Source organism: Schistocerca cancellata, chromosome 2 (assembly GCF_023864275.1).
Source record: "Schistocerca cancellata isolate TAMUIC-IGC-003103 chromosome 2, iqSchCanc2.1, whole genome shotgun sequence".
Classification (NCBI taxonomy): domain Eukaryota; kingdom Metazoa; phylum Arthropoda; class Insecta; order Orthoptera; family Acrididae; genus Schistocerca; species Schistocerca cancellata.
The window spans coordinates 310,544,131-310,616,219 of record NC_064627.1 but is presented as its reverse complement, the minus strand read 5'-3'; positions in this window follow the sequence as shown (position 1 = coordinate 310,616,219).

Here is a 72,089-nt window from a genome sequence, read left to right as displayed (position 1 = left end):
CAATCCTATTCAGTACCTCCTCATTAGTTACGTGATCTACCCACCTTATCTTCAGCATTCTTCTGTAGCACCACATTTCGAAACCTTCTATTCTCTTCTTGTCCAAACTAGTTATCGTCCATGTTTCACTTCCATACATGGCTACACTCCATACAAATACTTTCAGAAACGACTTCCTGACACTTAAATCTATACTCAATGTTAACAAATTCCTCTTCTTGAGAAACACTTCCCTTGCCATTGCCAGTCTACATTTTATATCCTCTCTACTTCGACCATCATCGGTTATTTTACTCCCTAAATAGCAAAACTCCTTTACTACTTTAAGTGTCTCATTTCCTAAACTAATTCCCTCAGCATCACCCGACTTAATTTGACTACATTCCATTATCCTCGTTTTGCTTTTGTTGATGTTCATCTTATATCCTCCTTTCAAGACACTGTCCATTCCGTTCAACTGCTCTTCCAAGTCCTTTGCTGTCTCTGACAGAATTACAATGTCATCGGCGAACCTCAAAGTTTTTACTTCTTCTCCATGAATTTTAATACCTATTCCGAATTTTTCTTTTGTTTCCTTTACTGCTTGCTCAGTATACAGATTGAATAACATCGGGGAGAGGCTACAACCCTGTCTTACTCCTTTACCAACCACTGCTTCCCTTTCATGCCCCTCGACTCTTATAACTGCCATCTGGTTTCTGTACAAACTGTAAATAGCCTTTCGCTCCCTGTATTTTACCCCTGCCACCTTCAGAATTTGAAAGAGAGTATTCCAGTTAACATTGTCAAAAGCTTTCTCTAAGTCTACAAATGCTAGAAACGTAGGTTTGCCTTTTCTTAATCTTTCTTCTAAGATAAGTCGTAAGGTCAGTATTGCCTCACGTGTTCCAACATTTCTACGGAATCCAAACTGATCTTCCCCGAGGTTGGCTTCTACCAGTTTTTCCATTCGTCTGTAAAGAATTCGCGTTAGTATTTTGCAGCTGTGACTTATTAAACTGATAGTTCGGTAATTTTCACATCTGTCAACACCTGCTTTCTTTGGGATTGGAATTATTATATTCTTCTTGAAGTCTGAGGGTATTTCGCCTGTCTCATACATCGTGCTCACCAGATGGTAGAGTTTTGTCATGACTGGCTCTCCCGCGGCCGTCAGTAGTTCAAATGGAATGTTGTCTACTCCCGGGGCCTTGTTTCGACTCAGGTCTTTCAGTGCTCTGTCAAACTCTTCACGCAGTATCTTATCTCCCATTTCGTGTTCATCTACATCCTCTTCCATTTCCATAATATTGTCCTCAAGTACATCGCCCTTGTATAAACCCTCTATATACTCCTTCCACCTTTCTGCCTTCCCTTCTTTGCTTAGAACTGGATTGCCATCTGAGCTCTTGATATTCATACAAGTGGTTCTCTTCTCTCCAAAGGTCTCTTTAATTTTCCTGTAGGCAGTATCTATCTTACCCCTAGTGAGACAAGCCTCTACATCCTTACATTTGTCCTCTAGCCATCCCTGCTTAGCCATTTTACACTTCCTGTCGATATCAATTTTGAGACGTTTGTATTCCTTTTTGCCTGCTTCATTTACTGCATTTTTATATTTTCTCCTTTCGTCAATTAAATTCAATATTTCTTCTGTTACCCAAGGATTTCTATTAGCCCTCGTCTTTTTACCTACTTGATCCTCTGCTGCCTTCACTACTTCATCCCTCAGAGCTACCAATTCTTCCTCTACTGTATTTCTTTCCCCCATTCCTGTCAATCGTTCCCTTATGCTCTCCCTGAAACTCTCTACAACCTCTGGTTCTTTCAGTTTATCCAGGTCCCATCTCCTTAAATACCCACCTTTTTGCAGTTTCTTCAGTTTCAATCTGCAGTTCATAACCAATAGACTGTGGTCAGAATCCACATCTGCCCCTGGAAATGTCTTACAATTTAAAACCTGGTTCCTAAATCTCTTTTGTAGTTAAAATAATTAATCCGTTCTTTGTCGGGATCGTCATTGTAAGGGTTATGTTGCGACAGCATTTTGTTATGATTTTGCACGTAAAATCAGTGGTTTGAACTTATGTTTCTAATGAGGACACTACGTTCCTTTCAGTCCACCAGAATGAGGTTAATCAAGTGGTGCTTTCAGCACATATAATGTTTGACAACTTTGTATCACAGTGAGCTTTCGTTTATTAATTTACGTTGATTTTCTTGCATATTATTCAACGGTTTTTCTTTGTGATATGGGTATTAGCCATTGCCTATCAGGCAGCCATGTTGTTGCAGCCGTTTTAACAAAGAGAAAGCACTTTCATGTATTTGACTCAGCATAGACCTACGATCGAATGAACAGTGTGCAATATTTAAATATGCTTTCCACTGGATTTCTTTTATTTTTTTTCGTTTTATCTTGCTTGGTATTGTCTCCTTGCTGCCACTAAAGGACAACTATACGGAGAAAGGACTATCAGCTTCTGAAGTTAGTTAAGGATAGGATTTACGTCTGTTCCATGTGCTGTTTTGCTAATAGCCGAAGAGTTCATAATTTTTCCGTTGACTTCCAATCACCCATATGGTGTTGTACTCAGTCTTGTGTATTTTTCACTGCTTGACCCAAACCCGCCCTGTATGATATCTCGTGCTTATGAACTCATTGTACCCGCTAAATCTATTCAGACCTCCCGTAGCCATGTTATGTTGCATGTATGATTGTTAGAAACAGTAGTATTAACTATTGGATGAGTGGCATGAGTATGAAGGTTACCTGTGAGAAGCATATTAATCACTGTAGCAACATGTTTCCTCTCCCATCCGTTGCACAGTAAATTACGAGACAACTTAGGTATACATGTTGAGCGCACACAGTGTATGAAGTACGTTGTTTTGTTTTGTTCTCTGAATTTTGGACAAAATGTAATAAATTGTATCTTAAACTGTTCACGCTACTTATTTCACTCACCTGATACCACCTGATGAAATCCTGAAGATTTCATCAGGTGCGATCACGCGAGTGAGATAAGTAGGATGGTTTAATTATGCCCACAGCTCGTGGTCTTGCGGTAGCGTTCTCGCTTCCCGCGCACGGGGTCCCGGGTTCGATTCCCGGGGGTCATGGATTTTTCCTGCCTCTAGATGACTGGGTGTTGTTGTGTCGTCCTTATCATCATTTTTCCCCATTACGGTCGGAGGAAGGCAATGGCAAACCAACTCCACTAGGACCTTGCCTAGTACAGCGGTGCGGGTCTCCTGCATCGTCCCCTTCGCTCCAAGGAGTATGGGATATCATCATCAATTAAATTATAATCTCACGTAGAACATTTTGTCAGACCGTGTTGCAGACATTAGCATTCAGCTATTTCCTTCGGTTGCTTGTTCCATCCGATTGCATTATCCATTGTGTTAAGTTATTTAATTCTAGACTAAAATAATAAATTATTTAAATAAATTATTTAAATAAATTCTCGGTGTGACCGCCTATTAATTATCAACAAACTATGAATCAAAGAAAGTACCGACATTGTGAGCACTTACAGAAAACTCAAGACACACTGGCAGACTTATGATTAATAAAACTGGTTGACAAACAGTAAACTTATAACTATATCTGTCCAACCTCGCCCCTGTTCAAATATACACATAGTGATTGTAAGCTTTCATCATCATTAAGTTGACCTAATATTTTAAGGAGGAAAAAGCACACTTGCAAAACATCTGACCAAACACTGGTCCCTGTGCAAAAATTTGGGCCGTAATGAGTTATGAGAATCTGAACGGACAGCTTTTAAACATGCGGCACATCAGTTACCACCCGCTCCACCACACTAGTGTCATTTAATGCCCAACCGCGAAGTACCGTACAGTGAAGTAAGACGTTTGTGAGCCACTGTCTGCACATTGGCGACGTGCTTTGGTCTTTGGGACAAAGTGCGTTGTTTCTAATTTGTAGTTAACACCAGTGATCTCTTTGTTTTGAATATTTTTATATTGCGATTAAAAAAACGTCGTGCATATGCATGGAAAGTGTAAGTCTGTTATTAAAGAAGTGGCGTATCACTATTCATTTATTAACATCGCTGTTGCGCATTATTTTCTTTGGATTTTAAAGTTGAGACTGTTAAAGTGAAGTACATTTGCAGCACATGCCCTATACTTCAACGGAATTGACATGATTCAATTGTAGACTGAAACTCATCAACGTAATTCCATAATAACTAGCTAAGAACACGGCGTTGCTCGGTTAAGTATTTAAGTCAATCCTCTATTAATCAATTTCCTGCTTCCTCCTCTCTCTGGCCATCTCCTCCTTCGCACCCCCCCCCCCTCGGCCATCTCCTCTAACCCCCCAATCCCACATCACCAGGTCCCCAGGATCCCCTGCCCCCTCTCTATGCACCTCCTTCTCCCTCTATATCCGTCCATCTCATCCTCCTCCTTTCTCTGTTCATTTCCCCCTACCCTCTTTCACTTCCTCCTCCTTCTCCTTCCGTTTCTCAATTTGTCCATTTTCTTCTCCCCACTGTTTCTCCATGTTATCGGTCCCAGCCCAATAGGATGTTGCTGGTTCTTACAGTATTTCTTTCCATATAGTAATTAAATATGTGTACCAAATTTAGTTGAAATCGAGTCCGGGGTTAGGAGGAGCTATTTAGCCGTGGCTTTGTCTTCGTAAGTGCATGCCGCATATATCTGACATACGTTTAACATATTTCACACGTGTTTATACACATATATTGTTGCCAACAGCATCTGAATACGTCTTTAGAAGGCCAAAACGGTTATGATTGAGTGATAAATAGTGACTGAATCAAAAATAGAAACTAATATCCTATAAAAAGATAACAATGAGTCACTAACTATCTTCATAGACGATATGTCTCTTTTTTTAAAAATAGGTTTATTCAGTTTGATTTCGAAAGCCACAGAAAAACAGTTCTAAAATATTGTTAAAGTAATATTTAACGTTTTCATGCTTGACACTGACATTACATACTAATATTAATTACCACTTTTCGCGTAAGTTTTATGTATTCTCGATCCCGATTTCGTGTGTGTCCACCTTCCCCCTCGTCTTCACTCTTCACCGTCCCGCGAATAGGAGAGCTCTGGTTGTTACTCCACTGTACAGTACTTGGCGTTCGGGCATTAGGCAGCTGCCATGGAGTGGACACGGCAGGCGAAATATTAAAACCGGTACTTTCAGATGGAGTGCACTATCAAAATTATATTCCAAACTTTAGCGTGTGACTGATTGCTGGGGCAGATATCTTGCAAGAGTGCTTTACTCTCCTTAAAATATGAGGTCATGCTTGTGATGTCTCCTCGTTAGTACGTAAGTAACGAAGCAACAAGACGCCTACCTAAGCCAAATGGCGGTGTGCTGATGCTGTTAACAACAGGCTATAATAGTTGACAGTATTTGTGAATTTTTGGATGACCAACATTAAGAATCACGTCGGAGAACTGTGATTTTTGATAGGAGGTGATAGTTGCTGACGATATTACAGCTCAGTCGGCAAGAGCATTGCCTGCGAAGAGCAAAATTCGACATTCGAGCTCCGCTTCGGAAAACTGAATTTGGCAGGAAGTCTCATGCCAGTGCATGCACCGGCGTATAATGAAAGATTCATTCTCGATGAAACGTGAGTTGCGTCGGTCATGTGTGGTGGGGTTCAACCCGCCCGCCACCCAGTGTCTGCATCGGCGCCGCGCCGAGCTCCCAGCCTGCGTGTGGCGGCGTGGCGTGGAGCGGCGCGGCACGGCCAGTGCGGGCTCGGCAGGCGCGTTAATATCTTATTGTTTTCGCATTTAGCGGCACCGCACGCCGTATCGATCGCCTGCGCGGCCGGCCGCCGGCGCGCCTACGCCGCCCCGCGAGTGGCCGCCTGCGGGCCGTTCTGGCCACGCGACGTGTCGCTGCTCGCGCTCGTGGCTCGTGTCACCGTCCCGCACACCTCAGAACGACAGCACAGCAATTTCGATTCTGGAAAACGAACAACATACCACAGTAGGCGGGAGGGGGACTCGCAGTGTTCGCTGACACTGTGCTATTAGAGCGACTCAGCAACCTAGACTTTATAGTCAGGCACCTCAAGAGTCATATGGACTAAAGTCACTCAGTGGTACGTTGTCTAGAAGGTGAAAATAAGTTCTAAAGAACCCAAACTTCCCAACGGCCAATTGACTGTTGGTGGCACGTACTTGACCTGTATGACTCACAATAGGGATCGGAGATCGAAAAAGAGTTCAATATTCGACATAGTCAAATTAGCCCTACTGAATACCGATACGGACTACTAATCAAATGAAAAATATCGATATTGCAATATATCAGTGCCAAAAATTTAGTTTCAAGAACTGTCACGCTTGCGTTTTGTGAATTAATAAAATAGTGTGGAGAAATAAATGTAACTAGCTGACCCGGTGAACTCTGTTCCGCCTTAAAGCCAATAAATAATAAGATTTTGGATGTTAAGATCAATTTTTTATTAGGAAATCAAATAAAAAAATTAATTATTTTAAAAATTCTTTATTCTTTATGTTTTTCGGTGAATAGCTACCACTCTTCGATCAAATACTTTGTGATACACGATATTTCTTGCTTTATTATCAGGTGCAAGAACGAACAACGCAGATGGTCTTCCGACCCATGAACATGCCACATATAATTGATCATGTGAAAAACATGGATATTCCAGATTTAAACCACAAACTTTCAAGGATTGGCCTTGTGATTTGTTAATGGCCATGGCGAATGCAAGACGGATCGGAAACTGAATTCTTTTAAACTCAAGCGGCATATAGGTTGGGATCAGCGGGATGCTCGGAAGGAGAACTTCCTCACCTTCGAATTTTCCTTTGAGTATCGTCGCGTAAATAACATTGTTCATCAATTTACTTACCACCAAACGCGTACCGTTGCACAGTTTTGGTTGCTTTATGTTTCGAAGCATGATTACTACAGGGCCAACTTTTAGGCGTAAATTGTGCGGTGGTAAGCCAGGCACATTCAAGGAAGTTAAAAATTCAATTGGATAGTTGGTGGCTTCATCTTCATTTGTTACACAGTCAATAGATTTGAATGAATTCATTTTACCAATGATCTCATTCTGAATTATGTAGTTTAGATCATCTGTATCCTTCTTGCATTACGGCATTGTCGACAAATATGCGATCATCTTGGTCGCGGCATTGTTAATGAAGATTCAAAGAAAATACAAATTATTTCTTTAAATTTTTAGTTAATGATATATACTGATACTTAACCAAAGAAGTTTAGCAGTCATCTGCGTTTTGTTATTCCATGTCAGATGCGTTTTTGTTATACCACGTTTTATAGTGACGTTTAGCTGACATTTGCGTTTTGTTATTCCATGCCAGATGCGTTGTTGTTATACCACGTCTTATAGCGGTCGAACGATATAAAAAGTATCCTATGTCCGTCTCCTCGTTCTAAGCTACCTGTCCACCAATTTTCAGCCAAATCGGTCCAGCCGTTCATCATTTTACATTTAAATAAACAGTTTTACGAAAAAAATTAAAAAAGTAATACTATAGAAAAAAGAAGTAGACAGGAAAAATAGATACGCAAATCATTCAAAATATAGGTTATATCAATGAAAAAACTATCAAACTCAAAACATATTTTATAAGGAACTTAAAAAAGTCAATTTATTGGTATGATTTGCTATCAATCTATTTCTTTGAACAGAAATCGTTTGATTTAGAAGCACCCACATACCACTTTTGATAGCCATTTCCCTTCCTTCTCACTGTAAAGTCACTAATATAAACGCACAGCAATGAAGGAACAACTACGAGAAAGGGGCGTTTGAGAATTACATTCTAAACATTTTAGCAACCTCACTTTCAGTAAGAGAAGTTTACGAAAACACAAAATTTACAACAGTTACAATTTCCCTAAGAACTTCAACGTAAAAAAACAGTATATTCCGTTATATGGTGTAAATATTTCAGTATTGAAAAGAAACTAGAGTTTTCTCTATTTTGAGTTAGTTGATAATAATAATAATAATAATAATAATATACAAGTATGCACTACAAAATGTACTGGAGAATGATGAATACAAATTATACTGGAACAGAACCATTATAACAGATAAAACACCACCACATAACAAACCTGACATCATACTCACCAATAAAAAGAAGAAATCAACACAACTGATCGAAATATCCATACCCAATACAACAAATATACATAAGAAAAGAGGAGAAAAAATTGAAAAATATATCCAACTGGCTGAGGAAGTCAAGTACATGTGGCATCAGGATAAAGTTGACATTATACCAATTATACTATCAACTACAGGAGCCATACCACACAATATCCACCAGTACATCAACGCAATACAGCTACATCCAAACTTATATATACAACTACAGAAATCTGTAATTATTGATACATGTTCAATTACCCGAAAGTTCCTAAATGCAATGTAACATATACCATACAGTTAAAAGGAAGTCACACTTGATCAAGGTTTGCGTCACTTTCCATTTTTAACCAGACCTAAGGTCTGATAAAGGAAAGAAGATAATAATAATAATAACCACATATAATCATCACAGAATATCTATATTACTGCAGTATCAGCTGGACAAAAATCGATTAAAATTATTGTGTAACAGATTCCGTTGTATAGGTACTTCAATATATAGCTGTCTGATAGTTCACAAGCAGATCACACGACAATCGGATTTTGGTAATTTTTTATATTTATGGAATGTCAAGTTCAGAGTGCAAATATCAGTCCTCCAAATCATTACAGGAACTCTCAAAAATTCTGAGTAAAGTCGATTTTAAAATTTTATGACCATACTTAATAATTTTTGTTTTATTATAAACTCAGTGACAGACCACAAAAACTTATTAAATCAACTGACTGATTTCAATCAACGACGACCATCTTCAGACATGAGTAAACCAAGTACACATTTCGTGTCATTGCGTGTACAAATGTTACAGCACATTAATCAACCATATAAGCTTCATTACAAAACCTTCTGAGTAATATGGACTTCATCACACCATACAGGTTCACGCTTTCAGGACACTAAGTATGTCTCGTCTCCTTAAAGTGTAAACATGTGTGGCATAATGAAGCCCATGGACTAAGAATTTAACGGGCCGGGATGGCTGAGCGGTTCTAGGCGCTTCAGCCTGGAACCGCGCGACAGCTACGGTCGCAGGTTCGAATCCTGCCTCGGGCATGGATGTGTGTGATGTCCTTAGGTTAGTTAGGTTTAAGTAGTTCTACGTTCTAGGAGACTGATGACCTCAGAAGTTGTCTCATAGTGCTCAGAGCCATTTGAACAATTTGAGCTAAGAATTTATGATCGTGTGACGAAGCTTATATGGCTGATTAACGTGACTCTACCAAGTACATGCGCTGTGACACAAATTGTTCAGTGTACAGTATTTACGTAGATCTGAAGAAGGTCGTCATTAATCGAAATAATTACCTGGATAATACACTTTTATGGTCCGTGATTGGATTTGTAATAAAATAAATATTCCCTGCATAGCTGTGGAAACTTACTGGGAATATGTCGCAACTCCATAAAGTAAAGCTAATTTTTTGACAAGAAGAGTACTTGCGCTTACCTGCCAGTTGGGACCCTCTATCCAATTTCCAACCGATTCAAACTTTAAACAATAGTGCATGTTCTACGAGCTTTTATGTGAAGTGTGAAATACACAAAGATGAACAAAAATCGGAGCAGTTGAGACTAACAATCACTGGATTGAGTCTCGTTCAGTTGGAATACCTATGTCCTTTAAACATAAAATTCGTCATGTACATATTACTTGACACACCTTCAGTTGTTATTTTTATGAAACATGCGCGTCTTCTTATTAGTAATTACATATCATACACAAAACTTAAGTTTAAATTGCCAATAAAAATTTTTAATTACCTAATTTTTATTAATAATTTTTAAGTAATGATGTTTAATGTTAAAGGAAAAGCCATTTAAAAATTACTTTTTTCCAGTTTTAGGGGTTCTAATGGAGGAAAGAAAGACAGGAAGATTAGGGTTTAACGTCCCATCGACATCGAGGTCTTGAAGATTTCAGGGTTCTGTACCTTAGTCGGTAGAAATGGATCTCTTCTTGTGCGTCTCTCTGCTTGTCTGTATGTTTGACTGTTAACCCCTCCCATCAAGAACGGGTAGAGGTATCAAGTTCAAATTTATGTCACATACTGTGTCATACTATCGCGTAAGGTCACCTGGCAGGGTGAAAAACTTAAGCTTCTAAATCAATAATATCAAAAGCTATAGCCATTTATGTAATATATTCCGATACTGGAAAGTCCACTCATAAAAATCTATAGGGTTCTTACCACGAAGCAAAGTTTCACAGCACAAGTAAAGGAATAACTTGGAAATTGTTTATTTGTAATTATGTAAAAAGAGCTAATTTGTTTGTATGCCATTCATTGCCCATATGTCTGTCTGCCTGTCGGTCTCTTAAGATCTTTTTCTCAGAAACGGGCTAAGGTACGAAGTTGTCAAAATTTAAGCTCCCTTGGCGGTGCAAATAATTTATGCTTCTAAGTCAACGCAGCAAAAGATACACCAATATATGTCACATAATTTGATTGTACTTGTATACATTTCGGTCCAGGTGGTGCACGTTCTATGAGCATTTGTGTGAAGGCGCATTCCTGGAGGTCAGCAGGATGCAAGATGGATTTTTAGTTAGACCACACTTTTTTTAGTCTCCTTTTTAACCTAGCCTTCCCTCTTAACTATATGAGAAGTCATCAGAAATAGCATGTGGTTATGATTCAGTTTTCAATTGTAGTTGTCCGATCGGATGTCGGGAGTACGTGAGGGACGCGTGTCACCGAAGTGGCGTCCAATAGTAAGATTTGCACCATGTGATTGAACAAGGCGAAATCATGATAGTAGCTATTATTGTCATCTATATACATAACTGACTTCGTGCGACACCTTCAGACCGTGAGTGCTACTCGCACCAGTCCGTTTTTTTATATACGTAACTCTTCACGCAAATACTCTTAGAACATGGACCTTTATCTAAGTATTTGTATTCCGCAGGAACCTCTGCCGAAGGAGCACATCGCTGGTGAACGCACAAGTGTTTCGGTGCAAACCGTTCATCGTACGTTGTTGAACAAGGAGCTCCGCAGCAGACTACCCCTACGTGTTCACATTTTGACCCACAGACACTGTCAGTTGCGATTGAAGTGGGTACGGGAACATCGGAATTCGACCTTCGGTCAGTGGAAACGTGACGGCTCTTCGGACGACTCACAAAAGGTCGATGGTCGTCTCGCAAACGCCGTCATCGAGGTGAACGCCGGTGCGAAACGTGCAGTGCGCCACTGACGCAGGCTGGGAGGGAGCTGTATTATGCTATGGGAGACATTCTCCCGCGCTTGCATGAGGCCTGTGGTAGTAATCCAAGGCGCGCTGACACCTGCGAACCATCTGGATCCCTTCATGCTTTATGTCTTCCCCGACGGCGATGTCGTCTTTCAGCAATATAATTGTCTTTGTCTCGGAGCCAGAACCGTGCTACAGTGGTTTGAGGAGCACTATAACGAACTCAAGTTGATGTCTCGGCGACCAAATTCGCCTGATATAAATCCTGTAGGACCGATCTAGGTCGCTATCGAGCGTACGCATATCAGCGGCTCGTTATTTACGAGAATTACATGACATAGACATCTAATGCCATATACCTTCACAGTCCTACCAACAAACTGTCGGATCTCTGATATGCAGAATCAGTGATGTATTTTATTCCAAAGATGGACAAACAAGCTATTAACCAGGTGATTATAATGTTTGGGCTCGTAAGTGTAGGCTTCACAATGTTGATTGAAATAATCTGTTTTAAATCCTGAAGGGTTTAGGGGTAAAACACAGGGAGCGAAGGGTTATTTCTCACTTGCACAGAAACCAAACAGCAATTATTAGGATCGAAGGAGGATAAAGAGAAGTAGTGGTTGAGAAGAGAGAGAGAATGCGTCGTCCCCAATAGTATGCAGTCTGTACAATGAGCAATTTTTGAGTGAGAGTTAAGGTTCACGGAAATGTTTGAGTTCTGCTGACGACATTGTATCTCCGTCAAAGACATGACTGGAAGAGCAACTGAGTGGAATGAACAGCTGTCTTGCAAAGTGGATGTAAAAAGAACTACAACAGAAGGGAAACAAGGATAATGGAATGAAGTCGATATAAATCAGGTGATGCTGAAGGAATTAGAGTATAATATGAAACACCTTTTAGTAGATAAGATTTGCTATTTGGGCAGCTAATAGCTGACGATACCCGAAGTACAGAAGATATGAAATTTCAACTAGCTGTAGCGTGAGAAACATTTCTGAAGAAGAGGCACTTGTTAAAAAAATGGTTCAAATGGCTCTGAGCACTATGGGACTTAATATCTGAGATCCTCAGTCCCCTAGAACTTAGAACTACTTAAACCTAACTAACCCAAGGACATCACACACATCCATGCCCGAGGCAGGATTCGAACCTGTGACCGTAGAGGAATTTTTTAATATCTAATATAAAGTGTTAAGAACTCTTTTTAAAATTTATTTGTCTGCATTGGACCCAGATGAGGTAAAAAGTAATTTGTAGTATAATTTGACTAAAACGTAGGACCAGTTGAAAAAACACATCTTGAGGCATGAAAGACTCGACCGTCTGATTGTAAAGTGTGGTGGCCACAAATCGTAGAGGGAGAGCAAAGGAATGAATACAGTCAACAGATTCAAATGGGTGTAGGCCGCAGCATTTTTCGGAGATCAAGGGGTTGGCACAAGGTAGGTATTGTAAAGAAACAAAATATTCCGGCTTACAACAAACGTTCTCCACTATATCCTCAACAGTCGCATAAGGCAACGTTTCTAGCACATTCTATCTGTCAAAACTTCCAGCGAAAATACATTAAATTTTGTATTAAAAACAAGTTTTTGGCACCACATTCTCATCGGGCCTGGTGCAGTCCTTGCCTTGCATCCGAAATGTTGGAAAATCGAAACCCGGTCGGACACCGGTGTATTTTAGTCCGCCTTTGACCTTGACTTCGATTCTCAATGACCTGAAGATTCTCTAGCAACTACATGTGGTTCAGTTTCCACGGTAAACTGTAAGTCGCTGTCCCATGAAGGGTTATGGGGGTGGATTAGTGACACGCAAGTCTTTGAAATGGCGTCCAATAAAAAGATTCGCGTCAACCTTTTGAGCTAAGTGAAATTACTGTTACCTTTTAGAATTCACAAGGCCAAATCACCCTGATTCAATTAATAAGAGACCCTCACACGAGCAGGAGCTGACACAATGGACAAACAGTCAATCTGAACACAGCTCATATTAACTCGTTTTTCTTATGTATAGGAAAGACAGAAGACAAACGGGCGAAACGCCCCTTGGAGCTTCTACAAGTAATAAAACGTTACGACTCATAATACACTATTCACCATGTCTGCAGCCACAGACAATGAAGCCGATAATGAGTGGAAGTAAAATGAACCGTTAGACAGCCGTATCTAGGGATTTCTTTGTTTCACAACCGGTTTTCCTGCATTAAAACAGCATCCTCAGGTGAGCTACGTATAAAGGAAAGGATCTCATGAACTACATGTCATCAGAATATGTTAAAAATATTTTTTTTAATTTTTAGTTTCTTCGAGAATATTAAGAAATTTTTAAAAATATTTTGTAGATCCAACGTACAGTACTTAAACAGGCAAAAAAATCAAAATTAAAATGTACTTTGCGACAACAGTGCCACATTAGCGCACCAAGACGTTGCCAACGTTCGTAGTCAAAAATAAAACCCCTGAAGAGGGGAAGTCTCGAAAATAAATAAAGCAGGACATCTGGGTGACTAGTGCAGTGGTGCACTACGACAAAAAAAAAAAAAGAAGAAAAAAACATATACGGGGTGTTCAAAAAGTCTCTCCGCAGTTCCGTATGATTGTTAGCCGCGCGTGCCGTATGACTGTTCGCCTGCTTGGGTTGTTCAACGAAACAATAAACGCACAACGATACTGCAGTGATATTATGTACCCATTCATAGGGGAACTTGTGTTAAGCGAAATACTGAACGGTTACTTTCAACCAGATGGTGCAACCGCGCATACAGCTCGCGTTTCGTCCCTGCTTGCTGATGTTTTTGGTGATCGCATAATTTCACATGGACTTTGGCCTCCACGATCGCCTGTCCTAACACCACCTGACATTTTCTTCTAGAGTGCAGCGAAAGCAACTGTATATAAAAACCGTACATAATCCATCGATGAATTGAAACTTCAATATCCACTTTCACTGCTGCTGTTACAGAAGAAATGCTATAGCTTGTGTTTGGAAACATGATTAGACGACCTGAATTGTGTATTCAACAACAGGGGGAACACTTTCAATAGTTAATGTGAAAATTTGTAAGTAAAATGAATATTCAATAAATTAATAACTTGTATTTTGCTGAGTTTCATTTCACTATATTCACTGCGGCATACGTCACGCGCGGCTAACAATAGTACCTGCCTGCGGAGAGACTTTTTGAACACCCCGTGTAAGTAACCGAACGTACCCTACAGAGTGTCGACATTTTACGTTGACCTGCTCGATCACCAGATCTGTCTCCAATCGATGTATTAATCTGTGCCTCTAGCGAGAAAAGTAACAAAACTCTTTCCCCCAGAATTTTTCTGACACCCTCACATTAGTATGAATAAATATCAGGACCGTAAGGCTGACTGAGCAGCAAGCTGATAAGCGTATCGGTTTGGAATCCGTGATATGGAGGACGTTAAATCAAGACTGCAAAATACTGACGCAGCTACAGACGACTTCCATAACTTGAAGTAATATGACCTCGTGATGACTGGGTGTTGTGTGCTGTCCTTAGGTTAGTTAGGTTTAAGTAGTTCTAAGTTCTAGGGGACTGATGACCATAGAAGTCCCGTAGTGCTCAGAGCCATTTGAAACATTTTTTTGAAGTAATATGAAACGAGAACCTATACACACGCTATGGTTGTTGCAAGGGTAGAGCACGTAAATCGGTCGAATGGATACTAACATGGAAAGGTGACATATGATGGGAGGCGCTAGGGAGTGACGGTAACGCCGCCACATAAAGTAAACGAGACGGTACATTTGAATGAGGAATCCTGGGGTGCTCCTAACAGTGAAAGTATGTATCCAAAGCCATAATAACAAAAAAGTTAAAGATAACAACTGCTCATTCGAAGAAAGGTAAATATCATGATGAAAAAAGTAAAACACATAAAAATAAGTAGACTCACAAAGTAGATGAAATTAGAATCCTCTTTTTAGACAATCAAAGTTATTCAAAATTCTACAGTGCTTTAGTCCTATCTGGTTATTTAGAACGTACAATGGAAGGCTGTTCTTACAACATCTACATCTACATTTACATTTACATTTATACTCCGCAAGCCACCCAACGGTGTGTGGTGGAGGGCACTTTACGTGCCACTGTCATTACCTCCCTTTCCTGTTCAGGTTGCGTATGGTACGCGGGAAGAACGACTGCCGGAAAGCCTCCGTGCGCACTAGAATCTCTCTAATTTTAAATTCGTGATCTCCTCGGGAGGTATAAGTAGGGGGAAGCAATATATTCGATACCTCATCCAGAAACGCACCCTTGTTGTTGTTGTGGTCTTCAGTCCTGAGACTGGTTTGATGCAGCTCTCCATGCTACACTATCCTGTGCAAGCTTCTTCATCTCCCAGTATCTACTGCAACCTACATCCTTCTGAATCTGCTTAGTGTATTCATCTCTTGGTCTCCCTCTACGATTTTTACCCTCCACACTGCCCTCTAATGCTAATTTGGTGGTTCTACCAACCGATCCCTTCTTCTAGTCAAGTTGTGCCACAAACTTCTCTTCTCCCCAATCCTATTCAATACCTCCTCATTAGTTACGTGATCTACCCACCTTATCTTCAGGATTGTTCTGTAGCACCACATTTCGAAAGCTTCTTTTCTCTTCTTGTCCAAACTAGTTATCGTCCATGTTTCACTTTCATACATGGCTACACTCCATACAAATACTTTCAGAAACGACTTTCTGACACTTAAATCTATACTCGATGTTAACAAATTCCTCTTCTTGAGAAACGCTTTACTTGCTATTGCCAGTCTACATTTTATATCCTCTCTACTTCGACCATCATCAGTTATTTTACTCCCTAAATAGCAAAACTCCTTTACTACTTTAAGTGTCTCATTTCCTAATCTAATTCCCTCAGCATCACCCGACTTAATTTGACTACATTCCATTATCCTCGTTTTGCTTTTGTTGATGTTCATCTTATATCCTCCTTTCAAGACACTGTCCATTCCGTTCAACTGCTCTTCCAAGTCCTTTGCTGTCTCTGACAGAATTACAATGTCATCGGCGAACCTCAAAGTTTTTACTTCTTCTCCATGAATTTTAATACCTACTCCGAATTTTTCTTTTGTTTCCTTTACTGCTTGCTCAATATACAGATAGAATAATATCGGGGAGAGGCTACAACCCTGTCTTACTCCTTTCCCAACCACTGCTTCCCTTTCATGCCCCTCGACTCTTATAACTGCCATCTGGTTTCTGTACAAACTGTAAATAGCCTTTCGCTCCCTGTATTTTACCCCTGCCACCTTCAGAATTTGAAAGAGAGTATTCCAGTTAACATTGTCAAAAGCTTTCTTTAAGTCTACAAATGCTAGAAACGTAGGTTTGCCTTTTCTTAATCTTTCTTCTAAGATAAGTCGTAAGGTCAGTATTGCCTCATGTGTTCCAACATTTATACGGAATCCAAACTGATCTTCCCCGAGGTCGGCTTCTACCAGTTTTTCCATTCGTCTGTAAAGAATTCGCGTTAGTATTTTGCAGCTGTGACTTATTAAACTGATAGTTCGGTAATTTTCACATCTGTCAACACCTGCTTTCTTTGGGATTGGAATTATTATATTCTTCTTGAAGTCTGAGGGTATTTCGCCTGTCTCATACATCGTGCTCACCAGATGGTAGAGTTTTGTCATGACTGGCTCTCCAGAGGCCATCAGTAGTTCCAATGGAATGTTGTCTACTCCCGGGGCCTTGTTTCGACTCCGGTCTTTCAGTGCTCTGTCAAACTCTTCACTCAAATTAATTATTGGTAACGCACCCTTATCAACAATTAATTTTATATGATCATTCCACTTCAAATCATTCCGTACGAATACTCCCAGATATTTTACAGAAGTAACTGCTACCAGTGTTTGTTCCGCTATCATATAATCATACAATAAAGGATCCTTCTTTCTATGTGTTCGCCATACATTACATTTGTCTATGATAAGGGTCAGTTGCCACTCCCTGCACCAAGTGCCTATCCGCTGCAGATCTTCCTGCATTTCGTTGCAATTTTCTAATGCTGCAACTTCTCTGTATACTACAGCATCATCCGCGAAAAGCCGCATGGAACTTCCGACACTATATACTAGGTCACTTATATATATTGTGAAAAGCAATGGTCCCATAACACTCCCCTGTGGCACGCCAGAAATTCGGTTACTTCAAGGACGGCTCCGAGCCAGATGCCCTGTAGCGTGCATTCCACTCACACCCCAACCATCGCCTCTTGCTACTTCAGTGGTGTCAACGGAGTGTTCATTGGAGTTCAGGGTGGAGGTCTGACGTGTTTTCTGATGAATGCTAGTACTGCCTCGGTGCCTGTGATGGCCTTTTGTTCGTTAGAAGGAAGCTATCTGAGGGCCTACAACCAAATCCTGTTTGTGCTAGGTACACTGGAGCTAAATAAGCTGGAGTTATGGTCCCGCATGCGATTTCGTATGACAGGAGGTGCACTCTCATGGTTTTTTCCACTCACGCTGACCTCAAAAATGCTTGTCAGTCTGATGATTCGACCTGTTGTGGTGCCATTCATGAACAGTTTTCTAGGGGGTGTTTAGCAACAGGATAACGTTCGCCGACATACCGCTGTTGTAACTGAACGTACCCTACACAGTGTCGACATCTTTCGTTGGCCTGCTCGATCACCAGATCTGTCTCCAATCGATGCATTATCCGTCCCTGTGTTTTCGATCAAATGCAAGAGACATGGAACTCCATCCCACAAACTGACATCCGACATCTGTGCAGAAAAATGCATGCACCTTTGTGTGTTCGCATTCAAGATTCTGAGGGCTACACCGGTTATTGATTTCCCAGCATTTGACATTTTCACAGAATTATCTCGTGTAGTGAGCAAGCAGTAAAGGAAACGAAAAGAAAAATTTGGAGTAGGAATTAAAAACCATGGAGAAGAAATAAAAACTTTGAGGTTCGCCAATGGCATTGTAATTGTGTCAGAGACAGCAAAGGACCTGGAAGAACAGCTGAACGGAATGGATGGTGTCTTGAAATGAGGATATAAGATGAACATCAGCAAAAGCAAAACAAGGATAATGGAATGAAGTCAAATTAAATCGTGTGATGCTGCGGGAATTAGATTAGGAAATGAGAGAGTAGTAAATGAGTTTTGCTATTCGGGGAGCAAAATAACTGATGATTGTCGAAGTAGAGAGGATAAAAAATGTAGACAATGGCAGGGAAAGCGTTTCTGAGGAAGAGAAATTTGCTAACATCGAGTATAGATTGAAGTGTGAGGAAGCCGTTTCTGAAAGTATTTGAATTTTAGTGTAGCCATGTATGGAAATGAAACGTGGACGGTAAATAGTTCGGACAAGAAGAGAATAGCAGCTTTCGAAATGTGGTGCTACAGAAGAATGCTGAAGATTAGATGGGTAGATCACATAACTAATGAGTAGGTATTGAATAGAATTGGAAAGAAGAGAAATTTGTGGTACAACTTGACAAGAAGAAGGGATCGGTTGGTAGGGCATGTTCTGAGGCATCAAGGGATCACCAATTTAGTATTGGAGGGCAGCGTGGAGGTTAAAAATGGTAGAGGGCGACCAAGAGATGAATACACTAAACAGATTCAGAAGGATGTAGGTTGCAGTTGGTACTGGGAGATAAAGAAGCTTGCACAGGATAGTGTAGCATGGAGAGCTACATCAAACCAGTCTCTTGGGTGAAGACCACAACAACAACATCTTGTGTTGTGTTGTAATGTTAATCATTTAAACAAAAATATCCCCGTATTTTCATTCTTTATCTTTTGGTGTTGTGATTTTTTTCCATCAGTGCATGGAAATGTGTTTAGTCACCCCACTAAATTCCGAAACAGATTTTGACTTTCCTTGCCATAATTTGGTCCTTTCAATCTTTTTTCTAGTTAGAATTTTTAATTATACAACGATTCTTACATTGCGGTACTGCCTCAAGCAACAGCTTACAGAGCACTAGGATTGTAACTAATATCCGGTGCCACGGCTTGTGGTAACTTGTTAGAACATAATGATGGTGCGTATAGAAGATCAGTGGAGTGAGGAACGGACCGCTACCTGAGACGCTTCGTTACAAGCTGCTCTATTGGCCGGGGATGACAGGAGTACATCAGTTACTGCTTGTTCTCGTGGCAGTCAGCCGGCTCTTAGACAAGATGCAGCCAGTATCTTCGTGTAACAATATTTTTAATACGAGTGCGTTATGAAAAGTATTTTTATGTGAAAACTCGTAAAGCTTTTTAAATAAAACAAATGCTATTAGCATTTGTTTTATCTTTCTCTTCATGTTTACATATTTATTTCTCTACATAATCGCCCGGGTGACGAAAGCATTTGTTCCAAGGAGAGATCAGTTTGTTGATACCGACACTGTGGAATGCTTTACTTCATTGATGGATCCACAACCTGACCCCTGATTGCACCACTCCATCACTATCACAGTGAAGTCTTCGACGGTGTTCTCTAAGCTTTGGATACAGGTGAAAATCGGATGGAACCAAGTCGGGACTGTAAAGAGGTTGATCGCTGACAGTAAACCCAAGGCGTCGGATTGTTGCAGATAGCGCAGCTCTCGTTATGTTGAGGGAGAGGGTGCTCCATGTATGGACGAAGTGTTCGAATTCGAAACTCCATTACTCACACGCCGACATAGTTTCGTTGCACAACACATGTAACTAGCTACAATTTAGAGCCTTAGCACAAGGCTGAAAATATGTAGACCTGAAGAGTAACGACAGAATATTAATAAAGTTAGTTTTACTATCAATGCCTTGAGATATTTCACACAAAAATATTGGTGGTAGTGCTCTTCAGCGCATTCTTGTATTTCCGTTTCCGAATTAATTAAAATAATTAATATTAGAAACGTGTATCCGTAAGTTTCATGGCGATTATTTTCAAGAAATTAGCCGTCATGGCGTTCCTATTTTATGTTTTTATTAATGATAGTCGACCACATTTCTGTCAAAATCAATACTTTGGCAATGTACAGTACAGCTTCGCTAACAACTGCGAGGGAAATCATCAGACAAAGTGGGAGAAGGCCTAAATGCATACTCAAGAGGTTAATTTAAGCGCGGCGTAAGCTCAGTGATCTGCTTTTGTTTGGCGTATCAACACCAGCGCAGAGATAAGTGTTCACGGGCGAAACGTGAGAAGGATGTTCAAACATTCTGTAGACATGCAATTAAAAACAAAGTGGATGTTTACTGATTTCTTGATGAGTTGCTTGTCATCAACGGGAGAGACTGGAAGAGAAATGGATGGAGTAAAAAACGAAAATGAGCTGTTGAGTTTTTAATTCCAGCGATGAGAATTTTGTTTCATAAAAGGGACATATACAAGATCACTGTCGTATATATGCAATGACTTAAATATGCTTTTTGGGAATAATTACAATGAGTGCAATCCGACAATTTTGAAAATTGAGCCAAATGTGGCATTGAATCCTCGATCGCTTAGTATGATCATTGTCGTAAGCTGCACTGTAATGCTACTCATGTGGAAAGCAAATGAATCACTTTACTGAGTCAAACCCAATGAATATTGAACTGAGCCTCTGTTTCGTTACCTGAACTCAGTAGTTGAATGCGCCTAACCTTGTGGACGGGGCAGTGTATTCTTACCAGCCAAAATCGAAGCCAGCAAAACTTAGAACCGAAGGCAGGAACCCGAAAGCTCCCATCCGGATCTTCACCGCAGAAGTATGCCGCTCAGGCTGAGAATATGGGCGAGAATGCAGAGTCTGCACTGGATTGCCATTTCACTTCTCTCCAGCTCACCCCAAAGACTCGCGGTCCTCTACATTCCTAGAAGTTAAGTTCATCTTCCTTCAATCAGGGAATTTGTTCGATTTAGGCAATATAAAAAAATAGTTAAACCCCCTCTCATCCGCAATATTACAACAGCGACCAATGAACGGAAGCCTGCTGGCCTGTTCTCCCACCAAACACCTTTTTAATATTGCCGGCCAATCACTTCGAAGCAGCCTACAATAAACTTCCCAGACTGTGACAGCAAGGCGCATAGGCTATACATCAGATGCCCAACTGGCAACTGTAAAGTAACATTCCCACGAGCTACCAGACAAGTTTACCAGCAGTTCGTGCTGCTGAACTGTGTCTACCTTCTGTTACATCTGGTTGCTTTTCGCTCTGAGAACAGATGGTCGTCAAAACTGCAGACTGCTCTCCGAAGTGAAACATTTGGGAAACAAACTATGACATTCACTAGCGCTCTCAAACAGAAAGAACACCGTGCGATGCCGCTGCCTCGGGGACCTCGGCTCCACATACCAACAGGAGTATACAGTGAACAGACAGTTCCTGGACGCTTTAACAAAACCGAAGTACGAAATGGGGAGGTACGTCAGATAATCTGGCGTCGTCCTCTCGTCAGCTGTTCCTCTAATACCTCCAAATACGCCGCCGAACGGGCCGAACGGGCCTTTAGCCCAGACCACCATACCAAAAAATGGTTCAAATGGCTCTGGGCACTATGGGACTTAACATCGGAGGTCATCAGTCCCCTAGACTTAGAACTACTTAAACCTAAGGACATCACACAATCCATGCCCGAGGCAGGATTCGAACCTGTGACCATAGCAGCCGCGTGGTTCCGGACTGAAGTGCCTAGAACCGCTCGGCTACCACGGCCGGCGGCCACCAAACCAGAATTGAATATCTCATAAGAATCCAGTACTGATCGAAAATGAATAGTATGCCACTCAACATGTTAGTATTGCAGCAAGCATCTATCTCATATTGTTTATGTATATAGACTGAAGTAGCGAGTGAAAATTTGTGCCAGGGCCGGGAATCGAAACCGGGTCTCCTGCTTCAAATGGTTCAAATGGCTCTGGGAACTATGGGACTTAACATCGGAGGTCATCAGTCCCCTAGACTTAGAACTACTTAAACCTAAGGACATCACACACATCCATACCCGAGACAGGATTCGAACCTGCGACTGTAGCGGTCGCGCGGTTCCAGACTGTAGCGCCTAGAACCGCTCGGCCACACCGGCCGGCTTCTCCTGCTTCGCTCGTCGCTTCAGTCTGTATGCATAAAATCTTATCTGTATGAGACCAGCAAAGACTCTGAAAGTGTGTCACTCCATACGTGTTAAAAAATTTGAGAAACGCGATATCACAAGCATTACTCAAGGAGGACTTCATTACACCCTGAATTACGTCAAACAACTTAATAAAAGGTGAAACGGTGGTCAGGGACTATTCTGCCGCATTGGTATACAATCCAGTCCAGTATCTCATTCAGAAAGAGCCTGAAAATTTTTACAGAGTTCAGTGACAAGATGATGCGCCGGAGCAGCTGCGGAAATTTATTTGCATTACCTTAATTAATTTTCTGGTTGATGAGATACTAACAAACATCACAACATCCCGTGATCCAGTGATCATAGTTACAGCAGCAGTTAAAGAGCGTCAGAGAGACTCCATCACTATGAGCACGACGCAAGGTGAGACATGAATTTTCCTGTGATTTCTACAACACCACTATCTTCGTTTCGCAATGTTTGATAACAGCATTATGTACAAACTGTTGTGTAAGCTTTGATAGAGGTTTAAGAACTGTAATCAACATTCCTGAAGAAAGTTCTTCTACTGCATATGTTTACAATTTCACCAATGGTCTAGGGGTAGCATCTGTGACTGGTAATCAAAACGTATTCGGTCCCAGGTTCTAAGCTACCGATTGCTTAAATTTGGAATAAAAATCACTATTAATGGCGGCCGAAGATTTCTGGTAGAAGAAGGCATCCTCATTCTGCCAACTGCCTTGTCAAAGAGGGGGCCGGAAGGACAAAGGTTCACGACACTCTATTGCGCTTGTGGTGGGAAACTGTCCCTAAAAGGTGGAAGAATCAGCAGTGATCAGCGACATGAAGAAGCAAAAGGAAATGGAAATCACTGCATTAAACACACGTAACGTGTATCCACAGGGCATGTGGAATGTAATTGAAAAAGTTTCGTGATGATCTCTCCATTGCCAAATATTCCAGAAGAGTACGGGAGGGGCTGGAAAGTGGGGGCGAGTGGAGGGAAAGGGGTGACCACGAGAAAAAATTAAATAACCAACGAAAGGGTAACGTTGTTCGAGTCGGGAGGTGGAATGTCAATCGACTGGACGCGGTAAGAAAGCTAGAAAATCTGAAAAGGTAAATGCTAATGTTCAATGTGGATGTAGTGGGGGTTAGTGAACTGAAATAGCAAGAAGACAAGGACTTCTGGTCGGATAAGTGTAGGGTAAGATCAACAGCAACAGAAAATGTTATAAATGGAGTAGGATTTGTTATAAATAGACATGTAGGGCAGCAAGTGACTACCTGCAGACAGGTCAATGGCAGGGTTGTTGTCATCAGGATCGACAGCGAACCGACTCCGACAACAATAATTCAGGTCAAATATCGACAAAGTTCAGGTACACATGTCGACGTCGCAGGTAGAAGATCGAGACACATAAAAAGTATATGAGGATATTAAACTGGGAATTCAGTACGTAAAGAGAAATGAAAGTCTAATGGTCATGGTTGACTGTATTGCGGTTGTGGAAGAAAATGTTACGGGAGAATATCGGCTTTGTACTAGGAATGAGAGAGGTGAAACACTGAATTCTGCAATAAATTTCTGCTATTAATAGAGGAAACTGTTTAAGAATCAGAAGAGAAGGAAGTTTGCTTGGGAAAGGCCAGGAGATGCACAAAGATTTCTGTTACATTGCATCGTGGTCAGGCAGAGATCCTGAAATCAGGTACTAGATGGTAGAGCATAATCGGGAGTAGATACAAACTCAGGTCACGATTCATAAATAACGAAGGGTGGGCTCACGTTTAAGAGACTAGTCAGGAAGAATCAATGGGCAAAGAAGTGATACGGAAATACTGTGGAATGAAGTGACGTGCTTGAAGTTCTCTGATGCTATGGATAATTCCATAATGAATAGCTCTGTAGGCAGTTCACTTGGAGAGTACTGGCCGTCTCTACAGAGGATAATTGCAGAAGTCTGAAAGCAACATAGGTACAAGTATTGAAAATGCGAAGAAACCAAGGGTAACAGAAGAAATACATCAGTTGGTCGACGAAAGAAGGAAGTAAAAAATGATAATGCGCACTCATGAGTATGGAAACGCAAGTCACTAAGGAATTAAATAAATAGTAAGTGCTGTGTAGCTAAGGCGAAATGGCTGCATGAAAAACGTGAAGCAGTCGAAAAACAAATAATTGTCCGAAAGGCAGAGTTAGCGTATAGAAAAGTCAAGACACCCTTCGGTGGAACTAAAAGCAAGCGCGGTAACATTAAGACTGCGATGGGAATACCACTGTTAAATGCGGAAGAAAGAGGGGATGGGTGGAAAGAATACATTCAAGGCCTCCATGAGAAGGAGGATTTGTCTGATGACGTGACAGATGAAGAAACCGGAATCGATAGGGAAGAGATAGGAGATCCTGTATTAGAATGAGAATTTAATAGACCTTTGGATGATTTAAGATCAAATAAGGCAAGAGGAATGAATAATATTCCATCGGAAGCTATAAAAATCATAGGGGGAAGTGGAAACAAAACGACTATTCTGGCAGGTAGGTAGAATGAATGAGACTGGTGAAATACCATCATACAAGAAAAAATCATCTACAAAGTACCAAAGAGCCGGAAAGCGGGAGAATTACCGCACAATCACCTTAAAAGCTCAAGCATCCAAGTTGCTGACAAGAGTAGTAGACAGAATAATGGAAAAGAAAGTTGAGGATTTGTTTGATGATGGTCAGTTTGGCTTTAGGAAACGTGAGGGCATCGAAAAGGAATTTCTGACGTTGCAGTTAACATTGGAAGCAAAACCGAAAAAAAAATCAAGATGTGTTCATAGGATTTGTCGACTGGCAGTAGGCGTTCGTCAATGTAAAATGCTGAAAGATGTTCAAAATTCTGAGAAAAATAATTGTAGTTTCAGGGAAATAAGGGTGGTGCACAATACGCGTAAGAACCATGAGCGAAAAATAAGCACGGAGGGCCAAAATTGTAGTGCTTGTATTAGAAAGGTGTACGAAAGGGATGAAGTCTTTCGGCGCCACTGTTCAAACTATACATCGAAGCAGCAGTGACGGCTCAAAGAAAGGCTCAATAGTGGGATTAAAATTCAAGGTGATAAGTCTCGCTGATCACTTTGCTGTTCTCAGTGGAAATGAAGAAAAATTAATGTGCTGAATGGAATGAATAGTCAGTTGAAAACAACATATAGGTTGAGGTTAAATCGAAGAAATGAAGACACAAAAAGCAAACTAGCATTGGGATAAACCGCATTTCTGGTCAAGAGATGTCTACACTCCTGGAAATGGAAAAAAGAACACATTGACACCGGTGTGTCAGACCCACCATACTTGCTCCGGACACTGCGAGAGGGCTGTACAAGCAATGATCACACGCACGGCACAGCGGACACACCAGGAACCGCGGTGTTGGCCGTCGAATGGCGCTAGCTGCGCAGCATTTGTGCACCGCCGCCGTCAGTGTCAGCCAGTTTGCCGTGGCATACGCAGCTCCATCGCAGTCTTTAACACTGGTAGCATGCCGCGACAGCGTGGACGTGAACCGTATGTGCAGTTGACGGACTTTGAGCGAGGGCGTATAGTGGGCATGCGGGAGGCCGGGTGGACGTACCGCCGAATTGCTCAACACGTGGGGCGTGAGGTCTCCACAGTACATCGATGTTGTCGCCAGTGGTCGGCGGAAGGTGCACGTGCCCGTCGACCTGGGACCGGACCGCAGCGACGCACGGATGCACGCCAAGACCGTAAGATCCTACGCAGTGCCGTAGGGGACCGCACCGCCACTTCCCAGCAAATTAGGGACACTGTTGCTCCTGGGGTATCGGCGAGGACCATTCGCAACCGTCTCCATGAAGCTGGGCTACGGTCCCGCACACCGTTAGGCCGTCTTCCGCTCACGCCCCAACATCGTGCAGCCCGCCTCCAGTGGTGTCGCGACAGGCGTGAATGGAGGGACGAATGGAGACGTGTCGTCTTCAGCGATGAGAGTCGCTTCTGCCTTGGTGCCAATGATGGTCGTATGCGTGTTTGGCGCCGTGCAGGTGAGCGCCACAATCAGGACTGCATACGACCGAGGCACACAGGGCCAACACCCGGCATCATGGTGTGGGGAGCGATCTCCTACACTGGCCGTACACCACTGGTGATCGTCGAGGGGACACTGAATAGTGCACGGTACATCCAAACCGTCATCGAACCCATCGTTCTACCATTCCTAGACCGGCAAGGGAACTTGCTGTTCCAACAGGACAATGCACGTCCGCATGTATCCCGTGCCACCCAACGTGCTCCAGAAGGTGTAAGTCAACTACCCTGGCCAGCAAGATCTCCGGATCTGTCCCCCATTGAGCATGTTTGGGACTGGATGAAGCGTCGTCTCACGCGGTCTGCACGTCCAGCACGAACGCTGGTCCAACTGAGGCGCCAGGTGGAAATGGCATGGCAAGCCGTTCCACAGGACTACATCCAGCATCTCTACGATCGTCTCCATGGGAGAATAGCAGCCTGCATTGCTGCGAAAGGTGGATATACACTGTACTAGTGCCGACATTGTGCATGCTCTGTTGCATGTGTCTATATGCCTGTGGTTCTGTCAGTGTGATCATGTGATGTATCTGACCCCAGGAATGTGTCAATAAAGTTTCCCCTTCCTGGGACAATGAATTCACGGTGTTCTTATTTCAATTTCCAGGAGTGTATTAGTGTCAAACATAGGCCTTAATTTGAGGGATAAATTTCTGAAAACGTTTGTTTTGGAGGACAGAATTGTGTATTAGTGAAACATGAGCTGTGGGAAAGCCGAAACAGAAGAGAATTCAAGGATATGAGATGTGGTTTTACAGAAGAATGTTGAAAAAAGGTGAACTGATAAGGTAAGAAATGAGGAGGTTCTCCGCAGAATTGGCGGGAAACGTAATATACGGAAACACTGACAGGGACAGGGGACAGGACGTTAGTACATCTGCTAAAGCATCAGGGAATAACTTCCACGGCACTAGGGGGAGCTGTAGAGGGTAAATACTAAGGAGGAACTGCAGGCATTACCACTAACGTAAAACTCTTTCGCAGTTAGAATTGCCTATGCACTGTGTAACAAGGATTGAGAGAGACGAATCTCAAGACGAAATTCCACTGTGTCAGCGAAAACCTGGTGTCGATCATTGAAAATCCGGACTCTAAGGAAACCGCGAAGTGTCTTACATACAGCACTAAAACATTTCAACCTTGAGCTTTTTGTGACTGACATGAAATTCAGAATAACGGAGTCAAACTCGCTACTTACCAAACTAACTTTGAAATCAAGCTGAAAGCACCACTCGCCGTCGGGAAGCAACTATCAAGACTATGAACTTATGCAGTAATCCACAACGTTATTGAAAACCACGTGGATCCCTTCTAACTGTCCTCGTCACTAATTTCGATCACAACGTTATTGATGAGGAAGTCGAACAGAAACCAAATAGATACCCGGATACCAATTCAAAAAAGCAACGCGCATCAACACGCGTTTCACAGAACAAACCATCAAAAAATTGCTCGTCATCCTTGATCACAAGGAAATTATAGACAAACTTCTTGCACACCACTTCAGTTGGTATTGTGCACTACGTAAGGTGGAACTATCCAACCCAATGCCTCTGCAACCCACACAATAAAAAAAGGAAAAAAATGCAACAGTTGTCAGCACGTCGTAAATTGTCGCAACGACTCCATATGTGGGAAATATAGCTGATCTCACGTGATATTCAACTGCAAACTATATCCTAAAAAGGAAACATCTCAATGTAACAGTTTCAATGGTACTCACTTCACTAGCGATCCAAATCGCTGAGAGAGGCCGTAGCAACTCATTTCGGACAACAGAGAAGATGAAGTGTATTAATGATGAACCAACTTACCCCGTGCAGGAATTCTCACAAACTGAAAACTTTCAGCGTGCATTCACCACTTCACTACTCAAGATTCTTGCGAACGTAGATCTCTCATTACTGAACGATAAAAACGGTTTCCAAAAAATTCCTCCATGTGCGCTGATCTGAAACTTTCTGGCAGATTAAAACTGTAGGCCGGACCGAGACTCGAACTCAGGACCTTTGCCTTTCACGTGCAAGTGCTCGACCATCTTTTTTTCTTTTGTTCTCATTTTGTTCGATATTGTTCGTTGCTTTTGTTCTGTGAGGATCTCTCATGACACCCGTTCAAGTTCAGTGTTGCGCCGTTGACTCAGGTTTTTTTTTTAATTACAGAGGGCAGATAACCCTCTTACCAAACATGCTGAGCTACCATGCAGGCGAATCTAAGCGACCCCGTCCTCACAGCTGTACTTCTGCCAGTACCTCGTCTCCTACCTTCCAAACTTCACAGAAGCTCTCCTGCGAACCTTGCAGAACTAGCATTCCGCTGCAGAGTAAAAATCTCATTCTGGAAACATCGACGAGGCTGTGGATAAGCCATGTCTCCGCAATATCCTTTCCTCCAGGAGTGCTGGTTCTGCAAGGTTCGCAGGAGAGCTTCTGTGAAGTTAGGAAGGTAGGAGACGAGGTACTGGCAGAAGTACAGCTGTGAGGACAGGCTGTGAGTCGTGCTTGGGTAGCTCAGACGATGCCGGCACGGTATCTCACCGTGTTCGGTCAGAGGGTTAGCTACCCTCTATAACAAAAAACTGAGTGAACGAATCGATGAAGAACCCGGTGTCATCGGACATCCGCCCCGAACAAATTCAACGAACGAAATGAGATAAGAAAAGGACGATAGAGCACTTGGCCGCTAAGGGCAAAGGTCCCAAGTTCGAGTCTCGGTCGGGCACATAGTTTTAATCTGCCAGGAAGTTTCGGTGGGAGCATTGTTTTGTCCCTCTCCGAAAGGCATAAGAGGAAAGATAGCCAGAAGAAAATTTTATAGGCATACTTTCTCCACATTAATGCATCTTATGCTAAGCTGAATCTGAATTAAGGGGTGTGGCATGTTGAAATAAATTTGGTTCGGAGGGTTCATTAGTGATCTCATTGGGCACTGGTGTACTAATTATTTTTAAAGGTTTATCGATCCCATAGTATTTGTGCATTATAAGCAGTGAATTGAGATTATTGAGTTTGTATATCATAATCATGATAGTAGGTATGATTTTCAGACTTAATCAAAATGAGTGAAACATTTTTAGCTAGTACTATTCGACACAGAAGTGGTCATGAGCGATACGTTAAAGTTAGGCAGCAGTTTGAACCGTACATGCAATGATGCTGAGAGTCATGCATTAGAAAAAGTCTTTAAAATCATTTATCTTTATGTGAGTTACTAGCCACTTGTTACGAATGCAGTAGTCTTTGGCTGCGCATCGAAGATTCATCTATATGCTGTACTTGAAAGGAATAAACTGTCTGATCAATCCACTGTCAGTACATCAGAGATTGCCCAGTGTGCCTAAGTAGAAGGTCAGGCAAAGCACACATCCGTTTCTGGCAGCGTTGGGGTTAGATGCCTTACGATGATGCTGCCGGCACTATTTCGACGAATTTATTTCATATTTCGTTCCTGTGGGTATTTTCTATGCTTCAGCATACAGGATTTGTGGAGAGATAATGGATTGCTTGTGCACACTCGTAAAATATTTCATTTGCTGGGTTTTCAGCTTTATTGATGTACCACGTTTGTCATCAAGATCACATCCATTGTTCAAAGCGAGAGACTTTGTCCCATATTCAAGGATCAATATCGGTCTCCCATTTATGCATCCATGAATGTAGCCCGTCGTACTCGTTTGCTGTCTCACCTACTTATTATTATTACAGGAATTTAAGAGTATGTGGGGTTGCTAGTTGTATTCATGCAACTGTTCTCCACATTTTTCCATTAGACAAATGCACATTGAGGTGGCAAAGGTAAAGGTATACCATTGTATCTTGTCAGAACTTCTTTTCCCTGGCGTAATGCAGCAACTCGGCAAGAAAACGTTGGAAGTCTCTTGCAGAAATTTTGAGCTATGTTGCCTCTATAGCCGTCCATGGTTGTGTGTCTGTTAACACTAACAACTCTACGCAGACGCCATTGCTCACAGTTGTTAAGTGAAGGCCGTCGGCCACTGCGTTGTCCGTGGTGAGAGATAATGCCTGACTTTGGTTATTCCCTGCATACTGTTGACACTGTGGATCTCGGAATACTGATATCTTAAACGACTTCCGAAATTAAATGCCACATGCGTCTGGTTTCAACTACTATTCCGCGTTCAAAGTCTCTTAATTCCCGTGGTGCGGCCTTCATCACTTTGGAAACCTTTTCACATGAATCAGCTGACTAAAAATGACAGCTCCGGCAATTGACTGTCCTTTTACACTTTATGCTTGCGATACTACCGCCATCTGAGTGTATATTGCTATCCCATGACTTTTGTCACCTTAGTGTTATCTCGCTACTGGAATTTCGCTCTTGTGTTTTGAATAATACTTGACATTTCTCTTTGAGCCTTTCGAATTCCTGGCGCCACTAGCTCGGTCTGTAGTCTGATGTCCCTCTGGTTTGAGGCCACTGAGATCTTCGCTCGAGGTTGTTGATGGCATATGGGGCGTGTTGTGGCCTGGCGAGTTGGGGAGTGGGAAAGGAGCGAGAAGGACGGTGTGAGAGGTACACTCGGCGACTAAGGCGAGCACTTGCACAAGCGTCTTGGGCATGGAGTCCGGCGATTGGTTGCTGGGCGTATTTGTGGACTGATTTGAACCCGTGGCTGATTTAGAGTGCCGTCTTCGTGTGTAGCCTGGGCAGCCAGCTCGGGGACGCGGCACACCGACGAGAAAGTTGAAGCCAGTTTCGCTATGCTGAATTCTGGGCCCCTTTGGAACTGGAAAGTTTCCACTTCGAATCGTGAACTTCAAAAAAATGGTTCAAATGGCTCTGAGCACTATGGGACTCAACATCTTAGGTCATAAGTCCCCTAGAACTTAGAACTACTTAAACCTAACTAACCTAAGGACATCACACACACCGATGCCCGAGGCAGGATTCGAACCTGCGACCGTAGTAGTCCCGCGGTTCCCGACTGCAGCGCCAGAACCGCTAGACCACCGCGGCCGGCTCGTGAACTTCAGTTGTTTCGGATTTTGAGATATTAACATGTCATTAATTAAATTACCAGACAGAAAACAAGACGGCCTTCAATAATAAAAGCTTCAGTTAATCAAATTTACCATATAGAAAACAGATAGGCCTCCAAAGATAGCAGATTCAATTAAATTAAATCACACACATATTTTCCTCTCATGTTCCCATGTGCTCATTTATACTCACTTAAATGGGTATATAAGGTAGTTCCGTATGGCTGAAGACTTCGAGAGTTGGTGCTGGTACGGAATATGTTTCAAGTGATTATTGTACTTACGTTAATTATGAATAGATATTACACCACACAAAGTGATGTTTTACATCAACATTATACCGGGTGATCAAAAAGTCAATATAAATTTGAAAACTTAATAAACCACAGAATAATGTAGATAGAGAGGTAAAAATTGACACACATGCTTGGAATGACATGAGGTTTTATTAGAACAAAAAAAAAGTATTGCTAGACACGTGACAGATCTCTTGGATGCGTCGTTTGGTGATGATCGTGTGCTCAGCTGCCACTTTCGTCATGCTTGGCCTCCCAGGTCCCCAGACCTCAGTCCGTGCGATTATTGGCTTTGGGGTTACCTGAAGTCGCAAGTGTATCGTGATGGACCGACATCCCTAGGAATGCTGGAAGACAACATCGGACGCCAATGCCTCACCATAGATGCTTTACAGTGCTGTTCACAACGTTATTCCTCGACTACAGCTATTGTTGAGGAATGATGGTGGACATACTGAACATTTCCTGCAAAGAACATCATCTTTCCTTTGTCTTACTTTGTTATGCTAATTATTGCTATTCTGATCAGATGACGCGCCATCTGTCGGACATTTTTTTGAACGTTTGTATTTTTTTGGTTCTAATAAAACCCCATGTCATTCCAAGCATGTGTATCAATTAGTACCTCTCTGTCTACATTATTCCGTGATTTATTCAGTTTTTAAATTTATACTGTCTTTTTGATCACCCGGTACATATCTTTTCTATATTAAAAGATATAAATATACTTGTAGGTCGTATCATGAGACTAGAATCCGCTGATCGTTATCTTGCATTCATATAAGTACACATTCGAGTTTCCCCTGAATGACTCGTTGCGCTTTGAAAAATATTTCCTACTTCTGAGTATATCAATCTAATGGCAATTAGTTCTCGTCACGTTTCTTTCATGTGTCAAAATTTTGCATGAATGTGAAAAAATTTCCATGGTAATTTCACGGATGTCCTAAGTGCTATGCACCTAGCTCAGTTAAAATTTGAGAAATAGGTATCCTTGAATTTCGCAAAAATATATTGCGCACTTTTTTCGCATATTTGTATGCTAATTACACCCAATTTATGTCCGTCAATCCACAGTGTTTTTAATAAGCTAAATGAGTTATTTTCTAATGATAAACTTTTCCGCCTACGTTTTTATAACAGATTTTGTCCTTATTCGACTCAGGTACCACTTTACAGGTATACATATTGTATAGCATCAGTAGGAATATCACAGTATATGAGCAGGGTGCGTGACCTCCGTGAATAAAACTACTTATCGGGCTGGCTGTTCCCCATGCTATACACGTAAGCGGTACGTCACAAGAGCATTACGTTGTAGTATTCACCCTCACTTAACTGACATTTTAATCAAGGCGTCGCAATCAAGATGTATGTGATTTTGTAAGGCTTTGAGGCTTTCTAATCTATGTATTCGATTCTTTGTCTTGTAAAAGGAGATATCAATGGAAGGACATAAAGACACCGGTTGGCTATTATTTTCGAACAGTGTAAAAAAAAAGCCAGCCTGCTTACATTGTACACTTAATTCAAATCCTTCTTCTTACAAGTGACGAACAGGCAAGTGCTGCGTTGACACCTTCTCGTCCTAGACTACGCTCTTCGGACGAAATATTAGTTAAACTGCACTATTTGTTCGTGTGTCATGTATTACTAAGCCTAGGAACGAAAAGCACATTACAGTGACCTTCATATGTACATGCCTAAGCTGCACATAACAACATGTATATTTGGATTTTAATTCCTTTCGCGTAAGCGTTCCATCCAGTTCCTAAACATTGATCTGATGATGACTGCTGAAAAATGGTTCAAATGGCTCTGAGCACTATGGGACTTAACTGCTGAGGTCATCAGTCCGCTAGAACTTAGAACTACTTAAACCTAACTAACCTAAGGACATCACACACATCCATGCCCGAGGCAGGATTCGAATCTGCGACTGTAGCAGTCGCGCGGTTCCAGACTGTAGCGCCTAGAACCGTTCGGCCACTCCGGCCGGCCGATAATGACTGTCTGTAAGAGTCAAAACTGACAGACACTAAATTTGAATTTCATCGAGAGGGTCTATTATTGTATACAACATTTTGCTGAATTTTTTACTGAAATTAGTCGTTTGTCGTGAGTTATTGCAGGTCGAGATTGACAGGAAAACTAGTCATGTCTAAAATGTTACTCATAAAAACAATTTGTCACAATTATTTTGTTTTCGGGTTCGCTTCAGCCTTGATGTCAGTGTCTGACGTCCTTTTTTATATGTACTTCTGTGTCGCTGAACATTATCTTAAATTCTTTTCTGTTTTCATTATTAACATTGTTATTTCACTCGTCCCTTGGTATTCATCTTCTACAACCATCACCATCACCACTACCACCGCTATTACTACTACTCTACTACTACTACTACTACTGCACTTTCTAGGAGCTGCTTTACCTCTGGCCAGTCAACATCCCTTTTCTTCATTAGATCATGTCAGTTCAGCTTACTGTCTCCAATATCTCTAATTTTAATCCCATTAAAATTTTTATTTCATTAATCTTCTACTGTGATATCGATATACGTGAAGTATTCTCATAAAATCGTTACCCAAGGCTGCGTGTCATCACTGTGCCTCAGACTTTGGGCATCCTCCTTAGAGATACTCTGAATAATGTTAGATACAATCTTTCTACGCCACCTTCGGATTTCTTTTCCTCGCTGTAAGAGGGAGCTCATCTTATTTGTAGCCACTTTCGCATCAGATATCTAAGCTGAAATTTGTTTTTCTAGATCCTTCCTTGAAAGGTGTCAGTACCACTTCGTTCACTACAGAAATATAAAGAAGTATTTCTCCTCGACCTTAAAGAGAAGTTCGTAGAGTCACTACCACTCCTCGTCGTTGATTATGGTGATCTTATTCTCAAACAATTTTCGTATGAGAGCTCACGACGGTTGGAACAATGGAACTGGCAATGAATGTTTGTGATGATGATGTTAGGTTTGTGGGGCGCTCAACTGCGTGGTTATCAGCGCCCGTACCAATTCCCAACCTTTGATCAGTCCATTCTCGCTACTTTCATGAATGATGATGACAACACAAACACCCAGTCAACTCGAGGCAGGTGAAAAACCCTGATCACGCCGGGCATCGAACCCGGGACCCCGTGCTCGGGAAGCGAGAATGCGACCGTGAGATCACGAGCTGCGGACACCAATGTCTGTGTGCAATACCTTTGTGATGCACTTCATTTAGACCATATTACTCCCTCCTACGAACAGTTACCACGGCTAGCTACTAATAAGCGTAGAACAGTTTCCCTGTGTTTGCTGCAGCATCTTCTCAATCGTTGCACTCCTTCCCATTTACTGTTTGAAGGGCACAGCTGAAATACTAGTTTTTGACAAAGTAAAATTGTTTCTTTTACACAACACAACACTGTAGTGTTCTGTGAATCACTGTCTGTATCAGCAACCCGACTATGTAAAAATCTTGCTGAAAAGTGTAGAGAAAGTAAAATCGTTTCGAACTCCAAAAGACAGCAAATAGCTTACGTTCCATCACATTACGTATCTCTTCCTGCAACTTACCCTCGTCAGCCCCCACTCCCCATCCACTTTTCCCTCTCCTTGTCTACATAGTTCGCTGTTTCTTTCCTAGCAGTCATAATCACTTTAATTTCAATCCTCTGCTCTTTAATTATCCTTCCCAATTCTTCTAACACCAAACAAGCCGTAAAAATGCTAAACTAATGAATATCATTCGTAATGCTTCCATTATTTTATTGTTATTAGTGTGACTATTATTACTATTATTATTAGAAATTATTACTTTGTTGTGATATTTCAAATTATCATTGCGTCAGATGCGGATGACAATAGTACACAAGGAAATCGGCGATGCTCTTTACTACGTAGTCATCCCGACATGTGCCTTAAGCGATTTACAGAAACAGTGGAGAACAAAAATCTTGATGCTCAGACGGGAATTAGTCATCGTTGATCTGGAAGCGGATCCGCTGTCTGTTCACTATACCAGCTCACTCAGTGTCGGTCGCAAATGTGCGCAAAGCAGTGTCCTGCTTAAATGTTCTTCTGTAAGCAGGAACTTAGTTCGTAATATCATTAACAGTCACTTTATTCGAAGGAAAGGATATGGTTTTGTAGAACACTGAAACAAGCTGTTCTGTACGTTCCGGTTCAGTCTGTTGAGTAATCAGCGAAACTGGGACAATTTGCTGGCTACGACTAAAACAAAGCTTATAACGCTTACCGCAAGTTGCTCTTACGTATTTGATAGATTCATCTTCCTTTTTGTCTTTACCGTTACTTTCCATTAAGAACCGTCTTTGGAATTCATTGAGCAGCAATATTATCATGAAACCTACAAATGTGGATATAAAGGATATTCACATAAAAGCAGCACTCTCAAATAAGAGTAGTAGCCGCTCTAAAAATGCTGTCTTGTTTAGAAAAACATTCACACTATACTTTTTCCTACTTGACGTGGAGACACAGAGTAAAACCAGTAAATGGGAGACGTTTCTTTTAAAACGATTTGCTATTCACAAGTGAACCAGTAATCTTAGCCACTGATTGCGTCAATACAGGATGTATAGAGTGTTAGTGCATTCATTTGATATTTTCAATACATCTGGAGCTGTTGATCCCTTCCCAAATGTTTCCAATTACGAATCATTTTGCAGTGCTTCCAGGTCACATAGATATCACAGAAAGAAACCGAGAATTCCGCAGAGCCCAGGTCTATCCACTTGTATAGAGACCGAATGATGTGATGACGTAGCTTCTATAGCCATCGTCGTACAGCACCTAGTGCACAATGATGATGATGTTGGCTTGTGGGGCGCTCAACATCGTGGTCATCAGCCCCTGTACAAGTTTCCAATCTTTCCAGTTCCAATGTTACAGCCGGCCGCTGTGGCCGAGCTGTTCTGGGCACTTCACTCTGGAACCGTGCGACCGCTACAGTCGCAGGTTCGAATCCTGCCTCGGGCATGGATGTGTGTGATGTCCTTTGGTTAGTTAGGTTTAAGTAGTTCTAAGTTCTAGGGGACTGATGACCTCAAATGTTAAGTCCCATAGTGCTCAGAGCCATTTGAAGCATTCCAATCTCGCCACTTCCCGAATGATGATGAGGACAACACAAATACCCTGTCCCCGGACGGTTAGTGCACAATGATCAACCCCAAAGAGTATGCATTCAGTCTTAGTGAAACAAGAGGTTTTCAATACTAATGGTTTGTTAGTATGTGGTAAGAATCTGGAATATCTGTCCACGTCAATCATAGTCGCCTGAGAACAGATGACGCCGTCGATGGTGACGATCTTTTAAGCTCCAAATATTGTGTGGTTCTCTCTATGTATGAGCATGATGCTTCAACTTCACTCACATATTTATTAAGTACTTGCCCGTAACATAATGCACGAAAGGCTTGGAGAGTGACGTACGATCTTCTACTTGAAATATTGAAATACTTCATAACAAGTCGGAGGAATGTGTCAGCACACAACCTCCATTAAGACGTTGCTCACAACAATGTGGTGGGTTGTTGTTGGTTTTCCTTGTTGTTCAAACAAGTGTTATGTGTGCATATGTACGCTGCAAGCACAGTGTGTGTGGGGAAATATTGTGGTGTGGTGGCAGGATGCTCTCTGTCTCTCTGTCTGTCTGTCTGTCTCTCTCTCTCTCTGTCTGTCTCTCTGTCTCTCTGTCTCTCCCCCTCTCTCTCTCTCTCTCTCTCTCTTTGTCTCTTTCTCTATCTCTCCCTCCCTCCTGCCACTGATCTCTCCCCTCTCCTCGCTGCTCTCCTTCTTTTCAATTTACTTCTTCTACTTGGTTTTGGTGTGTGAGAAAATGAATTTTTGGTATCCCCCTACAGTACATGCATTAATTAACTTAACCTTCTTCGTGGGTATGCGAAATATAAGATGGAGTATGCATTGTAACGTCGGCTCAAGGCATTGTGAAAGTAAGACTCGTCCAAAAATACTTCTAATTTTTTGTAACGTCTGCCGTGAAAATTTACGTTGACTTTTGTGGAAACAATCACTGACTACTATATTCTGTGTCGAAGTGCGTCGTAGTTCCCCTATGTTTATATCGTTTCAGGCGTAATTAGTTTGTATCACCCAGCCTTGTTTGACATATAAAAGCATTAGTGCCACGATATCACTGGCTCATCTAATTTATTGTTGACGACACTTCCGCCATCTGAGCGTGGCTTGTAGCAGCATTTTCCCTTTCAAATAAGACAATGAAATATTGTGTAATACATTTTATAAACAGACAGCACCATACTGTGTATGACTACCCCTCGTAATTACCATGGGTAAAAATATGAAGTTGTGTGTGTGTGTGTGTGTTCAAAAATGGTTCAAATGGCTCTGAGCACTATGGGACTTTACATCTGAGGTCATCAGTCCCCTAGAACTTAGAACTACTTAAACCTTACTAACCTAAGGACACCACACACATCCATGCCCAAGGCAGGATTCGAACCTGGGACCGTAGCGGTCGCGCTGTTCCAGACTGAAGCGCCTAGAACCGCTCGGCCACATCGGCCGGCTGTGTGTGTGTGTGTGTGTGTGTGTGTGTGTGTGTGTACGCACGCATTCCCTCTCTTGAGTGAGAGAGAGGAAAAGATAGAGAGAAAGATTGTGTGCAAATTGACTTTTACCTTAATACTGCACCCAAGCAGCGAGTCATCTAAAGCAGGGTATATCATTAGAAACACTCTATAAACATTAAGAGTTACACACAGTGCTTTTCAAGTACAAGGGCCTGCTGCTCCCTGCGGAACAAATGTTGGAGGTAACGCGGGGCCAGCAGATTGCAGCCGGTCGTTCAGTCTCTTGCTACTAAACATTCAGTGAGAAGCGCTCGCATTAGCGGGCATTACGGCGGCACCAGTGGAGGGTCTCATGCAATTCCGATCGCCCCGCGTCCCGCCGAGCGACGTGTGGCGGGCGCGCGTCGTCCGCAGGCGCAGTGCTACCACTACCACCAGCACGCTCGCGGAACGGCAGCCAGTGTTGCCAAGAAGCCCCGCGGCAGTCGCCGCGCTGCCAGATCGATAGCCAGTAGAGTAGCGTGGTGGTTCAGCGCTCAGTGCTGCCACTCGGCCCCAGTGCCCAGACGTTGTCGGGTGCAGACGTTGGTAACGGTCCCAGTGGGGGCTATGCCGCTTGCCAGCACGCGTGAGCACTCAGATGCATTTGGCAGCTGTACCTGTCGTCGCCGAAACACCGAATGTTCCCATTTACGTCACACCGAGATCTGATTCCCCCTTGCGTTTACTGTATTCCCTTTGCATTTACGTATTCAGCTACCAGCGGGTTTGGTCCAATCAAGACAGCACAATGTTGCAGATGCATGACAGTAATAGCATGTTGGCTTCTGACAATGAAATGTAGAATCTATGTACATGCCAAGGCCAAACTCCCTGGAAACTCTGATGGAACTTACCCATTTTCTATTCATTCCTTTCTCTTGTTTTATTTTAATTAGATTTTTTCAATGCTTCCACAAATACGTATATTTTAGATGAAGCAGCAGAAAGCCTAGTTCATATCTTTTAGATTAGGCAATAATATGTTCAATTGTGTGTGAAATCTTATGGGACTTAACTGCAAAGGTCATCAGTCCCTAAGCTTGCACACTACTTAACCTAAATTATCCTAAGGACAAACAAACAAACACACCCATGCCCGAGGGAGGACTCGAACCTCCGCTGGGACCAGCCGCATAGTCCATGACTGCAGCGCCCTAAGCCGGCCGTAGTGTCCGAGCGGTTCTAGGCGCTACAGTCCGTAATTGCGCGAGCGCTCCGGTCGCAGGTTCGAATCCTGCTTCGGGCATGGATGTGTGTGATGTCCTTAGGTTAGTTAGGTTTAAGTAGTTCTATGTTCTAGGGGACTGTTGACCTCAGAAGTTAAGTCCCATAGTGCTCAGAGCCATTTGAACCATTTTGCAGCGCCCTAGACCGCGTGGCTAGGCAATAATAGGATGCACAAAGTGAGCAGTGGAATGTTGTGCTTCATAACGTTATATTTTCCAGCAACATCGTGTATGCACACTGAAACAGAATACCAAAGGAGTGTGTGATGTTACTATGAACGTTAGTTGTTATTAATGGAATGTATGGTCTGCCATAGTATTCGGATGGTGTACTATAAAGTTAGATTGTAGAAAATAAATAAACAAAAAAGTGATCCAGTCACCTTCATGGTCCAGTTGCGATCATCACGAACTACTGGAGGCTGCAGGTTCTTTTCCTAGCGACAACTTCAAATTTTTTTCCCGACAAGGCCTGAAATGCCGTTAATCAAACGGAATATTGACGAGATACTTGTGTAAGTACTGTTGACATTTCTGAAAACCGACGTTAATGGTTAGTAATGGTGTGCCACACTCGTAACTCTCAATGCTACAGAGTAACGCTATAGGCGGAGGATGGACCCACGGCCAGCTAGCATCACATTGACTCTGTCTTTTAATGCATTACGGTTCACACATGTGTTCTACCATTTTGCCGCAAACTGACATTTCCAGTATCTATTTATCACATACCAAATTTACTGATAGTTCGTCACATGTTTCATTTATCCCTACCATGATTCTATAACTCGTCCTCCACCTCGTTTTCTGATGTGCTTCATCTACGTCTACCTTCTTACAAAAGTCCTAGGATAGCTTCCACTAGAAAATTCGTCGTAAGTTCCTACGGGATCAAACTGCTGAGGTCATCGGTCCCTAGGCTTACACACTACTTTACTCGAATTTAAACTAACTTACGCTAAGGACAACACATACACCCATGCCCTAGGTAGGACTCGAGCCTCCGACTGGGTGAGCCGCGCGAACCGTGGCAAGACGTGCGGCTAGAACTCCCTACAATTATCCTCTGCTCCTTCTGTCATTCCAAACATAACAATAAGCTGTCTATTCAGATGAGCGGATATCGTTGTTCTCTTTGTTGTATTTTTTATGCTGACCTTTTTTCTACTCACTTATTTCTTGTCAACCTTCAGTATTTTCAATACCTCATGTATTGTTTGTATTACCCAGTATGAAGAATTCAATTATTTAATCGAAGTATTTCATCAAATCCTACCCTGTTTAGCATTAGAATAATGTTCTCTAAAACACATTTGACTTTGTGTTATGTGGTTAGTATTCAAATATGATCTGATGTGTTAGGAAATCGAGATCTACTTTTCGTGTAAGTTGGAAGAAATTGGCGCATGCCGTAAACACAATTAGCCAGTCGACCATCTGTAGAACGATAAAACTAGGTTGCATTTCGTGACACTGAATGCCATTTACACAGCAATAAAGACACATAGAATTTTATTGTATGGCAAACGTGCTACTCTTCTTGGCAGCCTGCCATATAAAAGGCTCAGATAAAAGATCTCAGCATAGTAAATCATTAAATAATGTTATTTTATGATACTTCTCCAACAACTAACAGCGATACTTTCTGGTCTAATTGACCGAGCGATAATCACATAATGTTCCATCGACATGATTTTCGCAGGTTTGGAGAGAAACTAATGCAAAGTTGAAGCTGTAAGTCACTCTATGTATTGTCCTGCAGATTCCGTTTGAGCAGGACAACTGCGTTGGTTATGCTCCAGTTCAGTTCCCTGACCGGCACACCGGAGACATACCCACAATGTTTCATTGTTTCCGTGACACGACGACATAACTTCAAAGCAGACTTGTGAATTTATATCTCATTTTCCAAATACCTTTAAAGACTAAGGTTGCTACTTTGGGTATGCAAGTGACGGACGAAAAAATTGTACATACATTGCTCTGGGATACTTAAAGACGAGACAGATAAAGTTACATAACTTACACTCCTGGAAATGGAAAAAAGAACACATTGACACCGGTGTGTCAGACCCACCATACTTGCTCCGGACACTGCGAGAGGGCTGTACAAGCAATGATCACACGCACGGCACAGCGGACACACCAGGAACCGCGGTGTTGGCCGTCGAATGGCGCTAGCTGCGCAGCATTTGTGCACCGCCGCCGTCAGTGTCAGCCAGTTTGCCGTGGCATACGGAGCTCCATCGCAGTCTTTAACACTGGTAGCATGCCGCGACAGCGTGGACGGGAACCGTATGTGCAGTTGACGGACTTTGAGCGAGGGCGTATAGTGGGCATGCGGGAGGCCGGGTGGACGTACCGCCGAATTGCTCAACACGTGGGGCGTGAGGTCTCCACAGTACATCGATATTGTCGCTAGTGGTCGGCGGAAGGTGCATGTGCCCGTCGACCTGGGACCGGACCGCAGCGACGCACGGATGCACTCCAAGACCGTAGGATCCTACGCAGTGCCGTAGGGGACCGCACCGCCGCTTCCCAGCAAATTAGGGACACTGTTGCTCCTGGGGTATCGGCGAGGACTATTCGCAACCGTCTCCATGAAGCTGGGCTACGGTCCCAAACACCGTTAGGCCGTCTTCCGCTCACGCCCCAACATCGTGCAGCCCGCCTCCAGTGGTGTCGCGACAGGCGTGAATGGAGGGACGAATGGAGACGTGTCGTCTTCAGCGATGAGAGTCGCTTCTGCCTTGGTGCCAATGATGGTCGTATGCCTGTTTGGCGCCGTGCAGGTGAGCGCCACAATCAGGACTGCATACGACCGAGGCACACAGGGCCAACACCCGGCATCATGGTGTGGGGAGCGATCTCCTACACTGGCCGTACACCACTGGTGATCGTCGAGGGGACACTGAATAGTGCACGGTACATCCAAACCGTCATCGAACCCATCGTTCTACCAATCCTAGACCGGCAAGGGAACTTTCTGTTCCAACAGGACAATGCACGTCCGCATGTATCCCGTGCCACCCAACGTGCTCTAGTAGGTGTAAGTCAACTACCCTGGCCAGCAAGATCTCCGGATCTGTCCCCCATTGAGCATGTTTGGGACTGGATGAAGCGACGTCTCACGCGGTCTGCACGTCCAGCACGAACGCTGGTCCAACTGAGGCGCCAGGTGGAAATGGCATGGCAAGCCGTTCCACAGGACTACATCCAGCATCTCTACGATCGTCTCCATGGGAGAATAGCAGCCTGCATTGCTGCGAAAGGTGGATATACACTGTACTAGTGCCGACATTGTGCATGCTCTGTTGCCTGTGTCTATGTGCCTGTGGTTCTGTCAGTGTGATCATGTGATGTATCTGACCCCAGGAATGTGTCAATAAAGTTTCCCCTTCCTGGGACAATGAATTCACGGTGTTCTTATTTCAATTTCCAGGAGTGTATTAACAACGCTGTGGAAATGGATGAATGTTCAGGAGCACATTGTCAGAGGTCTCTCATTCGTGAGCAGAAAGCAGTACGTCGTATGGCATGAGGTCAGCGTAACTACAGGGCCAAACTTGGCTGGCACAGTATGTGAGGCAGTTGAAGTAAAGGGAAACAACTGAGTGTCTATATCATCGAGTAGGTATGGTGCACTACTGGTAGTTTACTACAACATGGCCAGGAGACAAAATTTGGATCACTTCACATAGGGTAGAATCATGGGTAAAAGGGGAGATTGAATAAGTGTGACGAGGAGTTTTGTATTGCTCTCATCATTGTTTCATGTACAGTGGTAGCGCTCCGAACCACAGGCTCTGGCGCCTGAAAGAGGCGAGGTGATTGACAGCAATCAACTAGAGTAGCAGATGACGCTCTATTGTGCAAAAGTAAATAAGCGACCCACGTCTAACACAGGGTGAAATTACAACCACATTTAACAGGACTCCTAGGCATACGGTCTCACTCTCTACAGCGGCACGTCGATTTCATCTCTTTTGCCACACGGCTAGTACAGTGAGTTCCGTTGACCCCCACGTAACAGAGATACCGTTTGCAATGGTGCGAAGAGCTTAGGGACTGGCGTAACGAGGGGTGGGATGCGTACCCTTCTGATAGATAACAGCATATTCAGTCTGTGATTCTAGACATACCCTAATACGCGGAAAGGTGGGAACGCGTAATGCGCCCCCGTCGAACACGATCCTTTTTGTGGTCCAATTGCTATGACGTGGCGAGGTATAGCGTTTCATGCACGTACTGACATCCAAATACTGAAACATGATACACTCATCAGTTAAACATAATTGTGACACTGTACTCCTTCTCTGCATGTATCTCTTCTGGGTGCATGCGGCCTTGACTTAATTTTTATGGAAGAAAATGCGCTACTGTATCGAAAAGCGCAGATGGGGGAGTACTTGGAACAAGATAATATTTGACGAATGGATTGGCCTCCCCATTCCGCATACTTAAATCGCGTAGAGCGTGTGTGACACGCGACAGCGAGACGTAATGCGCACGTCCACATGCTCCAAGAACCGTCCAGCGATTGTCAACCATGCTGGCGCAAGAATGGAACGCCCTACCACAGTAATTCCTTACCAACTATGTAGCCAGCATGGAAGCATGTTGCAGAGCAAGCACAGTGACGAAACATCCCATTAAGGCCAGGTTCCCATTCAAAATCGTCGAAAATCCTGTTTTTATTTCATTTTTAGGGGTATATGCGTATAGAATGTCGGGACAACAACGTTTTTTAACCCGTGCCTTACGAAAGTTTCTACACTCATGCTCGTAAATTAAGGATAATAGCAGAATGTGATGTCACACACCGTGGCACTACACAAAACGCGCTAATACCATAGGCACATAGGGAACACACACGACACAGATCTGTAAGTCCACGGTATTGGTGATAAGTTGAGAAAACCATCCCGAAACACATGTGCTACAATTTATTTATTTATTTATTTATTAAACGTCAAGTTCCATAGGAACAAATTGAGGAGCAAATCTCCAAGGTCATGAAACGTGTCAGTATATGAACTTACAACATAAAAGTAATAACACATAAAAATAAATGTTCATGAACCTAAAAAGAAGTCTGTCCGTAAGTTTAGATAAACGCTATCAGCAAGACAAAGGAATCAGCTTAATTTTTCAAGGAACTCCTCGATAGAATAGAAGTAGTGACCCATATGCAAAAGGAAATAAACTCTTCAGTTTCGATTTGAAAGCGCGTGGATTACTGCTAAGATTTTTGAATTCGTGTGGCAGCTTATTGAAAATGGATGCAGCAGTATACTGCACACCTTTTTGCACTAGAGTTAAGGAAGTCCGTTCCAAATGGAGTTTTGATTTCTGCCGAGTATTAACCGAGTGAAAGCTGCTTATTCTTTGGAATAAACTCATATTGGTAACAAGAAACGACAATAAGGAATATACATATTGAGAGGCCAATGTCAAAATATTCAGACTCGTGAACAGAGGTCGACCAGAGGTTCGTGAACTCACACCACTTATTGCCCGAACCGCCCGTTTCTGAGCAAAAAATATCCTTCTGGAATGGGAAGAGTTACCCCAAAACATAATACCATACGACATAAGTGAAAGAAAATAACCAAAGTAGACTAATTTACTTGTCGAATTATCACTCACTTTTGATACCGTTCGAATAGTAAAAATGGCACTATTAAGTCTTTCAACAAGATCCTGAACGTGGGATTTCCACGACAGCTTACTATCTATCTCAACATCTAGAAATTTGAACTGTTCAGTTTCACTAATCATATGCCGGTTCTGTGAGATTAAAACGTCACTTTTTGTTGAAATGTGTGTTAGAAACTGTAAAAACTGAGTCTTACTGTGATTTAACGTTAGTTTATTTTCTACAAGCCATGAACTGAGGTCATGTACTGCACTACTTGAAACCGAGTCAATGTTGCACACAACATCCTTTACCAAGCTAGTGTCATCAGCAAACAGAAATATTTTAGAGTTACCCATTATACTAGAGGGCGTATCAATTATATAAATAAGAAACAGGAGCGTCCCCAACACTGATCCATGGGGCACCCCCCCCCCCCCCCCCCACTTGACAGTACCCCACTCAGATCCCACAACACAGCCGTTATCAACATTGTGATTAATGACCTTTTGCTGCCTGTTGCTAAAGTATGAGGTGAACCAATTGTGATCTACTCCCCTTATTCCGTAATGGTCCAACTTCTGGAGCAATATTGTGAGATCAACACAGCCTTAGTTAAATCAAATAAAACGGCAAGCGTTCGAAACTTTTTGTTTAGCCCATCCAGTACCTCACAGAGAAAAGAGAATATAGCATTTTCAGTTGTTAAACGACTTCTACAGCCGAACTGTACATTTGATAGCAAATCGTGTGATTTAAAATGATCAATTAACCTTACATACACAGCCTTTTCGATAACTTTTGCAAACACTGATGGCATAGAAATAGGTCTAAAATTATCCCTTTCTACATTTTTATAAAGCGGCTTTACTACTGAGTACTATAATCGCTCAGGAAACTGACCATTCCTAAAGGAAAAATTACAAAAATGGCTAAATACAGGGCTAACATGTGCAGCACAGTACTATAATATTCTGCTAGACACTCCAACATAACCATGAGAGTCCTTAGTCTTCAGTGATTTAATTATTGACCCAATCTCCCTCTTGTCTGTATCACAGAGGAGTATTTATATGATTTCCTGTAGAATCTAAATTTTTATTTAATTCACCAGCAATGCTCAGAAAATGATTGTTAAATACTGTACATATATCTGATTTATCAGTAACAGAAATATTATTACTTCGAACTGACTTTATATCATCGACCTTGTGCTGCTGACCAGACACTTCCTTCACAAGTGACCATATGGCTTTAATTTTATCCTGTGAATTAGCTATTCTATTTGCATACCACATACTCTTTGCCTTGCTAGTAACATTTTTAATCACCTTACAATACTGTTTGTAATGGTTTACTGTAGCTTGATTGTGACTACTTCTAACATTTGTATGTAATTCCCGCTTTGTTCTACAACATATCCTTATCCCACTAGTCAGCCAACCGGGCTGTCCATTACTCCTAGTACCCCGTTTAGAATGTTCTAATGGAAAGCAACTCTCAAAGAGCATGAGAAATGTGTTATGGAAAGCATTGTATTTATCATCTATATTATCGGCACTATAAACATCTTGACAGTCTTGTTCCTTGACAAGTTTTAAAAAACTCTGTGTTGCTGTTGGTTTAACTTTCCTACATGGTTTGTAATTAAATATGACATTGGCTTGAGTACAAAAACCTTTTAGTGTTCAAATTTGTTCATATGGTCTGAAAGGCCATTCACCCTTTTACTAACAGAATGCCCATCTAGTAATGAAGAAAGAATAAAAATATTGTCTATGACTGTGCTACAGTTTCCCTGCACCGTAGTTGGAAAAAAACACAGTTTGCATCAGATCATATGAATTTAGGAGATCTACCAACATCCTTTTTGTTGCACTATCATATACAAAATTTGTATTGAAGTCACCACATATAACTACTTTATGGTACTTCCTACAAAGTGTATGAGGAACCCTCTCTAGCTTAAGCAAAAATGCTCTGAAGTCGGAGTTAGGGGACCTATAAACAACCTCAATTAGAAGTTTAGTTTCACTACATTCAACTAATGCTGCACAACTTTCAAATATCTGTTCAGTGCAGTCTCGTGATACGTCTATGGACTCAAATGAATTACTGTTTTTACGTACAGAGCCACTCCTCCACCCCGCAAGGCATTCCTTGAGAAACATCACTGTTTCCTGCGCATGTACCCCGACATCAGTATGTAATATGATCACCATGCACACGTACACAGGCCTCACAACGGGTTGGCATACTCTGGATCAGGTGGTCGAGCAGCTGCTCGGGTATAGCTTCCCATTCCCGCACCAGTGCCTGTCGGAGCTCCTGAAATGTCGTAGGGGCTTTGGAGATGTTTAGCGATACGTCGACCGAGAGCATTCCAGACGTGCTCGATGGGGTTTAGGTCTGGAGAACAGGCAGGCCACTCCATTCGCCTGATATATTCTGTTTCAAGGTACTTTACGATGGCAGCTCGGTGGGGCCGTGCGTTATCATCCATCACGAGGAAGGTGGGACCCACTGCACCCCTGAAAAGGTCGACATACTGGTGAAAATTGACGTCTTGATACACCTGACCTGTTACAGTTCCTCTGTCAAAGACATGCAGGGGTGAAAGTGCACCAATCATAATCCCACCCCACGCCATCCGACTACGACCTCCATACAGGTCCATTTCAAGGACATTAAGGGTTTGGTATCTGGTTACTGGTTCATGCCAGATGAAAACCGGCGAAAATGACTGTTTAGACCATACTTGGACTCGTCCATTAACATAACCTGGGACCACTGTTCCTAGGACCATGTAATGTGTTCTTGACACCAGGCTTTACGTGCTCTCCTGTGCCCAGGGTTCAGTGGAAGGCACCTTGCAGGTCTCCGAGCGAATAAACCATGTCTGTTCAGTGGTCTGTAGTTTGTGTGTCTGGAGACAACTGTTCCAGTGGCTGCGGTAAGGTCCCGAGCAAGGCTATCTGCAGTACTGCCTGGCCGTCTGCGGACACTGATGGTGAGATATCGGTCTTCTTGTGGTGTTGTACACTGTGGAAGTCCCGTGCTGTAGCACCTGAACACGTTTCCTGTCTGCTGGAATCGTTGCCATAATCGTGAGATCACACTTTGTGGCACATGGTGGGCCCGTGCTATGACCTGCTGTGTTTGACCAGTCTCCAGTCGCCCTAGTATTCTACCCCTCATAACGTCATCATAACGTGTTCTTAGAGCCATTTTTAACACACAGTCACCATTAGCACGTCTGAAAATGTCTGCACACCTACTCGCTGCACCGTACTCTGACGTGCACCAACACACCTCTGCGTATGTGGACTGCTGCCATCGCCACCATGCGACGACCCCAGGTCAAATGCACCGCACGGTCATACCCCGAGGTGATTTAAATCATCAAACCGCCCACCAGAGCGTTGTTTCACCATGTATCAGCATTATCCTTAATTTATGAGCATGAGTGTACAACCGATTGTTCGAGGCAGTGTCACAGCCGCCGTGGGACGCTCACAGCTGGAGATGTCCTGCTCCGATAGAAACTTGTCCTGCCATGACGCACATTCACAAAATATTTTATACTGCAGTATCCATGCAAATATAGTCGCCGAAAAAGCTGACGAACAACGTGTGCAGGCTGCCGAACGCAGTATATCCAGCTCATCCAGATCGGCTGTTGCTGCTACGAAGAACGAGAGAATTGCTCTCCAGGAACAATTCGAGTTAGAGGAAGGGATGATACCCGGCCCTAGAACTTCTAAACGTAAGTGAAGAAAACACTTTTTTACTCAAATGTTGGTCAAAATTGGACTAAACGTAATTCTTGGTCCACCATGTCGGTTTCTGAGAAGCCAGGAAACATATAGTTACTTGATGTCGAGAGAGCATCACACAGGTTGGAAGAGTTCAAGAATACCAGTATTCAATATTGGTCAAAACTGGACTAAACGTAATTCTTGGTCTACCATGTTGGATTACCCATTTTAAATTTTAAAATCTAATTTCAGATTTATGTTCAGCGACATCAAAAATATATAAGAAGACGTAGTTTTTATGCAGTTTGAACTAAAAATACCTGTAAAAGTTTTTGATACATTTTAAACAGGTTTTTCTCTAGAAACGATGTTTCAAAACTGCGTACAGCAGAAAGTAAAAACGGTTCAACCTATTAACTTCTACTTTTGACACACGAAATGTAAACACTCTTCTTGAGGACTTTATTTACAATGTACTAAATTTGTTAATGTTAACTACTTTTTTCTAAAGCCATGAAGAGTGAAACGAACTCCCATAAATCGAGCTCAGAGTTAGCCCCATATCCATACATTTAAGGTTATTTCACTGTGGCTTAAATTTGATGTAGTATTGACTGTTATATATTTTTGATTTTAGGTAACTCCTGAGGGGCTATAATGCCTAAAAAATCCCAACTTCGCCCATTTTTTGCTCATTTGAATGAGAACCTCGTATTAAGAACTATGTCCCGCCTTTTGTAATTTCCATGGGACCATCAGGAATCGCAATGGCTTCAGTGTAATTGTTGTCTTTGAGTGAAATGGTCATTTCTCTTCGTCTCATTCCGCATTTCTTTCGGTTACTTTCTGTACTGTACGGTAACAATTATCTCTATGTATCAGATCGGAATAAAAGCTCGGATTTTAGTAAGGACAGAAGCGCAAGTCGGGCGTTTCAGACACAAACGATTAAAGGAAACTACTGAAACCGTATATCTAGATGTTTGTGTGCATCGCAATCCCAGGTCCTGCGCGGTGTCTGCTGACAGATACTGAACGGCGAACATAAGTAAAGACAAAATTACAATAAGAATTTCTGTGTAGTTATAAGTCAGAAGAGACAAGTAAAATTCGAGGATGAAGCTAACGCTACTGATTCAAAAATGGATGCCTACTTTGCAAGAACAATTCTCTGCCATCTGCAATACCCAAGTACCCATCATGGGCCCCTCGAAGATTTGCGTTGCCAGAAAAAGTATTAGGAAACAATGTAACGAATAGTGTGACTGCTTCAAATTTCGAGACAGTCCACTAGGTGTGTACAGGTAGCGCAAAGTGCTTTACGCAGTATACCTGAAAAAGTGTATATTCACGTTCGAGTTTTATCATATATAATCAACTTGGCGTATATTTCTCAAAATAGTGGAGCAATTCTATGTTTGTCGCTACAGTTTGTTTCAGAATTAGACCAGTTGGGCTATTCCACATAAACAATATCACCAGCTCTGCAAAAAGAAATACATGGTGACTCATGGAATGCGGACCTAGATTTAAACCGTTTGATACCTAAACAGTGTTTAACCCACATGATGGTTCAGACGGTGTGATGTAAATTTCCACAAACTTGTACCTTTATGTCCAGAGATATACACAGGGAATCTGGTACAAGGTTCTTTTCAGTGAAACTATGAACTTAATCATCATTCCTTAAAAAGTAATTTTGTACAAAACATGACATGGTTCAAGCAAGCACAAATACGAAATGAGATGAATGTGCTACCGAAGTTTGCTATGTGTGACGGTCTTATATTTACTTCCATAGAGGATGCTGCAGTATAGCAAATTTCATTTCGACAATTGTGCCTAAGTACCTGAAGATGAAGCAATAAAACACTTTGAAAAATTTTGCAAATAAAGTACGTATAGTGAAAAATCAGTATTAAAATAATGTGCCTGCTTCACAACAAAACACTTTACAGCTGAATTTGCATTACACTGTTTCCTGGAAGCAGCAGTAATATCTCTCTTCGCCTCTCTTTCTCTCTGCACAGTGTTCGATTAACGCATAACTGCATAATCCAGAAACTGATAACTGCCTTTTTTATAATATAAATGCTTATATACCACTGATCATTATACTTTGAGGCCAGTGTCGCCAAATTTTCCGCTTCTAAGTTTCTAAATTCATGAGGTCAGCAAGACTGCGCCATTTGTGCTAACACTGCCTTCAAGCATCGCTTCCACTGTGCAAAAATGAAAATGTAAATCGAATGAAAATAGTCAATTCCTATCAGTTCTAATGTGCTGATCGTGAATATCACAAAGAAAATTCAAAATTAGCTCTAGTTTTCATTTTACACTGTTTTATAACGGTGAGATAATTACATACGGATTTTTATGTTAAGTTTAAAATCAAATGTTACAATGGTTTGTCAGAGTCATAATAACTAGTAACAATGGATTATATTATTGTTCCTGGTCTTACTTGTGCGCAATATTTTGGATATAAACATTTTCATACCAATTTTAGTGATTTTTTTGTCTCCATTCTCTTCAACTTCAGTGATTTTATTAACGCATGTCACAATTTTTGTACATTTGTTTCCAGATTAACTACCAGTTGTTCAGGTTGACTGCTATTGAAGTGAACAAAAGTGCCACGAGTTTTTGTTAATGATGGTGACACATTTTGCTATGTGAGTGAAGAAGTGATATTTGCTTCACAAAAACAGCAAATAACACCATAGATTAAAAAAGCTTACAGTTGTTATTTTGGGTGCAAAAGAGCTGATCAGGATAAACCCTGGGCTCAACATGCTATCTGCAATACTTGTGCCACCACCCTAAGGAATTTGGATGCATGGGAAAGGACGTCCAGTGCCCCTTGCTGTGCCCATGATCTGGCGTAAGTCAACTAACCATATCAGTGACTGCTACTTTTGTATGGTTCCTCCTATCGAGAAGGGAATATCTAAGAAGAAGAAGCGGACAGTGATCCATCCTAACATACCATCTGCCATACGACCAGTTCCACATGGGGAAGGATTGCCAATACCTGAACCACCGACAGAGTACAAGATTACGTCTGATGGGGATTCTGAATGTTCTGAACTATGTACATCACAATATCCAGAGTTTCTTCAAAATATATCACCAACTTTTTTGGTAAACATTTTTGGAATACAGTGATCGATATGTTATTATATTTTGACTAATGTTCAGTCTTGATCACACCATTTATGTTTCAATGACATAGGTAACTGGTTTCGGTTATTTTTACACAACCATCATCAAACCCATGGCTCCCTTAAGATGGTATGCGGAGCTCTCCTCAGCTGCTACGAAGTCAACTGTTGACTTCGTAAATGGTGTGATCAAGACTGAACGTCAGTCAAAATATAATATCACCAACTGATGATCTGCAAAAATTGTCTCTCTCAAAATGAGTTAAGTTATCTCATTAGAGATTTGGAGCTCTCTAAATCTAAGGCTGAGATTTTAGCATCAAGATTGCGCAATTTTCTGGAGAGCAATGTAAATGTTTCTTTCTTCCGCTGAAGAGAGCAACAATTCACTCCTTTTTTTAACATGCAAGATAGTCTTGTGGCATGTGTAGACATAAATGGTCCAATGAAGATTCTCAGAATTAATTACAACCCTAATGAGTGGAGACTCTTTATTGATTCGTCAAAGTTGAGCTTAAAATCAGTCCTTTTACATATTGGTAATAAGCTTACTTCTATTCCATTTGGGCATAGTGTGCATATGAAAGAGTCATACCAAAACATGAAAATTTACTAGAAGTATCAAGTATAATGACTCCCAATGGCAGATTTGTGGTGACTTCTAAGTGGTAGCGCTGCTAGTAGGTATGCAGTTAGGGTACAGTAAATATTTTTGCTTTCTCTGTGAATGGGATAGTCGGGCTCGTGCATCTCATAACAGTACACACGAATGCTCCGCCAGAAAATCTCTTCAACCAGGTATAAGGAACATTAAGAGTGAAGCTCTGGTAAACCCTAAAAAGTTTCTCCTCCCGCCCTTGCACATCAAGTTGGGTCTCATGAATAACTTTGTTGAGGAATGAACAAAGATGGTGGCGCGTTTAAGTACATAAGGCAAAATTTCCCTTACTTAATTGATGCCAAAGTAAACAAGGGTATCTTTGTAGGCCCACAGATTCGAGAGCTTTTTGGAGACCATACTTTTGATAGAATCATACAAGATGATGAGAAGCATCCATGGGAATGTTTTAAGACAGTCTGTTTACAGTTCTTAGGGAACAAACGTGCAATAAATTACAAGGAGGTTGTGGATAACATGTTGTCATCTTACGAAAAACTTGGTTGCAACATCTCTCTCAAAATGCATTTCTTACATAGTCATCTTGACGTCTTCCCCAAAGATTGTGGTGCAGTAAGCGATGAACATAGGGGGCAAGATATTGCCACATTTGAGAAGAGGTATGCCGGAAAGTGGAGCCCTACTATTTTAGCAGATTACTGCTGGACTGTCATAAGGGGTGTTCCCGAGTATGTGTATAAACGTCCAGCCGAGCGAAAACGGTCATCTTCTGAATTTATCTCTGAACAAAATATGTAATTGTTTATACCTTACATACGGAAATTTAAAATTTGTAATCCTTTATATACATATGTGACCAGTTAATATATATTTTTTCTTTTGTGCTTAACATAGTTCTGGTACAAAGTCGACTTACAGAGTATTACCGTTCATGTAATATTGTCCTCATTTATTCTTTATATTTTACTTTTGTACTTCCAGAGTGGCACTGAAATTTACCACTCCCTAACAAATGACACAACTCAAGTATTTATTCACATAAAATTTGTTATGCTGGATCTTCATAAATGCATATTTAATTAGTGAGTTATTAATACAAAAATGTAGATTACTTTTTTAAAAAAACTAGAGCTAAATGTTTATGAAGATGATGATTTTGTATCATTTTGTACAGAAATAAACATAACTAACTCAAAATCATACAATTTACGCACTTTCACTTCAAATTTTGTTGTTCATTGTTATAAACGTGGCATATTCTGTTCGCGTTTGCTATTGTTACTGTAAATGACGATGTATCTCCCCCCTCCTTCCCTCCCTCTCCCTCTCTCCCTCCCCCCTCCCTCCCTCCCCCCCCCCCCTCTCTCTCTCTCTCTCTCTCTCTCTCTCTCTCTCTCTCTCTCTCTCTCTCTGTGTGTGTGTGTGTGTGTGTGTGTGTGTGTGCGGGTGGGTGGGAGGGTGGGTGTGTGTTTTTTTTTGTGTGTGTACGCCATTGCACACGTCTCGCCCATCTCGTAAAAGTGCTATGCTTCGTCATCGTCTGCGCATTGTCTGTACGCTTTCGAATCCGGAACAATATCTAATGACAAGTTTGAAGAATGAGACAGAGACATATTGCAGTTGCGTGAGCTGCAGCGGTCAAGGCTGGAAGGGTGTACAGTCTGATATCGTTCACAGATCTCAGCGACGCTCCCTGAGAGCACGCGGGTTGTGGGCACGACCGCTCTTTGGAACCCTCTGTGGCCAATCGGAGGCGGCGCCAGGCAAACCCCGCGGGTTGCCCGCCTCTCAACTTTCGGAGAAAGTTTTCCCGCCGCGGCACCACTTGCGGTGAATGGAGTTCGTGATTGGCATTTCGTCCTGCCTCTCCTACGACAATTCTATCCAGAATCTGGCAGAAGGTCTAAGAAGGCCCACCGCAGAGGAAGCAATTTTTATCTGTATTTTTTCAATAGGCGAACATCATTGGACACTCGTACATGCATTTCCCTCTTTATGAGTTTCAATTTTAATCGTGTACCAGTTACAACTCACACACAATTACAAAAATGCACCCATTCCCCATCGCGATTACAAGATAGTCAGCCTTGCCTTCTACCTACCGCACAAAAAATAGTTGCAATTATTAGTATCTTTGTAATAAAGTCGACTGTGTCGTTTGTTCATGTTTTATTCTTTTCATGTTTACTTATATGGAACAGATTACCTTCCTACAGCAATCTGATGTTTCAACGCGTCTGTCTGACGTGCCGAAAGTTTGTTTTCCTAAGCGTTTCGGCAGTGCTCAGACATCTTAATTTTCGAAGTGACGATCCCAGTTATTTATCAGTTGATAATAGGTTGCCTTTTAGAGGTGGTCGTAAATTCACAGTATCTCTGCAGCCGTGTCTCCGCGCATGCATGTGTGGTGGCAGTCGACCAGGAGATAGATAAATCCGGTTTCGTCCCGTGTATTGGGTTCCTATGACACAGATGTTACGGTGTCAAGTTTACCATACCTTACTCCAACGTCCTGGATGAAATTTTCCGTCTCTTCACAATATATTGTCTAGCGGGAGTATGTGACATATGTAATGGAAATCGTCCTCCGGATGAGGACAATTAGCTTTTCAGGATTATATTTAATCTTCGGGAGTTCTACAGCTTCTTTCACATCATCTGTAACAACGTAGAGATGAAACATTTCATTGTATATGCACTAATGTAATTCAAGGACTCTAATCACGTGCACTTAAAGGTACTTCAAAGTAGACAAAGAGTCGTCGAATATAGTGGCTTTAAGTAGGCCGCGTGCCCTGTCAGTGTATAAAGAAATAAGTTTGTAGAAAAATAAAGTAACCGTGTATATTCTTACCTCCTACATAATCATACACAGAAATCTGGAAATGTATAGAACAAATATTCAGTTTAAGAACATGTTTAAAATGGAAGGTGCTCAGGAATAGCACGATCACATGCTCCTGTTAGGATTCCAAGAAGGCGTAAGCTTCCCGGGTTCGATTCCCGGCGGGGTCAGGGATTTTCTCTGCCTCGTGATGGCTGGGTGTTGTGTGCTGTCCTTAGGTTAGTTAGGTTTAAGTAGTTCTAAGTTCTAGGGGACTGATGACCATAGATGTTAAGTCCCATAGTGCTCAGAGCCATTTGAACCATTTGAAGGCGTAAGCTTTAGTCGGTCACCAATCCCTCTTTATCATCCTCGCCAATGAAACACTCACTAACACATCACGCAAAATAAAGGTAATGGTGAGGTTTCCTAAACATTAATGATTTAAAACTGTATTCAGCAAGACGACGGTCTGTTCTCTGCACCTTTTAATGTGGTTTTGCACTAAATCTTCCAAGAATAGGCAAAAGAAATTGAAAACCAAACCCATTGGAAACCCATACAACTTAGAAGACCAAACATGTAACCCAAATTTCTTGCCTACCTATCGAAAACGATCTCAATGTAATAGCAGACGACGTGACGACAGCAATCAAACATAAGGAAATTCTCCAGGCATGCTGTGACAGAGTTGATCTATAAATACCCTTCCAAAAAGCCAAAACATCCCACTCAAAAACTGATCACAAAATATAGACAAATCGACAGAGTTCAATATTTCAAGTATATCGACGAAATCAGGTAATCTACAGGGATAGACAATATGGCACAGAAAATTCGCATGCAGAAACTTACAATAAAAACAGCAGTATGTACAACAAAAAAAGTTTGACCATACATAGAGATGTTAGGCTCTGTAACACAGTTATTAAGATTACAGTTTTGTATGGTAGTGAAATTCTGATATAAAACAGGAAAGGTGATCTGAAAGATATCCTAAAAGAATCCAAAATCGTAAGAAAGATACTAGGCCCCAAAAGAACAGATTGTGGATTCAGACTACAATCACCCCAGTCATTATTGCCAGCAAATGAATCCTGATACCGTCGCTGCTTCTTTATTCAAGTAGCTTGTCATTTGGCTATAAGAAGCTGAGTGGCTCACGTTCCAGACCCCCTCAGTAAAAATCAAAGCAGGTACCAGGAACTATGTCAGCGATGCTTTTTTTTCCAATCATTTTCTTTGTCAGTTTTCGTCACCAGTACTGTGCGGATTTCACTTGTCACTGAGACATGTTGCGGCTCGCGTTGGTGCCGTTGGTACGTTGGCATCGTGTGATAGGGATAATGGCATCTCGTTTTCTTCTCGTGTTTACTGGCGCCACTACGTTTGTTAGCGTTGTCAGTCTGTGAGTGGCAGTAGCAGCGATGTTTTCCGGGTGGGATTGTTTCGGGTAGTTCGGTAGGGATGGTGCAGCAGTGAGGTCCGGCAGCGTGAGGACATGCCGGGACCGATGGCGGCATGCAGGCACTGCTGGATCAAGGGGCTGTACTTGCGAGGGCGACAACCTCGTTCCCCACTGGACCCAGGACGTTCAAGCTGAATGAACATTAACCCAGTAGTGAAACTTCTACTATTTTGAGATCACGCCATTTGTTCGCGCGTAGCTGCTCGCAGGGTTGCTGAGACGAAGAGCAACGAGTGGAGAGTTTGGAGTTGGCGAAATTAATTAGCCATCCTCCACCTTTTATTATTAATCATTGAATTCCTTAGTTTATTGATGAAGTTCAACCAGAGGTATTTTTCTGCCTAGTAACCTCTAACGCCCAGTTACCTACTCTGGAGGTTAGCGTATTTTCGCGGCAGTGTACCTTTCCTTGCCTTGCCACTGCTGTCCTGTACGGGTGTAGTTCGACAGCCTCCTTGATTGTGGTTCGGGTATTTGTTTCTTTTGGACTACTTTGGTCGTAGTGGGTCCTTCTGCTTCTGGATGTTATAAACATCGGATTCAGAATCGCAGTGTTGTCTACCGCCTGGCCTGGGTTGTTCCGTAGTTGTCTTGGTTATCAGACGTTAGGTAGATGTTGGCCTGCGTTTAAACTGTCACTAGTTTGAGTTTCCATCTGGTTAAGTGAATACAGCTCTAGGCTGCTGTCTCACCGTTTACAAAGTTGAGTGACATTCCCAGGTCGATCCTTCGAGCACTGTCTGAGGCTCACCTCTCCCTTGATTTGGTCAGATTGTGATGATTGTCAATAAGACCTTCAGCCATGAATGCAATTTGACTTAAGTATTTTTAATTAGATATTCCCTCTTAATAGCGACAGTTTGATGATTGTCCTTTTTTATAATATTTTAGTATCTCTTGGAGGAGTTTACTCATTCTTAAGAATTTGCTTCCTAGGCCTTCAGCCATCAAATTGTTTTTTGGGTTATTACTGTTGGGGCCTTCAGCCGACAAATAATTTAAATTTCTTGTCAATAACGCCTTCAGCGGTGAAAGCAATTTTGTCTTAAGAATTTTTAAATAGATATTGTCTCTAATAGTGAAAATTTGATGATTGTCCTTTTCTAATAATATTTTAGTATTTCTTGGAGAATACTCGTTCTTAAGAATTTGCTATCTAGGCCTTCAGGCGTCAAATTGCTTGTGAGTTATTACTGTTGGGGCCTTCATCAGACAAATAATTTGAATTTCTTGTCAATAAGGCCTTCAGCTCTGAATGCGTCTTAAGAAGTTTTAATTACATGTTGTCTCTTAATAGTGAAAATTTGATGATTATTCTTCTTAAGAATTTGCTACCTAGGCCTTCAGCCATCAAGTTGTTTTTGAGTTATTACTATTGGGGCCTTCAGCCGACAAATAATTTTAATTTATTGTCAATAGGGCCTTCAGCTGTGAATGCAATTTGTCTTAAGAAGTTTTTAATTATATATCGTCCCTTAATAGTCAATATTTCATGATTCTCCTTTTTTATAACATTTGATTATCTCCTAGAGAAGTTTAATTCGTTCTTAAGAATTTGCTATCCATGTCTTCAGCCGTAAGATTGTTTTTTGAGTTATTGCTATTGTGGCCTTCAGCCGCCAACCTTCAGCCGTGATTACAACTTGCTTAAGAAATTTTTTATTTTACATTGTGACTTAACAGTCAAATTAGACAATTGTTTCTTTTTGTCAACCTTATTTGCAATTGTCTTCAAATAAATTGTACATGATTTTAAAAAAAATACTGAGCAACCAACGGTAACTGAGTACGGCCTCGTCCTCGCTGAATCCTGCCTTTCCCGAAGTACCACATCTGTCACTTTTAGACCACCGTCGATACAAACTTCACTCATCAGAGATAGTGGCCATCAGCCCTCGGACCGCAAACGCTGTGCTATCTTGCTGGCCCATTATTCGCCGAATTAGGCGGCTACACGTAAGATACAAAGTATCCAGACATCGCTATGGGATGCTAAATTGACCACTAGACATCAGAAGTTGCGGTCCCGCCAGTAGAAATGTAGGCGGGTGGTATAGTGTTGCCAGTAGCGAATCAGTAACAGCAGAATGGGTCGGTCGGGGAGAGCTCAGTGACTTCAACGTGGACTAGTCATTGGATGTCACCTGAGTAACAAATCCATCAGGGATGTTTCAACTATTCTAAAGCTGCCCACTGTTGACGATGTGACTGTGAAGTGGAAACGAGAAGGAACAGTCATAGCTAAATCGAGACCAGGCGTACTTCATGAACAGACGCACAGAGACCGTGTAGCATTGGCGTGGCTGTTGAAAAAAAGCCGAATGATATCAGCCGACGGAATCAGCAGTGAGTTGCAAAGTGCTTCTAGCAGTCCAGCTGGGACAGTGTCAGTGATAAGGCTAAATGCGGAAGGAGGCGATGACATTTTACAGCCTTGTGTACCATGTACGGTAGAGGAACAGCTCGGCGACGATGACTGTATCGGCATGACAATCCTTCCTATTGCAAAGCAGTATCTCTGAGACAACGGTTTGTGGGCAATAAGAATCCTGAATGGACTGTCCTGTCCAAATCCCAGCTTAATCCCAAAGGTACACCTTTTGAATAAGTCAGAATGCCTACTTCACGCCAGACACCTGTGTCTAATTTCACTAACTTCTCTGGCTTTGATTTCAGCTGTTGACGAAGAAATGTCTGCCATTCTGCTACAGGCATTCAGACACATCAGAAGTGTCCTCAGCAGAGTTCAAACTGTTACAAAGCCAAGATAATGTGTGTGTGTGTGTGTGTGTGTGTGTGTGTGTGTGAGTGTGAGTGTGTGAGTGTGTGAGTGAGTCTGTGTGGGGGGGAGGGATGGAGGGAGGGAGGGAGGGAGGGAGGGAGGGAGGGAGGGAGGGAGAGAGAGAGAGAGAGAGAGAGAGAGAGAGAGAGAGAGTACATTTCTAGCCCTGTATCTTACATTACATTTGTACGAATTTTGTTAAGGCCTTCAGTTTTTGAAGTGACAAATGGTTGATGTAGCAGCTATTTCCAACATCCCTAATACATACACATACGTATTGGAAAATATTTTTGGAGCAGAACGTTCTAAAATGACCTTTCCTTATTCTGTTCAGAAATGTTATAGGAATTCTAGACATGTTTTCGAATGTTATAGTAAATCTTTCCAATTTTTTGAATGTTCTGGAACGGAAGGTGTAATATTTTAGAATGATTTAAAACGTTTTTTTCGTAATCTCCACCTTTCTGGGACAGAAAATAATGTTGGGTGTAAGACGACTCTGAGGGTATATGAATGGAAACAAGAAACAATCAAACGGAACATAATCTCCACCTTACGGACTGAGTTTACTAAATTCAAGTCTGACTTGATTATTTTAGCATATTTAAAAATTTTGAAAAATTAAACCGGCGCCTGAATGAGACTATAAAAGTGTTTTTTAGTGCGCCAATAATTTTTTCTGTGTCTCATGCCTAAACTTAAAGAGAGTGTTTACGCAATATTGAGCGAAAGCGAAGAGAAAAGGCAGCTCAAAGAAATGAAAGAGAACATGGGAAAGACACACATTGTTCAGAACGGAAATATTTTCATCGAATAAGGGTGGTTCAAATTGACAAGACCTGTAAAAACCTGTTACATTGTTTCTGGTATTACTGGATAATTTGCCACAAGAATTCTAAACAACATTATTTTCCTTTCTGTATGATAAAATTTAATTTACTTACATTCGAATTACTGGAATAATTTCATTCCTAGCTTTACGAGATACGAACAAGGTTGTAATTTTAAAAGAGAATAATGTGACAGCTTCATGTCATAAAAAGCACCTTAAATTCTAATCACGTTAAAACCGACGGGTTTTAGGAGAGAACGGTTCCATCTCCAAGAACAAACGATCTCCAGAGGAATTATGAGTCCAAACACATCATTTTAATGTGGTGGATTTTAAACTGACTTATCTTACAAATGTGTAATGTTTCAACTCCAAATAAACTGACGATGGAGAACTGCATGAAAAGAAATGGAAAGCAGCAATTGTTGCCTTGGCGACTGAATCACGACGTAATTCATCTCGAGCCTACATCTACAACTACATACTCCGCAAGCCACCTGACGGTGTGTGTCGGAGGTTACCTTGAGTACCTCTATCGGTTCTCCCTTCTATTCCAGTCTCGTATTGTTCGTGGAAAGAAAGATTGTCGGTATGCCTCTGTGTGGGCTCTAATCTCATTGATTTTATCCTCATGGTCTCTTCGCGAGATACACGTAGGAGGGAGCAATATGCTGCTTGACTCCTCGGTGAAGGTGTGTTCTCGAAACTTCGACAAAAGCCCGTACCGAGCTACTGAGCGTCTCTCCTGCAGAGTCTTCCACTGGATCTATCATCTCCGTAACGCTTTCGCGATTACTAAATGATCCTGTAACGAAGCGCGCTGCTCTCGATTGGATTTTCTCTATTTCTTCTATCAACCCTATCTGGTACGGATACCACACTGCTGAGCAGTATTCAAGCAGTGGGCGAACAAGCGTACTGTAACCTACTTCTTTTGTTTTCGGATTGCATTTCCTTAGGATTCTTCCAATGAATCTCAGTCTGGCATCTGCTTTACCGACGATCAACTTTATATGATCATTTCATTTTAAATCACTCCTAATGCGTACTCCCAGATAATTTATGGAATTAACTGCTTCCAGTTGCTGACCTGCTATATTGTAGCTAAATGATAAGGGATCTTTCTTTCTTTGTATTCGTAGCACATTACACTTTCTACATCGAGATTCAATTGCCATTCCATGCACCATGCGTCAATTCGCTGCAGATCCTCCTGCATTTCAGTTCAATTTTCCATTGTTACAACCTCTCGATATACCACAGCATCATCCGTAAAAAGCCTCTGTGAACTTCCGATGTCATCCACAAGGCCATTTACGTATATTGTGAACAGTAATGGTCTTACGGCACTCCCCTGCGGCACACCTGAAATCACTCTTACTTCGGAAGATTTCTCTCCATTGAGAATGACATGCTGCGTTCTGTTATCTAGGAACTCTTCAAACCAATCACACTATTGGTTTGATAGTCCATATGCTCTTACTTTGTTCATTAAACGACTGTGGGGAACTGTATCGAACGCCTTGCGGAAGTCAAGAAACACGGCATCTACCTGGGAACCCGTAGGCCCTCTGAGTCTCGTGGACGAATAGCGCGAGCTGGGTTTCACACGACCGTCTTTTTCGAAACCCATGCTGATTCCTACAGAGTAGATTTCTACTCTCCAGAAAAGTCATTATACTCGAACATAATACGTGTTCCAAAATTCTACAACTGATCGACGTTAGAGATATAGGTCTATAGTTCTGCACATCTGTTCGACGTCCCTTCTTGAAAACGGGAATGACCTGTGCCCTTTTCCAATCTTTTGGAACGCTACGCTCTTCTAGAGACCTACGGTACACCGCTGCAAGAAGGGGACCAAGTTCCTCCGCGTACTCTGTGTAAAATCGAACTGGTATCCCATCAGGTCCAGCGGCCTTTCCTCTTTGGAGCGATTTTGTTTCTCTATCCCTCTGTCGTCTATTTCGATATCTACTATTTTGTCATCTGTGCGACAATCTAGAGAAGGAACTACAGTGCAGTCTTCCTCTGTGAAACAGCTTTGGAAAAGACATTTAGTATTTCGGCCTTTAGTCTGTCATCCTCTCACAGAATGTCTGGACATTTTGTTTTGATCCACCTACCGCTTTGACATAAGACCAAAATTTCTTAGGATTTTCTGCCAAGTCAGTACATAGAACTTCACTTTCGAATTAATTGAGCGCCTCTCGCATAGCCCTCCTCACACTATATTTCGCTTCGCGTAATTTTTGTTTGTCTGCTAGGCTTTGGCTTTGTTTATGTTTGCTGTGAAGTTCCCTTTGCTTCCGCAGCAGTTTTCTAACTCGGTTGTTGTACCACGGTGGCTCTTTTCCATCTCTTACAATCTTGCTTCGCTCATACTCACCAAACACATATTGTACGATGGTTTTGAACTTTGTCCACTGATCCTCAACACTATGTGTACTTGAGACAAACGTGCGGTAGCGTTCTCGCTTCCCACGCCCGGGTTCCCGGGTTCGATTCCCGGCGGGGTCAGGGATTTTCTCTGCCTCGTGATGGCTGGGTGTTGTGTGCTGTCCTTAGGTTAGTTAGGTTTAAGTAGTTCTAAATTCTAAGGGGCTGATGACCATAGATGTTAAGTCCCATAGTGCTCAGAGCCATTTGAACCATCTGAGCCTTGAGACAAAACTTTTGTGTTGAGCCAGCAGGTACTCTGAAATCTTCTTTTTGTCACTTTCGCTAAACAGAAAAATGTTCCTACCTTTTTTAATATTTATATTTACGGCTGAAATCATCGATGCAGTAACCGCTTTATTATCGCTGATTCACTGTTCTGCGTTACCTGTTTCAAATAGTTCGGGTCTGTTTGTTACCAGTACGTCCAATATGTTATCGCCACGAGTCGGTTCTCTGTTTAATTGCTCAAGGTAGTTTTCAAATAAAGCACTTAAAAAATTTCACTGGATTCTTTGTCCCTGCCACCCGTTATGAACGTTTGAGTCTCCCAGTCTATATCCGGCAGATTAAAATCTCCACCCAGAACTATAATATGGTGGGGAAATCTGCTCGAAATATTTTCCAAACTATCCTTCAGGTGCTCAGCCACAACAGCTGCTGAGCCAGGGGGCCTATAGAGACATCCAATTACTATGTCTGAGCCTGCTTTAACCGTGACCTTCACCCAAATTACTTCACATTTCGGATCTCCGTCAATTTCCTTCGATACTATTGCACTTCTTATCGCTATAAACACGCCTTCCCCTTCACTGTCCAGGCTGTCTCTGCGGTATACATTCCAATCTGAGTTTAGGATTTCGTTACTGTTTACGTCTGGTTTCAGCCAACTTTCTGTCCCTAGTACTATGTGGGCATTGTGACCGTTTATTAATGAGAGCAGTCCTGGGACCTTTCTATAGAGGCTTTTGCAGTTTACTATTAGCTGATTAATATTGTTATTCCCTGTTGCATTTTGCCTACTCCTACCTTGCCGCGTTTCAGTAGGCGTCTTGTCGGGCCTAGGGAGGGAATTCTCTAATCTAAAAAACCCACATGTGCACTCCTCTCCCTACAATAAGTTTCTTCGAGAATTAAGCCACGCCACTACACCGTAAAAAAAAAAAAAAAAGAAAAAAAAGATCCAGCGATTTCAACGTCTTTCCTGGTTTGTTAAGTTTTCTAAATAATACTTTGGATCTATATTCAGCAACACTTTTATACCGCATAGCAAACATTGAAAGGCTGTATGTTGAAATTCTTTGCAACCAGAATGTTAGTAAATTTATATTTTGAAACGAAAAGAAGTTTGAGCTACAAACAGACTTTTCAAATTGAAAAACATTGGAGCCCGTCAATCGTCTGTATGAACTACAGTTACGCTAAGGAGCTATTCAGTCACCCTGAATGAGTCGATTAAACCACAGGAAATAAAACTGAACTTAGTAGCTTGTTAGTAAAAACGTGCGTTTGACAGAATACCCGTCAAATAAAACTCTCTGCACCGATACATGGCAGAATAAAGTACAGACATTACGATCTTCACTGCCTTGAGTCGATTCAGTTACTTGCAATTCTTTACCACATACTCTTTCGAGAATAGAGATCCCTAATTTTAGTGCAAATTACATGGATTTTATTACAGATGATTTATAAGCCATAATGCTACGTTGGAAGACTCCAGTTTTAGATCCAGTAATTTATCACTTTCACGTCTCGATTCAGCACACCAGTTTTAAAGCATCACATATTCGACGTCAATTGACACGGGTTAAATTGTAATCCACTATAGAAGCTAGTCCTCAACTAGCTAACCCTGTCCTATGATGGAAATAGTCCTTGCCTATTTTGAGGGATCCGTACCAGGTTCCGCAGGGATGAATCAACAGCACCAGCAATCGTAGCCGACTGGCGCAAGGGATTTCGCGAAGTTCTGATAACTAATTGTTTCTCGGACGCGCCTGGGGAACGAACGCCTCTGATACAAAACATAAATCTTTGTCAGCGGGCGTCTTCGTCCCTTTGGGAAGAGCAGACTTTGGGAACACGAAGAAAACACCAAAGATTCATACAGAAATAAATCGTGTTGCTCACAGGAGGCCGCAAAATAAGAAAGTGCAAGAGGTGCTGTAACTTTTCATTCAGTGAGCAAAGTCCCTCGATTTGCTCTTGTCCGTGAAGTAACTTACATTGCCTCTATTTATATTTACACTTTTCTTTCCAAATTGAACATACATTTATTTAAATTATAGTTATAAAACTGGTTTTCCTTAACAATAGAAGTTAAATTAAAAACAGTCGAATATTAAACAACCAACAAATCGTAACATTCCTTACTCAAGTACGCTTCCTTACATTAGCGCCGTTATCAGTAGAGTCATTTTTTATTGAAGCCTTTATTACTAGTTGGTCAGGCTGACTAAGATCTTCGACAATGGGCCAGTTAGTTTGTCATGTTTTGTAGCGCTGTCCTTCTCAGCATGCGTATGTTCCTCATATACAGAAGGAGACACAAACACTCTAAATGGCTCTGAGCACTATGGGACTCAACTGCTGAGGTCATTAGTCCCCTAGAACTTAGAACTAGTTAAACCTAACTAACCTAAGGACATCACAAACATCCATGCCCGAGGCAGGATTCGAACCTGCGACCGTAGCAGTCTTGCGGTTCCAGACTGCAGCGCCTTTAACCGCACGGCGACTTCGGCCGGCAGCCAAACACTCTATACATACCGTTCTGAGTAGTAGCACTCATAATGTTATCGGCTGAACTACAAAACACAACCACTAAAATGTGACGTAAAAGTAGCGGCTTATATAAACTGATGACAGAAATCGATATATTACTCTCTAGTAAAACAGTATCATTCCTGCCCCCGAAAATCAAGACTGTCAGATTAGCGCGCTGTGAAAATCTAAGCATCGCTTACTTTCAACAAAAATAGAGGAAATCAGTCCTAAAATGTTAGCGGCAGACACGCAGAAAAATTTAACGGACAATGCAAATTCTGTAAACTTTATTACAATTGTCTGTAGATCTTGAAATAACTCCGTTTGTCTTTCTACAATTCGTTATAACACTCGAACCATGACTACAATAAATGGTGAGGAGTGAAAGAAATGAAAACACAAAAGCTAATCATGACTGAACTTAAACAAATTTCATTACATTCAAGATCGCTTAGTCATAGATGGACGGCCGTACCTTGTGATGAGCTCCAGAACAGTACCTATTTATATTATGTACTTTGCTTATTGCTTAACTATAAGCAAATAGTAGTAACAGATTTTAGTGAAGGAACCGGTCACGACTACAATGAATTTAATAGTCAGAGGAAACGCAGAGCAATCGGTGGAACTAACAACACGCCGCCCCCAAGCCTAGATGCCTTGCGAAGGCAGTCCGGGAATTTGGAACACTCCAGCGCAGCCAGCAGCAGATGCGGCAAGCCCCAGGAGATGTGAATCAGAACACTGCAAGAGCTAAATGCCACGTAGTACTCACCGCCATTATTGCCAATACTTCTTGAAAAAACTTCAGAAAAATGTTAGATTTAAATTCGGATAAGAAGCGTTTTTGGTGGTGACTTATAAACAACTACCACAGAATGTTCCACAAGTTTTGTATGATTTCAGATTTCAGTAACGCGCTAAAAACGAGATACAGCAATGGTGGCGCCATCTATTAGTAGTGCTGAATGTCACAGGTCAGTAATCAGGTTTTACTAGTCGAAGGAAATCTTGCGTTCACTGTCTGCAATGTAAGCAATTCAAGACTCAACCGTGATATCCAATTGGATACCAAATTGGGTAAGAAACTTCCGTGCAACTGCCACTGGGAGACCTTCCGATATCACGAGAACATCGAACGTGTTTGTAGCAGTTTACAGCCAGACATTCTGCTTATGGCGTTATTCGAAGGCGAGGGTTTACTCCGACTGGTGTGAGAGGTTTGCAATTGCTAAAAGATGAAATGTCGAGAATTCGTCCGGCAATTACAATAGATCTGTTCAAAAACTTGATGAAACGCCTTCATATTTTGTAGCTGCGAATAGTAGTCATTTGCCAGGTGTCGTATTTCATAATAAAACCTGTGCGTTGTAACTTGCATTAAATTTTCATTCTTGCCTCTCGATTAGTTCGTGTGTTATTAAAGTCTGAAATCCTTAAAACATGGTGAAACACTCTGTATTTCTTTAACATGTGAAATTTATGGTTCCTAAATGAAGTATTCAAGTAATTTCCTCAGAGGAGAATTATGCAATATCCTTTTATTTTCGTCAGTAGTGTGCACTGTAACAACAGCGTTATAACTCTTCTCACTTTCGCAGACATATAATTTGCTACAATGAGTTCATAATTTGATGCTGTCAGGTAAGTACGTTTTAATTTTATTTACTGTATATGAAGATGTCTGTATACTGAAGTATGTTATAGTGCTTGAAGTATGTTAAAGGTGCAGTTGTCTACACACTACCTAGATTAAAGAGGTACAAATGCAATCAGAAGACTTATAATACTGCTGTCAAAAGACGAAAGGAAGAAAATTTATGTGATGCGCACTCTATGGTAAATCGACCAATACAATGGCATATATGGAAATAAGGGGCCAAAGAGCCTACTGGCATGCGAAAGAACTTGTCTTCCCCCCACTAACAGCAGTGTATTTCATGTCTCTGGAGGAGTGAAGCACACTGAATGATTGGGAAAATGCACAGGTCATTCCAATTTCCAAAGGGAGTCGGAAAACAGACACACAAAACTATGGGCCTATACCTATGACGTCGGCCTGTTGTAGAATTTTGGAACTCGAGAGATAATAACATTTCTCGAGACAGTAAATCTCTGCTGTATGAACCACTATTAATTCCGAAAACAACGATTATGTAATACCTAGGTCACTCTCTTCGGCGCTACAGTCTGTAGCCGAGCGACCGCTACGGTCGCAGGTTCGAATCCCGCCTCGGGCATGGATGTGTGTGATGTCCTTAGGTTAGTTAGGTTTAATTAGTTCCAAGTTCTAGGAGACTGATGACCTCAGAAGTTAAGTCGCATAGTGCTCAGTACCATTTGAACCATTTTGAACCAACTCTCTTCGGCCACGAGATCCAGGAAGCAGTACGTACACTGATGACCTCAGAAGTTAAGTCGCATAGTGCTCAGTACCATTTGAACCATTTTGAACCAACTCTCTTCGGCCACGAGATCCAGGAAGCAGTACGTACATGGACGTAATTAGTTGCCGTATTTCTTGACCGGAGTGCATTCCATGCAGTTCCGCAAAAAGAGGTGTACGGAATACGAGACCAACTGTGTGATTGGATCAGAGCGTTTCTAGGAAACAGAATACAGCATGTCGTTCTGACCGGAGAAAAATCTCTGGTGTAGAAGTATATTCGGGCGTGGCCAGGGAATGTTACAAGACCATTACTTTTCACAATAGATATAAATGAGCTAGTACATAACATCGTAAGTTTCATGTGAGTTTCCGCAGATGATCCTGGCGTATACAGAGAGGTCGAGTCTCTTGAAAAGTGTAGCAAAACGCCGGAAAATCTACAGACGATGGACGCTTGGTGAAGGGAATGGCTAATGACCCTTAACTTAAACAAATGTAACATGTTACGAATACAAGACAGAAAGCCCCTTTATTGTATGATTACACAACTGTAGAATTATCACGACAAATAGTTACTTCCATAAAATATCTCCTAAGCGTACGGAGCGATTTAAAGTGGAAAAAACTGATATTCAACGGAAGAGTCTTCAGGAAAATTAGCAAAGATAGTAACTTACAAAACACTCGTTCGACCAATTCGTGGATATTTCTCATCAATATGACGTGAGTATCAGATAGGACTAACAAAGGACATAGAAGATTCAAAGAAATACAGCATGTTTCGGTAGAAAATCGTCACGGGGATGCTCCAGCAACTCCAGTGGCAGACGCTGTAAAAGTGGCGTTTTCCATCACGATGTGATTTACTGTTAAGTTTCGAGATCGTATGTTTCTAGAAGATCCAACCAATATATACTGATCAGCCAGGACATAATGACCACCTACCTAATAGCTGGTATTTCCACCATCGGCACGGGTAACAGCGGTGGCGCATCGTTGTATAGAAGCAGTGAGGCCTTGGTTGGTCGCTGGAGGGCGTTGGCGCCATATCTGCAAACTCGTCACCTGAATCCCGTGAACTCCGAGGCGGGGGGCGATGAGCTCTGAAGCCACATTCGGTCACATCCCAGATGTGTTAGATCGGTTTCACATCTAGCGATCTGGCGGTCATCGCATCATTTGGAACCTGCCAGTCCATTATATTCCTGGCCATGTGACATGGCGCATTATCTTGTTGGAAACTTAGTCTGCCGTCGGGAAACATGATTGTTATGAAGGGGTGCAGTGCTCTCCAAGCAGTGTACTATACTCCTTGGCCGTCATGGCACCTTGCACGAGTTTCATTGGACCCGTGGATGCCCACACGAATGTTCCCCAGAGCATAATGGAGTCGCCGCCAGCTTGTCTCTGTCCTGTAGTACAGGTATCAAGTAACCTTTCCCTTGAAAGACGATGGATACGCGTCCTCCCATGGGCGTGGTGGAGAAGATATCAGGATTCATGAGACCAAGCAACGCTATGCCAACATCTGGTGGCGATGGTCACATGTCCATTTCTGTCGTAATTGGTACTGTCGTGGTGTTAACATTGGCGCATGCATGGGTAGTCTGTTGCGGAGGCCCATCGTTGAGAGTGTCCGGTGCACTATATGTTCAGATACACTTGTACTCTGCCCAGCAGTAAAGTCTGATGTTAGATCACCACAGTTCGCCGCCTGTCCTGTTTTACCAGTCTGCCCAGCCTACGATGTCTGTAATGAGGTGTGGCCACCCAAAACCACGTTGCTTAGCATTGGTTTCGCCACGTGTTGAAGACACATAGCAGTTCTGAACACCTAGTAAGTGGTGCAGTTTCCGAAATCATCGTGCCGAACCCAGGGGCCATCACAATTTGCCCTCGATCAAACTCAGGCACGCGCCTTTCCCATTGCACACATGGACAGCACGCTCACTGGTACTACATGCACCGTGCGTGTGTCTCACTAGCAGTCATTCCTCGGCAGGTGACGCGTCTGTAGCCTGGGCGGGTTTATATCGATAGTATATGGGTGGTCATAATATTTAGGATGATCAGTATACTTTTCTCCTGCATATAACCCGCCGAAAGACTGTCAATGCGAAATTAGAGATTCGAGCACACACGTTCTTCCCGCGAATCATAGGCGGCTGGAACAGGAAAAGTGATAAACGACACTGGTTCATAAAGTACACTCCGTCGCACACCGTAAGGTGGCCTGCGGAGCATAGATGCAGATGTTGTGAATATTTTTGTGCAAAATTGTTGTTGTTCTTTTAGCCATTTTTAAAAACCTTTCTGTATAGGCGATAAAATAGAACGTCTCTTCAATTTTTAGTCAAAGTCATGGGTCGTCTGCGTGATCCGATGCCGATCTCCACCACTACTTCACTTGTGTTAACAATTTTATCTTCCACTAACTACTGAAGTCACCATTCCATATAGAATTTCCTATGAACTAATTTTTGTTACACTACAAAGTTTTCTTGCTCCTTCCAGTGCAGTTTTCTTTTTAGCATCAGTCTTCTGAGTGCTTTAATGCGGCTCACCATGAATTCCCCTACAGTACCAAACCTTTCACCTGAGAGTATTGTTTACACCCAATGTCCTCAATTAATTTCGGATATCCCTCCCTACAAAAATTTTGTGATCACACGTCCCTCTAGTACCACGGAAGTTATTCCCTGACGTCTTAATAGATTTCCTGTCACCTTTTTTCTCCTTCTTGACGGTGTTTCCCTCCTATTCCTTTCATAGTCGATCCTATGCAGAATCCTATGAATGCACTTATACTATTCAACGACCTCCTACAGCACCACATATCAAATTCTTCGATTCTTTTACGGTTTCCACGGAGTCAATGATTCCATCCCATGTAAATTCACTTCTTTTATTGTGTTCTGAAAATCCAACCACCTGTCATGTGATCTGTAACTTGAATTACACATTCGTATACAGATTTCATGTTGTTAATTCTTACTTTTACCAACTTCCTTAGCTGTACATCGTGATTATACTGGAATTGTGTGTTAGCTACGTATAAGTGGTGCAGGCTGATTTGGATTCAATATGTGTTGTGGAGTACTGACGAACACGATATTGGAAAATGCATGCTACCGTATAATTGTCGGTTCCAACGTAATTGATTCTTGAAGTTTCAACACAATGATAGTCTCTACATGTTCAGTCACGCTTACGCAAAACAATCTGTTTTACTGTTCGTTCTTATGCTGTACCAGTTACTTTTGAGGCAAAATACTGAAATGAAATACATATGTCACCTTTCAAAGACAGACGTCTTCAGACACTGAACTGAGCTCTCACTCCAATTATTTTAATTGTGTCTGCCTGTTATCTCTGTGTTATTGTTTGCTAAATCAGTGTGATTTAAAGATTATATACACAATTTAGTCTAAACTGTTTGATTTATAAATATCTCGAGAGTCTTATATGATATACAAACCCGTTCCGCCGTAGATTCTGATGAGGAGGAATGAACTACAGCCGTGCCATCGCAGGATTTGCGGTCCTTTGATAATGGGAGACAAAGGAACGGCCAGCGCTTCGTCTTTGAAGTGGTATCAGTCGGCGCTGTCTATGCAGCAGATGAAAGACAAACTTAAAACAGCGTCGCCGCCAGGCTGGTTTTATCCGTAGCTCAAAGTTCTGAAAGACTGTGACGTCATTCTGCTGACAAAGTTGGAGGTACAGGAAATACT